Source organism: Oryx dammah, unplaced genomic scaffold, assembly GCF_014754425.2.
Source record: "Oryx dammah isolate SB20612 unplaced genomic scaffold, SCBI_Odam_1.1 HiC_scaffold_17, whole genome shotgun sequence".
In the NCBI taxonomy this organism is placed as follows: domain Eukaryota; kingdom Metazoa; phylum Chordata; class Mammalia; order Artiodactyla; family Bovidae; genus Oryx; species Oryx dammah.
Window position 1 is genome coordinate 78,968,097 of NW_024070201.1, and position 71,758 is coordinate 79,039,854.

General features: G+C 43.5%; 2 protein-coding genes across 2 annotated transcripts; both read right to left on the bottom strand.

Annotated features, from left to right (window-relative positions):
• Nucleotides 1-9,223: 9,223 nt before the first annotated feature.
• Nucleotides 9,224-23,564, bottom strand: LOC120877112 (glycine N-phenylacetyltransferase). Its single transcript, XM_040259439.1, has 5 exons — nt 23,390-23,564; nt 19,181-19,276; nt 12,836-12,943; nt 11,133-11,259; nt 9,224-9,602 (listed from the first exon to the last, which is right to left on the bottom strand). Exons 2-5 carry the CDS (start codon nt 19,256-19,258, stop codon nt 9,427-9,429), a joined length of 489 nt encoding a protein of 162 aa, XP_040115373.1. The 5' UTR covers nt 19,259-19,276; nt 23,390-23,564; the 3' UTR covers nt 9,224-9,426.
• Nucleotides 23,565-37,710: 14,146 nt separating this feature from the next.
• GLYATL2 (glycine-N-acyltransferase like 2) lies at nt 37,711-49,405 on the bottom strand. Its single transcript, XM_040259440.1, has 6 exons — nt 49,184-49,405; nt 46,136-46,252; nt 42,869-42,976; nt 41,605-41,731; nt 41,333-41,510; nt 37,711-38,480 (listed from the first exon to the last, which is right to left on the bottom strand). Exons 2-6 carry the CDS (start codon nt 46,211-46,213, stop codon nt 38,075-38,077), a joined length of 897 nt encoding a protein of 298 aa, XP_040115374.1. The 5' UTR covers nt 46,214-46,252; nt 49,184-49,405; the 3' UTR covers nt 37,711-38,074.
• Nucleotides 49,406-71,758: the final 22,353 nt, after the last annotated feature.

Sequence of the window (71,758 nt, forward strand, 5' to 3'; positions counted from 1 at the left end):
GAGAATAGCAAGGAGAGATAAGAAAGCCTTCCTCAGCGATCCTTCCAAAGAAATAGAGGAAAACAACAGAATGGGAAAGACTAGAGATCTCTTCAAGAAAATTAGAGATGCCAAGGGAACACTTCATGCAAAGATGGGCTCGATAAAGGACAGAAATGGTCTGGACCTAACAGAAGCAGAAGATATTAAGAAGAGGTGGCAAGAATACACAGAAGAACTGTACAAAAAAGAGCTTCATGACCCAGATAATCACGATGGTGTGATCACTCACCTAGAGCCAGACATCCTGGAATGTGAAGTCAAGGGGGCCTTAGAAAGCATCACTACAAACAAAGCTAGTGGAGGTGATGGAATTCCAGTGGAGCTGTTTCAAATCCTGAAAGATGATGCTGTGAAAGTGCTGCACTCAATATGCCAGCAAATTTGGAAAACTCAGCAGTGGCCACAGGACTGGAAAAGGTCAGTTTTCATTGCAATCCCAAAGAAAGGCAATGCCAAAGAATGCTCAAACTACCACACAATTGCACTCATCTCACATGCTAGTAAAGTAAAGCTCAAAATTCTCAAAGTCAGACTTTAGCAATACGTGAACCGTGAACTTCCTGATGTTCAAGCTGGTTTTAGAAAAGGCAGAGGAACCAGAGATCAAATTGCCAACATCCGCTGGATCATGGAAAAAGCAAGAGAGTCCCAGAAAAACATCTATTTCTGCTTTATTGACTATGCCAAAGCCTTTGACTGTGTGGACCACAATCAACTGTGGAAAATTCTGAGAGACATGGGAATATCAGACCACCTGACCTGCCTCTTGAGAAACCTATATGCAGGTCAGGAAGCAGCAGTTAGAACTGGACATGGAACAATAGACTGGTTCCGAATAGGAAAAAGAGTACGTCAGGGCTGTATATTGTCACCCTGCTTATTTAATGTATACACAGAGTACATCATGAGAAACGCTGGGCTGGAAGAAGCACAAGCTGGAATCAAGATTGCCGGGAGAAATATCAATAACCTCAGATATGCAGATGACACCAACCTTATGGCAGAAAGTGAAGAGGAACTCAAAAGCCTCTTGATGAAAGTGAAAGAGGAGAGTGAAAAAGTTGGCCTAAAGCTCAACATTCAGAAAACGAAGATCATGGCATCTGGTCCCATCACTTCATGGGAAATAAATGGGGAAACAGTGGAAACAGTGTCAGACTTTATTTTGGGGGCTCCAAAATTCCTGCAGATGGTGATTGCAGCCATGAATTAAAAGACGCTTACTCCTTGGAAGGAAAGTTATGACCAACCTAGACAGTATATTGAAAAACAGAGACATTACTTTGCCAGCAAAGTCCATCTAGTCAAGGCTATGGTTTTTCCAGTGGGCATGTACGGATGTGAGAGTTGGACTGTGAAGATAGCTTAGCACTGAAGAATTGATGCTTTTGCACTGTGGTGTTGGAGAAGACTCTTGAGAGTCCCTTGGACTGCAAGGAGATCCAACCAGTCCATTCTGAAGGAGATCAGCCCTGGGTGTTCTTTGGAAGAAATGATGCTAAAGCTGAAACTCCAGTACACTGGCCACCTCATGCGAAGAGTTGACTCATTGGAAAAGACTTTGATGCTGGGAGGGATTGGGGGCAGGAGGAGAAGGGGATGACAGAGGATGAGATGGCTGGATGGCATCACTGACTCGATGGACATGAGTTTGAGTGAACTCTGGGAGTTGGTGATGGACGGGGAGGCCTGGTGTGCTGTGATTCATGGGGTCACAAAGAATCGGACATGACTGAGCGACTGAACTGGACTGAACTGACTGTGGGTAGGCACAAGTCCTGGGTCCTTATGGTGTAATTGCTCTTATATAAGTTTTTGGGAAGGTACGATTGATAGATTCACTTTATAAAGGAAGGAGACAGTATGTTGCCTGTTTGAAATCACACAGCTTTCGAATCACGAATCTGGGCAGCCTCTTTGCAGAATCTGTACCTTTCCCTGTGCTCTCAAATGCATCATCTGACGACCATTTAGGGGCAAACGATATGTGTGATACTTCACAGTATGTGTGACTGATGAGTTTTGTGTTTTGTTTTTTCCTTCTCAATAGTAACGAGGAGATGTTTAAGCTCTCATCCATGGATCCTACCCAAGCTGCTTTGGTGAATAAATTCTGGCATTTTGGTGGCAATGAGAGGAGCCAGAGGTTCATTGAGCGCTGTATCCGGACCTTCCCCACCTTCTGCCTGCTGGGGCCTGAGGGGACCCCTGCCTCCTGGTCCCTGATGGACCAGACGGGAGAGATCCGGATGGGGGCCACGCTGCCCAAGTACCGTGGCCGCGGGCTTGTCTCCCACATGCTGGCTGTCCACACCCGGGCTCTGGACCAGCTTGGCATCCCCGCGTATAACCACACAGACAAAGCCAACGAGATCATTCAGAGAATCAGCCACAAGCTGCATCACATCGCCATCCCCTGTGGGTGGAACCAGTGGAACTGTGAGCCCCTGTGAAGCGGGCCTCCCCCCGAGACAGTGCTGGGTGGGCTGGACACGTGGCCAGAGAGGCAGAGGGCCGGGCAGGAAGGAAGAATGAAGCGTCATCAGTGAGGAAGCAGCGTGGGCTGTTTGGGGTGGGAGAGTGGTGAACAGTCAACAGGACCCCAGAGTCCCTGCTCACTGCTCACCCACGGACTTCCCTTTGGGTCCTGCGCACCTTCCTGCTTCCTCCACATTCCAACCCTGGCACCCACCACACTATTCTGTGCTTGTATGAGTTCAACGTTTTTCCTTTTTAAGACCCCCATGTGTAAAGAGGGAGGTGATATGTGTATAATTATGGCTGATTTGTGCTATTGTATGGCAGAAACCAATACAACGTTGTAAGGCAATTTTCCTCCAATTAAGAAATAAATTTAAAAAATATAGTTAATGCTTTGAAGAAACATTAAAAAAAATGTCTAAGTGATACCATCTGGCAGTATTCCTGTTTCTGTCTGGTTTATTTCACAGGTTCGTAAGTTTCTCGTAACATATAGGGCTAGTGAGGAAAGTACCCACAATCAGTAAAGGGCGAGTCAGCTCCCTGTTCCAGTGATGCACTACTGTCCCCAGCACTGTCCTATTAATCTCTATTTAGAGGGTATACGGGGCTTCCCCGCTGGCTCAGTGGTGAAGAACCCGCCTGCCAATCCCTGGGCCGGGAAGATCCCCTGGAGGGAAAATGGCAACTCACTCCAGTATTCTTGCCTGGAGAATGCCATGGACAGAGGAGCCTGGCTGGCTACTGTCCATAGGGTCGCAAAGACTCAGACACAACTGAGCAACTAAGCACAGCAAAGCATAAACCTTCAAACGACAAAATGCTCTAATGAATTAGTGTAACACAGGTATGATTATCGGAGAAGAAAGATACTGCAGATGTATCAGTGGTAGAAAACAAAATTCTCCAAGCCGATACATTGAGGAAGAAGCACTTCCACATTTCAGGAAGATGAACTGAAAGTGCTGATCTAAGACAGGATTTCTATTTCACGTCTGTGGTCATCATCACATCACTGGGATTTCCTGAGTACTGAGAACATAAACAGCACAGATTCTAGCCATAAGTTACATTAACTGCTCGCTTTGAAGGACATTTTCACGGAATGCAGAATTTTTCCAGTGTTTTTCCCGGAGGCTTGTTCATGTTCTCCATGCAGAGCTCTGTCAACTTTGTAGTGAGAAGAAGCCAACGGCAATTCTTGCTGTTCCCTCAATCAAATATGTCTTTTGTGTATCTGACTGCTTTGTCCCCTTACTTTTAAATTGTATGTATTTGTTTTACTGTAGTTGAAAAATAGTATGAGATCTTAACAAATATTTCAGTGTATGGGACAGCGTTGTTCTCTGTGAACACAGTATCGCATAGCGGGTCTCTAGAACTTTTTCATCCTACACAGTGGATACTTTATACTCAATGACAAGCAGCTCCTCTTGTGTCCCTCTCCTCCTAACTACCACTCTCCTTTTTGTTTCCATAAGATACCTCATGTAAGTGAAGTCATGTCCTTCTGGGACTAGCTTGTTTCACTCAGCATAAAGTCCTCAAGTTTCATCCACCTTGTCATAGATTGCTGCGTTTCCTCCTTTTTCAAGGCTGAGTACTGTTCCACTGTAGGTATGTACAACTTCTTTATCTGACATTTTGGTTGCTTCCCTATCTTGGCTATTGTCAATAATGTTGTAACATAAATGGGAGTGAGGACAGCTATCCCAGCTCTTGGGCTCAGCTCTTTTGCTGTATACTCAGAAGCAGAATTGCCGGATCGTGTGACAGCTCTAGTTTTATGTTTTTGAGAGACTGCTGTATTGCTTTCCATAGTGTCTGTGCCATTTTGTATTCCTACCAACAGCACACAAGTGGCTGGATTTCTCTCCATCCTTGGGAACACTTCTTAGTTTTTGCTTTTGGGAAAAGCTGGAATTCGAGGGTTTTGGTATGCCTGTTTGGTGTTATGCTGTGGGGTGGTGTGGCAGGGACAGCTCAAACCATGGGTGGGGGGTGTGCACTAGCTCAGACCAGCGCCTTGTTCTCAGTGTTTCCAAACACGGGGCTCTTTCCTTTTGATACTCAGACTCAGGCAAGCTGGAAAGTCGGACCCCTGGCTCTGTGGTCCAGTTCTCTTCTCTCCCCAGGGACAAGCTGGGAGCTGGGGTCTTCCTCCCAGCCTGAAGTGCTATGCTGCCCAGTTGGGAGGTGATGGCATGAAGGTGCCATGTTGCCGGGGGGCAGAGTGAGGAACTCCCCCCATGGCAAAGGTCATGAGGAAGGAGGCTTGGCATACGCAAAGGCGTGATCAAGCCTCAGGAAACCCCCTTTTCCCGAGCATCTACCCCAAAACCAGAGTCTGTTTTATGCTCTCACCTACACGTCTGACTTTACGGGGGGCTCTCCCCCATCACCGTTTCTCTCGGAGAAGGACTAAATGTGCAGCTCCAAGGCAATAAAACTTCCTGGGCGTGACAAGAGTGTTTCAGCTTACGGACTCCTCTGAAGGTTATCTAGCCCACCTGTATAGGTTCGTCCGGCCACATGTGATTGTTTACAGCCTCCCAATCTGAGAGGCACGAGACGTTTTAGACTTCAGTTCAGTTCAGTTCAGTCGCTCAGTCGTGTATGACTCTGCAACCCCATGAATCGCAGCACGCCAGGCCTCCCTGTCCATCACCAACTCCTGGAGTTCACTCAGACTCACGTGCATCGAGTCCGTGATGCCATCCAGCCATCTCATCCTCTGTCGTCCCCTTCTCCTCCTGCCCCCAATCCCTCCCAGCATCAGAGTCTTTTCCAGTGAGTCAACTCTTCGCATGAAGTGGCCAAAGTACTGGAGTTTCAGCTTCAGCATCATTCCTTCCAAAGTACACCCAGGGCTGATCTCCTTCAGAATGGACTGGTTGGATCTCCTTGCAGTCTAAGACACTCTCAAGAGTCTTCTCCAACACCACAGTTCAAAAGCATCAATTCTTCGGTGCTCAGCCTTCTTCACAGTCCAACTCTCACATCCATACATGACCACTGGAAAAACCATAACCTTGACTAGACTGACCTTAGTCAGCAAAGTAATGTCCCTGTTTTTGAATATGCTATCTAGATTGGTCATAACTTTCCTTCCAAGGAGTAAGCGTCTTTTAATTTCATGGCTGCAGTCATCATCTGCAGTGATTTTGGAACCCCAAAAATAAAGTCTGACACTGTTTCCACTGTTTCCCCGTCTATTTCCCATGAAGTGATGGGACCAGATGCCATGATCTTCCTTTTGTGAATGCTGAGCTTTAAGCCAACTTTTTCACTCTCCTCTTTCACTTTCATCAAGAGGCTCTTTAGCTCCTCTTCACTTTCTGCCATAAGGGTGGTGTCATCTGCATATCTGAGTTTATTGATATTTCTCCCGGAAATCTTGATTCCAGCTTGTGTTTCTTCCAGTCCAGCATTTCTCATGATGTACTCTGCATATAAGTTAAATAAGCAGGGTGACAATATACAGCCTTGATGTACTCCTTTTCCTATTTGGAACCAGTCTGTTGTTCCATGTCCAGTTCTAATTGTTGCTTCCTGACCTGCATACAGATTTCTCAAGAGGCAGGTTAGGTGGTCTGGTATTCCCATCTCTTTCAGAATTTTCCACAGTTTATTGTGATCCACACAGTCAAAGGCTTTGGCATAGTCAATAAAGCAGAAATAGATGTTTTTCTGGGACTCTCTTGCTTTTTCCATGATCCAGCAGATGTTGGCAATTTGATCTCTGGTTCCTCTGCCTTTTCTAAAACCAGCTTGAACATCAGGAAGTTCACGGTTCACGTATTGCTAAAGTCTGACTAGGGAATTTTGAGCTTTACTTTACTAGCGTGTGAGATGAGTGCAATTGTATGGTAGTTTGAGCATTCTTTGGCATTGCCTTTCTTTGGGATTGCAATGAAAACTGACCTTTTCCAGTCCTGTGGCCACTGCTGAGTTTTCCAAATTTGCTGGCATATTGAGTGCAGCACTTTCACAGCATCATCTTTCAGGATTTGAAACAGCTCCACTGGAATTCCATCACCTCCACTAGCTTTGTTTGTAGTGATGCTTTCTAAGGCCCCCTTGACTTCACATTCCAGGATGTCTGGCTCTAGGTGAGTGATCACACCATCGTGATTATCTGGGTCATGAAGCTCTTTTTTGTACAGTTCTTCTGTGTATTCTTGCCACCTCTTCTTAATATCTTCTGCTTCTGTTAGGTCCATATCATTTCTGTCCTTTATCGAGCCCATCTTTGCATGAAATGTTCCCTTGGTATCTCTAATTTTCTTGAAGAGATCTCTAGTCTTTCCCATTCTGTTGTTTTCCTCGATTTCTTTGCAAGGATCACTGAGGAAGGCTTTCTTATCTCTCCTTGCTATTCTTTAGAACTCTGCATTCAGATGCTTATATCTTTCCTTTTCTCCTTTGCCTTTCGTTTCTCTTCTTTTCACAGCTATTTGTAAGGCCTCCCCAGACAGCCATTTTGCTTTTTTGCATTTCTTTTCCATGGGGATGGTCTTGATCCCTGTCTCCTGTACAATGCCAGGAACCTCCGTCCATAGTTCATCAGGCACTCTATCAGATCTAGTCCCTTAAATCTATTTCTCACTTCCACTGTATAATCATAAGGGATTTGATTTAGGTCATACCTGAATGGTCTAGCGGTTTTCCCCACTTTCTTCAATTTAAGTCTGAGTTTGGCAATAAGGAGTTCATGATCTGAACCACAGTCAGCTCCCAGTCTTGTTTTTGCTGACTGTATAGAGCTTGTACATCTTTGGCTGCAGAGAATATAATCAATCTGATTTCGGTGTTGACCATCTGGTGATGTCCATGTGTACAGTCTTCTCTTGTGTTGTTGGAAGAGAGTGTTTGTTATGACCAGTGTGTTCTCTTGGCAAAACTCTATTAGCCTTTTCCCTGCTTCATTCCGTACTCCAAGGGCAAATTTGCCTGTTACTCCAGTAAGAAGTATCTAAAAGCTAAGTATGGTTGCTGTCAGCAAAGCAGTGAGTCAGTATTTAATGAGGGAATTGATAAGACACCATTTTACTGATAATAAAACTAGGTAGACAGAAAAAAGATGAGTGTTCCAAAGCACATGCTAGCAACTGTGTGTAAAAGCAGAGCTTAGGGATCACGAAATCGGAGAATGTTGCTGCCAGAGGGTCCTTGGCCACTATGGGAACTGAAGTGCAGAGCAAGGGAGTGATGTGGAGTGCAGACAGCCCCTGAGGCACAGAAGACTCAGCTTGAAGTTGTCTTCAGGCTGTAAAGGGGCTTTGGAAAGGGTCTCGAGATGGGGACTAGGGCATCTGTACTCAAGCCCATCACACCCGTAACTATCCATGTGACCCGAGCAAGCTATTTCATCATCCAGGCTTGTTTCTGTCAGGAAAATAGGGGTAATATCTCCTATCTTGTCTACCTCCAGGGTGGACGACAGAATCCAGTGAGACTGTAGATGTGGAGGCGTTTTCAGGTGTGCCATGGGGCTGTTGCTCAGCTGCCAAGCCATGTCCAGTGCCTTACTGCTTCCGTGGACTGTAGCATGCCAGGCTCCTCTGTCCTCCACCGTCTCCTGGAGTTTGGTCAGATTCAAGCCCATTAAGTCAACGATGCTGTCTAACCATCTCATCCTCTGCCGCCCCTACACCCCTTCATGAATCACAGCCTTGTCATGGCGAAGGGGCTTATGTAACTCAATGAACCTATGAACCATGCTGTGCAGAACCAGCCAAAACAGATGGGCCATAGCAAAGAGTTCCGATATAATATGATCCACTAGAGAAGGAAATGGCAACCCACTCCAGTCTTCTTGCCTGGAGAACTCCATGGGCAGTGATGTGTGATACTGTGAGTAAAGCTTTTCCAGTCATTTTAACACACAGAGGACCATAGGACTGGGCATCTCTGAAGAAATGGCATCTGAGAGCATGAATGGCGATAAAGAGGCAAGTATATGAAGATCAGAGGGAGGACAAGGTGCAATGCAATGGCCCAAAGCCAGGTGTGGGTGTGTGAGATCAAGCTGCACAAAGCGGGTCAGAGCTGCTGCTGGGAGTAAGCAAGAGCGACAGGGTAAAGTCTAAGAGGTGATGAGTTCCAGGTCTCATAAGACCTTGGAAGTTCATAAAGGAGTTTGACTTTGATTTTATTTTCATGGGCTCCAAAATCACTACAAATGGTAACTGCAGCCACAAAAAAAAAAAAAAAAATCTTTCTCATTGGAGGAAAAGCTATGACAAACCTAGAGAGCATATTAAAAAACAGAAATACCACTTTCCTCACAAAAGTCCATCTAGTCAAGGATATAGTTTTTCCAGTAGTCGTATATGGATGTGAGAGTTGGACTGTAAAGAAAGCTGAGTGCCAAAGAATTAATGCTTTTGAACTGTGGGGTTGGAGAACACTCTTGAGAGCCCCTTGGATTGCAAGGAGATCCCAACCAGTCCATCCTAAAGGAAATCACTCCTGAATATTCATTGGAAGGACTGATGCTGAAACTCCAATACTTTGACCACTTAATGTGAGGAGCTGACTCATTGGAAAAGACTCTGATGATGGGAAAGATTGAGGGCAGGGGGAGAAGGGGTCGACAGAGGATGAAATGGTTAGATAGCATCAATGGACATGAGTTTGAGCAAACTCTTGGAGATGGTGAAGGACAGGGAAGCCTGGCTTGCTGTAGTCTGTGGAGTTGCAAAAAGTCAGACACAATTTAGCAACTGAACAGCAACAGCAAGCTGAGAAACCTCAACGGCTTTTCGACAGGTGAATAGATGTGATCCACGTTCCACTGTAAAAGCATTGCTCTGGAAACGCATTGCGGGGAGCCAAGGGTGACTGCAGGGAGAGAAGTCGGCAGGCTGCTGCAACAGTGAAGAGCGTCTTTTCTCCAACTCACATGGCTTTGGGTGGGCCGTATCCGACAGGTAAGTCCTTTGTCTCCGGCAGGGAAGGCAGAAGTTTCCTCGCTGTCTCAGGCATTACGTAGAGGATGCACTGTGTGTGCTCGACCTGAACAGATTTAGTGGCTGCAAGACTCTGTATCACCTCGTTCAGACTGGACTGTGAACCTAGAGAGCAGTTAGGGGGGAAGTAAGTGCCCTTGTGGATGCTTCTGGAAGCTTCCCAACAGACACGTCCAGGATTGAAAGTCAGCAACTTTGATTCTGGTGTTGCAAGCGACCGTGTGACCTTGGCCACATCACTGCCTCAACCTGTTTGCTCTTACCCAATACAGAGATAACACTAGAAGTACTGTGGGATCAAGGACATGTGGCATTTCCAAAATCATAGCCAAACTTGGGCTTCCTTGGTAGTCCAGTGGTTAAGACTGTGCCTACCAATGCAGAGGTCATGGGTTCAGTCCCTGATCCGGGCAGATGCCTCGGAGGGACTAAGCCTGTGTGCTGCGGCTTCTGAAGCCCACTCTCTTAGAACCTGTGGTCCACAGCAAGAGGAGCCATGGCAACGAAGCCCACACACCGCCACGAAGAGCAGCCCCTACTTGCTGCAACTAAAGAAAGCCTGCGGGCAGCAACAAAGACCCAGCACAGCCAAAATAAATTTAAAAAAACCAACAGCATTTAAGCTTGCATGTATACGGATGGCACGCCCTGGCACTGGTCTAATAGCACATTTAATCCTCACATTAACCTTATGTACGTCACACATGCTCAGTCATGTGCAAATCTTTGCAACCACATGGACCACAGCCCGCCAGGCTCCTCTGTTCATGGGATTCTCCAGGCAAGAATACCGGAGTGGGTTGCCTCCTCCAGGGGGATCTTCCCAGCCCAGGGATCGAACCCCCGTCTCCTGCATCGGCAGGTGGATTCTTTAGCACCGTGCCCCCTGGGAAGCCCAGCCACGCGTTCCAGGTACTTCTATCATCTTCATTGTTTATACGTGAGGGGACTGAATAAGGAATACATTACACTACTTGCTCAAGATCACGAAGCAAATAGTAGGCAGAACAGGGATGTCACCCAAGGGAGTCTGATTCCAACAGTGGCAGGTTCTCCTGTGACTGGGGACATGCTCTATGGCACAAGGACTTGTCATTCCAATTGCGGCTCAGTGGCAAAGAATCCGCCTGCCAGTGCAGGAGACACAAGAGCCGCAGGTTCGATTCCTGGGTCAGGAGGATCCCCTGGAGAAGGAAATGCCACCCGCTCCAGTATTCTTGCCTGGAAAATCTCATGGACAGAGGAGCCTGGCGGGCTGCAGGCCCTGAGATTGCAGAGTTGGACACGGTTTAGGAACCAAACAACAAACAACAAGAAGGCCAGAGGGGGAGCTCTGCTCTCATACCCAATTACCCTAAGGGATCTTCAATATGTCTGCAAAATATATCAGGAATCCTCATCTGACAAGAACTTATCTTACTCACATTTTCTTAAAAGAACCCTATAGTTTGCAATGTTTGAATTCAACTCCACTGAAGAGATGGTGTTAGCTGACACAGGGAGGGACCGTCAGGCTGAGTGTCTGGGGTCTAGTAGGAAATACTGATTGTAGGGGATGCAGTCAGGATAGAGAGACGCTCCAGGTATAGGTACGAGCAGTGCCCTCAGTGGGTAGATCCCAGATCCCTTACGTACTTTGGATCTGCAAATGTTGTTTCCAGTTGATGACATCTGATGTGGTAAGGGATTCTTGACAGTTGTTGAGATCCTTAGAATAGATTTGGTAGGTATTGGTGTAATGATCCAAGTCATCTGCCATCTCCTGTGTGGTTGGGTAATATAAATAAATCAAACTGATGATACCCAGTGATTGGAATACTTGTTTGGTATTTCATGATACAGTGCTATTTTACAAACTATACATCGCTATTCTTCTTGGTGTGCTATCATCATTTCTGAATCATTTTCACCATACGACTAAGTCAGGGATTTAATGAATAATTCCACTTACAAGTAAGAAAAACTTGATGAAGGTATTTTTCTGTTGCATAACAATTTCAAATCAACCAAACACTTACCAGTTTAGAATGTATTCTTCAGTGATTCTACAATCCTCAGGAGAAAGACTGAAATTTAGTTAAAGACAATCTTCCATTGCAAGAGTAAATGTTACTCTGTTTCAAAGAGTCTCAGAACAAATGGATTATGAGGACAATATTGAAATGGACACAGGTGACGTTGCATTAAAATTCTCACATGTGATAAAGCTGTGCAGAATGAAGACCCAGGATGCCTTAAAAATGTAAACTGCAACGCACTGTTTAAAAAATAATTCATATTTCCAAAAAAGCTAAAACACAAAATTTGCTCAAAAAGATTGTCTCAAAATTAATGAATAAAAGATGATGAGATTATTTTGAAGCTGAAGGAAGAAATCAAAGAACAACTACCCAACAAGGGCAGAATAGCTGGAAATTGTTGCCCAGAAATGCCCTTCCCATTAATACCACCAACAATCTGTTTTTTAAAGATTGCATTAAAAAGTGAGTATTATTCCCTTTTTAGATTTTAATAATTAAAATATCTTTACTTTTGTATTCTGTTTAATGTGGTACTTAAAAAAAATCACTATACATTTAAATTTTACTTTCAAATAATTCATCAAATGATACTATACGTTTACTTATTTTTGCATGTGGGAATTTTTATACTTTATTTTCAATATGCTTATAACATATTTATATTTGAGACAGATTAACAACTTAGTTTGAGTGATTTTTAAAAGTCCAGTACTGAAAATACATTCCCAAATACAAGCATCATAATTTATTATTTTTATTTCCCTAACGTTATCATCAGAGAAAGAAATGGCAACCCACTCCAGTGCTCTTGCCTGGAGAATCCCATGGACAGAGGAGCCTGGTGGGCTGCCATCCAAGGGGTTGCAGAGAGTCGGACACGACCGAAGCAGCTTCGCACACAACGTTATCATATTTACCTTCACACATGTTGGGGTGTTCCTTTCTCTGCTTAGAACGCAACCTCTGTTCTTGTCAACCTGTCAAAAACCTACCATTCTTCAAAATTCCCTTTTGGCAAAACGTCTTCCGTGGACGCTCTCTGGCCCTTGCCCCGCGTCCTGACATCGACCGTCTAACCGTCTCTTGGCCAGCGCTACTGCTGAATCTCGGGTATTTACTGAACCTTGTCACACCTCGCCGTCCTTGCTTTGCTTGTCTGTCTCCCTCCAGACTCTGAGGTCCTTAAGCACAGGGGCCTATTCACTGCCACTGCATTTCGTTTCTGTATCCACAGGGTCTACCACACAGCCAGGCATGCAGTGGGCGCAGAGCCAACACAAACACAGGTGCACGTTCATTCTGCCCCTGGCCCCTTACCTGCTCCTGAGGGCGGATAACCACGGTCTTAAAATCAGGCCACTTGTCCACCAGGGCCTTTAGATTGAATGGGTTTCCCTGGTTCATGTGGAAGACGGTCCCGTAAACCTGCCGTATCCCGAGAAAGTGAGAGGGTCAGCTTATCAGGAAGGGGTGGTGAAGCACCGTATTTGATTAGGACAAGGCTTATTTCTATGAAACCAGGTTAAGTACCTAATAGGGCCTTTATTTCGGTCTCCAGGTTCTACTTTATGGCTCCAAATGGAAATAGACTTTGGGGTCAAACAATGAGAACATTATATTGAGTGTGTCAGTCGCTCAGTTGTGTCCAACTGTTTGTGACCCCATGGACTGTAGCCCGCCAGGCTCCTCTGTCCACAGGATTCTCCAGGCAAGAATAGTGGAGTGGGTTGCCATTTCCTTCCCCAGGGGATCTTCCCAACCCAGGAATCGAACCCAGATCTCCTGCCTTGAAGGCAGATTCTTTACTCTCTGAGCCACCAGGGAAGATAAAAAATATTAGTATATTTTAAAATCCAGATAAATAAAATGAATAAATTAAAATCATCTACTAACACACTGTAGAATTTAGTGTTATATCTTTCCATTTTATTCCATTTATTTACACACACACATAGATTTCAGGGTTCCCTGATAGCTCAGTCAGGGAAACTAAAGAAACTGCCTGCAATGCAAGAGACCCGGGTTCAATCCCTGGGCTGGGAAAATCCCCTGGAGAAGAGAATGGCAACCCACTCCAGTATTCTTGCCCGGAAAATTCCATGGACAGAGAAGCCTGGTGGGCTACAGTCCACGAGGTCACAAAGAGTCAGACACAACTGAGTGGCTAACACACACGCACACAGTTCTTAAACATGAAATTAATTACCGAATACATATTAATTTAACATATGTTCCCCACACACACATACTATACTATGAGCATATCTCCACATCAATAAACACAAATCTATATAATCATTTTTAATGGGGGCATAATATCCATTATATGGAAGGACTACTTCAATTTTACTGTTTTATTGCTGGCCATTTCAGCGTTTTCTAATTTTTAACAGTTTATTTTTCAGTGAACATTGCTTTTGCATAAATCTTTGCAAATATGTATGATATTACAAATTCTAGAAGGGGAATTTCTGGGTCAAACATCAACTGTTGTTTAAATATTTTATTTTTCTTGCACACATCTCCAAATCACCTTCCATAAAGGTTAAATGAATCCCATCTATGTAAAAAGTAGAGACAGCATAGTGTTAACAACACAAGCTTTGGTAGCCAACATCCAAGGGCAACTTATTACGCAATTTTTTAAATCTTTGCAACCACCTGTTCAAACATTGGTGCTTTCAAAACACTGAAGAGGCTGAGAAAGAGATTGTCCAAACTGGAATGACCCACGTGGTTGTGGGGGGAGGAAAAACAGCAATCCACACCAGGTGCACCTTAGGACCTAGATGCATTGAAACAAGATGCCTTAGCAGAAGGCGAGGAAGAATGCCAAAGACCACGGCCAGAGGACGGAATGGTGACTGTTTCAATGACAAAGGACCACCTCTCACCCTGTGCTTCAGGAGGAGGCAAACTTTGACTTTGTTTTTCAAACTGACTTTACTGAGTTTTTATTTAGTTCAATATGGAAATTAAGTGCAGTTTTAAGGAAAATAAAATACATGTTTTTCCACGTGATGTTTGGAACCAGTGGCATTTATATACACATTTCTGTGCCCATGATAGTGTCATTTAACTGGAACATAGTGACTCCGGCAGCCACTACAAATGGAAGGGACTGAAGCTCACAGGTGAGATTGAACCCACTTAGTTTCCTCTGCTTGGGAGAGAGGTGGGCAGTCTTTCAGGCTGCGATACCCAGATTTTTCTCTCACCTGAGACTTATTAGCAACTAGTCAATGAGTTTTAGGTCATACATTTGTAACAAGAATAAACTTTACAAATATCCTAGATTTCTGCTTATGGGGGAAAAGCTATGTCATCAAAGAATCAGGTGAGTAGAGAGGAAAAGAACCTCATTAAAACTGAGGATCTCATGTTGAGAGTTACTTTCCCTTATAGTAGAGTTGGGCTAAGACTAGTCATGCCGAGGATTTTCTCCAAAAAGTTGGGATTCACTTAACACAAAAAGTAAATAACAATTCAAACCCCAGACATAGAGCATAAAAGAAAACAATTTAACTTGGAAAAATTGTCAAAGTAGACACCTAAGAAAAATAACTCAGGCACCTAACTGATTTAGTTCCTCCTCCTCCTGAAAAAATACTTTTGAGGTTATGTTGAATACGTGGTGTAGTTCCTGATATTTGGTAAGTGTTTAAGAAGTATTGGCTATTAATTTTATCATATCTTATTTAATCCTCCAAACATCTCTGCAAGGTAACGATAACCCTGCTTAGGGCTTTCCTGATGTTTCAGATGGTGAAACATCTGCCTGCAAAGTGGGAGACCTGGGTTTCATCCCTGGGTCGGGAAGATTCCTTGGAGAAGGAAATGGCAACCCACTCCAGTATTCTTGCCTGCAAAATCCCATGGCCAGGCTACAGTCCATGGTCTCAGAGTCAGACACGACTGAGTGACTCACACACACACAACCCTGTTCAAGGTTGAGGAGTGTCTGCCAAGAGTATTTACTTTCTGGTTTTACTCATTTTAAGTGCAAGAGCACTGAGATTTTTGCAGCGTTACCCAGAAAACAATGAATTTGTGGGATCAAAGTCGTCTGACTCCTGACCTTGTTCCTCTCAAGAGCTCCCTACCCTACCCCTCAGTGTAGCGTGCCTCTGGGCTACACTAAGCGCCTGTGGCCCAGCCTACACGTGACCCCTAAACAAGGTGTCAGGGCACCAAGTAGAAGTTGTGTTCGGCGCTTTGCCACCCCATGGACTATAGAGTCCATGGGATTCTCCAGGCCAGAACACTGGTGTGGGGAGCCGTTGCCTTCTCCAGGGTATCTTCCCAATCCAGGGATGGAACCCAGGTCTCCCGCATTGCAGGCGGATTCTTTACCAGCTGAGCCACAAGGGAAGCTCCCCCCAACCCCACAGCCAAAAAAAGATATAACATGATGGATTATTATAATATAATATAATAAAGGATATAATATGATGCTATTCCTTTCAGGTTTCCCATCAGCATGATCAGTATCAGTTCAGTTCAGTCACTCAGTCGTGTCCGACTCTTTGCCACCCCATGAATCACAGCACGCCAGGCCTCCATGTCCATCACGAACTCCCAGAGTTCACTCAGACTCACGCCCATTGAGTCCGTGATGCCATCTAGCCATCTCATGCTCAGTCGTCCCCTTCTCCTCCTGCCCCCAACCCCTCCCAGCATCAGAGTCTTTTCCAATGAGTCAACTCTTCGCATGAGGTGGCCAAAGTACTGGAGTTTCAGCTTTAGTATCATTCCTTCCAAAGAAATCCCAGGGCTGATCTCCTTCAGAATGGACTGGTTGGATCTCCTTGCAGTCCAAGGGACTCTCAAGAGTCTTCTCCAACACCACAGTTCAAAAGCATCAATTCTTCGGTGCTCAGCCTTCTTCACAGTCCAACTGTCACAGCCATACATGACCACTGGAAAGACCATAGCCTTGACTAGATGGACCTTAGTCGGCAAAGTAATGTCTCTGCTTTTGAATATGCTATCTAGGTTGGTCATAACTTTTCTTCCAAGGAGTAAGCGTCTTTTAATTTCATGGCTGCAGTCACCATCTGCAGTGATTTTGGAGCCCCCCAAAATAAAATCTGACACTGTTTCCACTGTTTCCCCATTTATTTCCCATGAAGTGATGGGACCAGATGCCATGATCTTCGTTTTCTGAATGTTGTGCTTTAAGCCAACTTTTTCACTCTCCTCTTTCACTTTCATCAAGAGGCTTTTTAGTTCCTCTTCACTTTCTGCCATAAGGTTGGTGTCATCTGCATATCTGAGGTTATTGATATTTCTCCTGTCAATCTTGATTCCAGCTTGTGTTTATTCCAGTCCAACGTTTCTCATGATGTACTCTGCATAGAAATTAAATAAGCAGGGTGACAATATACAGCCTTGACGTACTCCTTTTCCTATTTGGAACCAGTCTGTTGTTCCATGTCCAGTTTTAACTGCTGCTTTCTGACCTGCATACAGATTTCTAAAGAGGCAGGTCAGGTGGTCTGGTATTCCCATCTCTCTCAGAATTTTCCACAGTTTATTGTGATCCAGGTACAGATTTTTCCAGTACAGGAAAAACAACCTTTTTTTTTTTTTTTTTATCAGGTTGAAGAAATTCCCTCCTGTTTCTAGTTTGCTGAGAGTTTTGTTTTTATCAGAAATATTACATTCTGTCAAACATTTTTCTGCATCTATTGAGAGAAGATCTATGCTTTTCTCCAGCCTGTTGATAACAGTGAATTGAACTGACTGATTTTTGAATGTTGAATCTGCCTTGCCTTTCCAAGATGAACTTCCCTTGGTCATGATGTATTATCCTTCTGATATGTTGATGGATTTGACTTGATATTTTTTGTTAATGGATATCTCTGTTCACAAAGAATATTGTTCTATAGTTTTCTTTTTGGTATCAGGGTAATTCTGGACTCATAAAATGATTTGGGAAGTGTTTTCTCCTCTGCTCTATTCTACAAGAGTTTTTGTGGAAGTGATATTTTTTCCTTATGTGTGTGGTAGAAATTGCCACTGACAATATGTGAGCGTGGAATTTTCTTTGTTGGAAGGTTTTAAGCTACAAAATCAATTTCTCCAATAGATACAGGGCAATTCAGGTTGCATATTTCTTCTTCAGCGACCTTTGGTAATTCATGCTTTTCACAGAATATACAAAGTGAAATTTATGGACTTAGTATTGAAAATTATTTTCACTGGAAGTGCCAAGTCTTAACTACTGGACTGCCAGAGAAGTCCCTCAACTGTTATTCTTTTTTAGTATAAGCACTTAATGCTATCTGTTTCTCAGTTATCAACTGCTTTAGTTGCATCCCAAAGCTTTTCATACGTTGTATTTTTATTTTCATTCAACTAAAATGTTTCCTAATTTTCCTTGTAACTTTAAACATGACTTATTTAGAACTGTGTCGTATACTTTTAGAAATTCAGGTATTTTCCAGATATCTTTCAGGGTTTTTTTGTTTGTTTGTTTGTTTTTTGAGTTTAATTCTATATTGCTCAAGACCATACTTGCTATATTTCAATTCTTCTAAAATTTTTAGAAATATGGTCTATTTTGCTAAACATTCCATGTACACTTGAAAATAGCATGTGCCCTGCCATGGTTGTGGGAGTAAAGTGAAGTGAAGTCGCTCAGTTGTGTCCAACTCTGTGACCCCATGGACTGTAGCCTACCAGGCTCCTCTGTCCATGGGATTTTCCAGGCAATAGTACTGGAGTGGATTGCCATTTCCTTCTCCAGGGGATCTTCCCAACCCAGGGATCGAACCCAGGTCTCCTGCATGGTTATGGGAAGTATTCTATAAATGTCAATTTATTCAAGTTGGTTCATAGTATGTCATATACAATAAGTTCCTATATGTATTTATAGGTTTTCTGCCTATTCTACAAATTACTGAGAGAGAAGTGTTGAACTCTCTATACCTGTGTGTTTCCCTGTTTCTTCTTTCAGTTTTATCAGTTTTTGTCTCATGAACTTAGAGCCTCGGTCACTAGGTGTATACATTTCAGGTTTTCTTATATCTTCTTGGTGAATTGATTCCTTTATCATAATGCAGTGGCAGTCTTTATCTCTAGTAATAGCCTACTCCCTTTGTAATATATATTATTGCAAGAAAAACACTTCCACTTCTCTATGGCACAAGATAATTCCTTAAACATAATTTCTGTCTCATTCGAAGTTAAACATAATCCTTGGGGTTTGACAAAAAACAGAATTTGACAGATTATTAATTACAAAGAAGAAACATAATGGATAGCTTTTCATCGGGCACTTGATTGTTTGCTAAGAATAAACATTGACTTTGGCAATTCTGGAAGAAAAAAAAAACCTCCAGAGTTACATAACATGAGTTGGAAGGGCACGAGGGAAAGCTTTGGCATCATCACACAACAAAGATCATGATGGGTTCAAACCTCAGCACTGCCACTCACTACTGGCACGATCTTGGTCAGGTCATATGACCGAGCCTCCCTTTCCTCTTTGGTTCTACAGACATGATATAGCTGCCTTGCAGACAGGTGACGTAAACCAAACAAGCAGCCAGGTGGGTGAGCCTGGCACAGAGTCGGTGCTCAGGGAGTCTTGTTCTCTGTCCCCCTTCCCTCAAGCTGGCCCTAGCCCCTTTCCCCTTAAGAACGTTCCACTCTCACCTTTAAGGACTCAGGGAGACTCTTCCTCAAGGATTTCTCTAACATCTGCAGCAGTTGTGGGCCTTGTAAGTGGAACATCTTGGCAGGTCCCTTAATCTATGAAAGGATCGACAGACAAGGAATGAGAAGTGCTGGAAGACACACAAAGATGCCTGTTTCCTGAGAAACAGCAACGGTTAAAAACAAAACAGAACAAAAAGCCCGCCACTCCCTTCGTGTTTCTGAGTGTCTTCCTGCAAGGAACTGCCCTTCTCCTGTTGGGCTTAAGACTCACCATGACCCTCACGTTATCTGTGACAAGGCCAGGTACTAATCCTTCAAACTGCCCATCTTCAACAGCTCATACAAGTCAACGTAAAAAAAACTTCAAACAAAAAGCCAAACAACTCCATTAAAAGGGCATAAGAACTGGATTCTTTTTAACTCTGCTCTCCCTTCCTACATGGTTAGGTGGATGGTTTATCCCTGCTGAACAATGGCAACAAAGTGTTCTAATGGCTTAACAAAGGTTATTGGCTTCACAAATCATTAATTCGCCTTCTCTCCTGTACACAGTCCTCTGCACCATGATCCACCCTTAGCCCAAGCCAACACTGGCATTCAGAATGATCTTCCATGAAATTTTGCTGACTCTTTTCCATGAAATAACCCTATTCTGCCTGACCTTTCAGATGTTTGTAGATCTTACCGTCTGAGAGTTCTTCTGTCGAAATAATACCCTATTTCAGCACTCCTTTTCTCTCTTGAAATAATCCTTTCAAATAAAATCTCTCCTTACCAAAGTCTGGCTTTGATTTTTTAGTTAATGGTATTTTGGTATCGTTTCATTATAATTTAAATAGACTTTTGTGACTAGCCTGGAAACCTAAGTATTGATTTATTCATCTATGCAGTCATTCACTTATTCAATCACCCAATCAGTGTTGATGTTTATTGAGCACTTAATGTATTCAACAGATGAGGTCACCTCAGTGAACTACATTTCCTAGAATTCTCTTCCCTTTATGTTTCCAGTTAGGGTGGACCACAGAGATTCTCTGGTAGCTCAGCTGATAAAGAATCCGCCTGCAATGCAGGAGACCACAGTTTGATTCCTGGGTTGGGAAGATCCCCTGGAGAAGGGATAGGCTACCCACTCTAGTATTCTTGCCTGGAGAATCCCCATAGACAGAGATGCCTGGCAGGCTACAGTCCATGGGGTCACAAAGATCTGGACACGACTGAGCGACTAAGCACAGCACCTTGGAGAGACTCCTATGGAAAGCCTGGTTGTTGCTGTTCAGTTGCTCAGTCGTGTCTGACTCTTTGTGACCCAATGGACTGCAGTACACCAGGTTTCCCTGTTCATCACCATCTCCCGGAGTTTGCTCACTCATGTCCATTGAGTCGGTGATGCCATCCAACCATCTCATCTTCTGCCGCCTCCTTCTCCTCCTGCCCTCAATATTTCCCAGTGGAAAACCCAGAGAGCAGAATTAAAGCAGTGGGCATTTTGCAGCTAACCTCAGGGATTCCCAGGTGGCTCAGTGATAAAGAATCCACCTGCTAATGCAGGAGACTCAGGAGATGTTGGTTCGATCCCTGGGTCAGGAAGATCCCTTGGAGGAGGAAATAGCAACCCACTCCAGTATTTCTGCAGGAAAATCCCACAGACAGAGGAGGCTGGCAGGTTGCACAAAGTTGGACGTGGCACAGTAACTCAAGATACAAGGTAGTAGCTGGGCTGGAAGAGCGTCTCCATACCCTGGGTCTACCTTCAGCCTGTCTGTCCCCTGGGACAGGGGAATGTTAACCCCTTAATGGTTTGCAAATACTTTCTCCTCTCATAGATTGTTCATTTTGTTGATTCTTTTGCTGTGGAGAAACTTTTTAGTTTGATATAGCCCCACGTGTTTATTTTCTGCTTTCAATACTTGAGCTTTTGTTGTCATATCCAAAAAAAATCATTGCCAAGACCACGGTCAAAGTTTCCCCCTCATGTTTTCTTCTAGGAATTTTATGATTTCATGATACATTTAAGCCTTTAATCCATTCTAGGATAATTTTCTGAAGTGGCCTTTGTATCTTGCTGTAGCTGCTGTGGGCAGTCACTGAGGCTGGTAGGAATCACTTAAGTCCTGTAAATATATGTTTTCTTTACTATAAGGTGAAGTGTGCTAGTCTCCTCTGTTGTCCTTCTTTTCCACACAGGACCACAGAATATTTCTTTAATTCAGTATCTGATATAACAACTCTGGACTGTCTTCATTTTATTGAGGCCCTAATTCCAGAAGACCTTCAAAACCCAGCTTTTGTTCCCATTTCAAAGTCTTACTCAAATTTCCCTTTTCTCTCTATTGACTCCCGTTAGTTCCTCAATCCAAACAGAACAGATCACTCTCTTTTCTGTACCCCCCCAAGATTACGTACACATTTCAATCAAAACTTGTTACAGCACATCACAGTTTGCCCTCTGGATTATCAGCCCTCTAGGCAGGGCCTTATGTCATTTATTCTATTATTCTCAATGTTTATTACACCATTGGGTACACAGTAAGGACTCAGTGTTTGTTGATTTAATATATGACACACTTACATAAGCACAATCATCCCTTTAGTCATTCTGCTCACTAAGGGAAGAGACTCGTTCTTTCACTCCACAGGTGTCAGCAGAAGAACCAACTACATTCTGGGCTTGGGCATTCCTACCATATGTTTCTTGGAAAAAAAGGCTCAGACCAGAATAGAAGTGCCCGTGCCATGCTTTGGAGAATATCAAGAGAGTAGAAGTGCATCATTCCTAAACATTAATCAGACATCGTGTGTGTGCGAAGCTGCTTCAGCCTGTCCGACTCTTGCAACCCTTATGGACTCCTCTGTCCATGCGATTCTCTAAGCAAGAATACTGGAGTGGGCTGCCATGCCCTCCTCCAGGGGGTCTGACCCACGGACTGAACGCCTGTCTCTTGTGTCTCCTGCATTAGCAAGCGGGCTCTTTACCATGAGAGCCACCTGGGAAGCCCATTCAGACATTAGCTAGGAGCATTTCACAGAAAGATTGCATGAGGATAAGAAAAGTTGAATTGGATACCAGATTACTGGGGATAGAATATTAAAGTCCTGACAAGTACATTTGGGACAACTTTTTGCACTTGCATATATGCACACACGCACACACAAAATGAACACAAATGTAATGTTCAATAAATGCTGTTGACTAAAACTGAGGACATTCATTTTAGGGGGTTGCCAGTCTTGACAACAGCCCAAGTCCTGTGAAGCACTGTTTGAAACCTTTGACAAATCCACTCCAGTCCTGGGAATTTATCCAAAGAAAACAGCTCAAATGAAGAAAAATACTCTGAAAAAGCGTGAAAGCAATACAATATTAACTCACAGGGATGTACAGGACACAATCTCAGTGTCTCGCTATAAATATAATTCATGTTAATATAATCTATCATTATATTACTACTCTAAAATCCATTTTAACCTGAAGGTTATATGTTGCCATATGACAGAGTCTTCAAGATGAGCATGGAAAGGATGGACATGACCCTGGAAAAATCACTAGAGGCCTTTGTGTGCATATTTACATGAATCACAGACAATAAAAATTTAGAAGGAAACACCAAATTATATAGGAGCATTGTAACTGAGATTTTAAAAATTACATTTATTTTTTATGGTTTTAAATTAATATTAATCTCATCTGGATTGAAGTCTATTGACTACAGTCTACCTCATCTTTTGGAAACTTTAAGAAAGGCACTTAATTTCCCTGGCCATCGTTTACCCAAAGGGGGGGAAAAATCTGACTACCATATAACGTTACTAGGGAATTGAATAAGATCATGTTTGCATAGTATGTCTACAAACTGTTCCATAAATATCACCCAAACCCACACACTTCTTCCCAGAAGCTGTTACCTTTTCTGGCATGCCAGCTATTAACAGGAAGCTCCCAAATCATGCCACATTTATGTATCAATTCAGAACAAAAGCCCGTCCTTATCCGGGGAAAAGTTCTTACAGAATCAGGACACTACCCCGTACATAGTACATGCCTGATACAGATTTCTCAAAGGGAACCACTTCCTTTTCGCCTGGCATAACTCTCAGCACTCGGAAATTCTTATCCACTCCCAGCAGCAGCGTTTTGGTTCATCTGCTTCAGTGAGGAGACAGGGGCTGAGGCCTCCCAGAGCAGTGGTCCTCCTTGGCTCTCACCTGTGACACCGTCTTCCCCCTCAGTCTCTGCGGAGATCCCCCCAGAAACAAGAGGCAGAACACCACTCCAGAGATGACACTTTTCTTCTGGCTACTGTGGTCTTGCGAAGTGTGCCTATTGGTCTGATCCCCAGCCTGCTGAGCCAAGACGCTTAACTGAACCCACGCACAAGCTGCACTTTGGCGGCTACGTGTGGGGAGTCCCTCCTCCCAGGCCCGGTGTTTGGCAGAGTGCCCCGCTGAGGCTCATTTTTTTCCAGAGATCTGAGCTGCTTTCTGATCCCAGCGGTCCTCCAGTCCTCCCAGTCCTCAGCAACTCTGAACTGTGAGATCCTGGAGGCAGGGTCTCTACAGGCAACGCCTGCTGCACTCCCTCCATTTTCATGAATACCTGCCGCAAAAGCAAGAGATGGCGACTGTTTGAACTTGATGTAGAGAATCAGAGCTCTTTTTTTAACCCTAAGAAATTACTTACTTGGAAAGACTAAAGGGCCTAGAAAGTACCCCCCACAGACTGTGGCTCAGATCATGAACTCCTTATTACCAAATTCAGACTCAAATTGAAGAAAGTAGGGAAAACCGCTAGACGGTTCAGGTATGACCTAAATCAAATCCCTTTTGATTATACAGTGGAAGTGAGAAATAGATTTAAGGGCCTAGATCTGATAGATAGAGTGCCTGATGAACTATGGAATGAGGTTTGTGACATTGTACAGGAGACAGGGATCAAGACCATCCCCATGGAAAAGAAATGCAAAAAAGCAAAATGGCTGTCTGGGGAGGCCTTACAAATAGCTGTGAAAAGAAGAGAAGTGAAAAGCAAAGGAGAAAAGGAAAGATATAAGCATCTGAATGCAGAGTTGCCAAGAATAACAAGAAGAGATAAGAAAGCCTTCCTCAGCAATCAGTGCAAAGAAATAGAGGAAATAAACAGAACGGGAAAGACTAGAGATCTCTTCAAGAAAATTAGAGATACCAAGGGAACATTTCATGCAGAGATGGGCTCAATATGGTATGGACAGAAATGGTATGGACCTAACAGAAGCAGAAGATATTAAGAAGAGGTGGCAAGAATACACAGAAGAACTGTACAAAAAAGAGCTTCACGACCCGGATAATCATGACGGTGTGATCACTCATCTAGAGCCAGACATCTTGGAATGTGAAGTCAAGTGGGTCTTAGAAAGCATCACTATGAACAAAGCTAGTGGAGGTGATGGCATTCCAGTTGAGCTATTTCAAATCCTGAAAGATGATGCTGTGAAAGTGCTGCACTCAATATGCCAGCAAATCTGGAAAACTCAGCAGTGGCCACAGGACTGGAAAAGGTCAGTTTTCATTGCAATCCCAAAGAAAGGCAATGCCAAAGAATGCTCAAACTACCACACAATTGCACTCATCTCACATGCTAATAAAGTAAAGCTCAAAATTCTCGAAGTCAGACTTCAGCAATACATGAACCGTGAACTTCCTGATGTTCAAGCTGGTTTTAGAAAAGACAGAGGAACCAGAGATCAAATTGCCGACATCCGCTGGATCGTGGAAAAAGCAAGAGAGTTCCAGAAAAACATCTATTTCTGCTTTATTGACTATGCCAAAGCCTTTGACTGTGTGGACCACAATCAACTGTGGAAAATTGTGAGAGAGATGGGAATACCAGACCACCTGACCTGCTTCTTGAGAAATCTGTATGCAGGTCAGGAAGCAACAATTAGAACTGGACATGGAACAACAGACTGGTTCCAAATAGGAAAAGGAATATGACAAGGCTGTATATTGTCACCTGCTTATTTAACTTCTATGCAGAGTACATCATGAGAAAAGCTGGGCTGGAAGAAACACAAGCTGGAATCAAGATTGCTGGGAGAAATATCAATAACCTCAGATATGCAGATGACACCACCCTTATGACAGAAAGTGAAGAGGAACTAAAAAGCCTCTTGATGAAATTGAAAGTGGAGAGTGAAAAAGTTGGCCTAAAGCTCAACATTCAGAAAACGAAGATCATGGCATCTGGTCCCATCACTTCATGGGAAATAGATGGGGAAAGAGTGGAAACAGTGTCAGACTTTACTTTTGGGGGCTCCAAAATCCCTGCAGATGGTGACTGCAGCCATGAAATTAAAAGACGTTTACTCCTTGGAAGAAAAGTTATACCAACCTAGGTAGTATATTCAAAAGCAGAGACATTACTTTGCCGACTAAGGTCCATCTAGTCAAGGCTATGGTTTTTCCAGTGGTCATGTATGGATGTGAGAGTTGGACTGTGAAGAAGGCTGAGCACCGAAGAATTGATGCTTTTGAACTGTGGTGTTGGAGAAGACTCTTGAGAGTCCCTTGGACTGAAAGGAGATCCAAGCAGTCCATTCTGAAAGAGATCAGCCCTGGGATTTCTTTGGAAGGAATGATGCTAAAGCTGAAACTCCAGTACTTTGGCCACTTCATGCGAAGAGTTGACTCGTTGGAAGACTTTGATGCTGGGAGGTATTGGGGGCAGGAGGAGAAGGGGACGACCGAGGATGAGATGGCTGGATGGCATCACTGACTCGATGGGCATGAGTCTGAGTGAACTCCGGGAGTTGGTGATTGACAGGGAGGCCTGGCGTGCTGCGATTCATGGGATCGCAAAGAGTCGGATATGACTGAGTGACTGAACTGAACTGACAGTCATTCACAGGTGGGTCTGGTCACGATGCTTCCTGTGAGCTTAACAAATGTATTTTAGCTTTTAGCTCATTATCTGGGAGGCAGAGATAATAGGGAATTATGCAAATTATATGTAATGCCCCATCTCTCATTTGCAGAGATACAATTTAAGCTTAAATGTAGTACCTACCGCTTTAGTGATTAACTTGTAATAGAATACAAAGGTTCTTCTCTGTTAGGTTTCCCCACTGTCAATGTCCATTCCACAAACTTGTGGGGAAAAGGATTAAGACCACTCTGGCTATTCCCTGCCAAATGGAGAGATGAATATTTCTTAGAATCTTCAGTCAGCAGTAAAAATCCTCTTTCTTCTTTTATCTACAGCTGTTTGAATCTGATAAAACCCTTTAGCACTTTGTCCCACAGTGTTACCATCTCTAGGGATGACTTTCCAACTCTTGAAACAAGGCATGTTAGCACTTGGTTCCATCATGTTGTCACTGTTCCAGCCAGAAATTGCACGGATGCTACTGTGTCAGGGTTGGAGTCAATCTTCTTCATGCAGGTGCTGAACATCTTAACGAAGTCCTCATCTCTCCTGGCTGTAAAGTGGTTCAGTGGGATCTGTCATTATGTCCAGCAACTGGACGTATCACACTGAGAGTGGAAGCCAGAAGGGCATGCCCAAGGGTCTACCCATCCTTGGAGATACCTCCTGCAAATTCACCGGTAGCGACAGCAATCGGGTCAGCAGCATCAGTCTCGGATGGCCCATGATCACATTTTTGATAAGGTCTCTGTGTCCTGGGCCATCAGTGATGGTACTTGCTGGTCTCAAGCGTCCGCAGGGAGATATCAGTGGCGATACTATACTTGCATTCAGCTTTCGGTTTGTTCAGGACCCAGGCATCCACTTCAGAGACTTTCTGTCCAAGTGGGATATGCTTTCACCCACACTGAAAAAAATGTCCACAAATATTAGTGGCTATCTTTTCACAGACTCAGGAGGGAGTGTGGTTGGTGAAGCAGGGAAGACCTCTGTCTCCTTTTCTGGGGTTCTCCTGAGCACCATCTTTATAGGCTTAAAGTGCAGTCTGGTGTGACTCTGACACCAAGCTGTCTTAGTGAAAAACTTCAGGACGAGCTCTATCACCAGAAAGTTCATCAGCTCATCCCACACCATTTTATCCTGGGCTCCTATGGGGAATTAGGCACCTCAAGTCCAAGGGAGCCCCGGGCCTTGTCCTTCATCACCATGATCGTCTCTACCGTATGAGAGGCTCTCATCTTTTCTCATTTTTCTTCTTATGTCTTGGCCTGGGGCAGTCATTTATTCGTGTTGTCTTTCTTGCAGTAAGGGCATTATTCCTTCCTCAGTAGTGTCTTGCCTGTCTCCAGGTTACTTGCCTTTCAGATGTTCAATGCTGCCTCCAGGAGAGCGGCATTTTGCCTTGCATCTTTCTTCTGCTGTGTTCCCTGTTGAACACTTTATAAGCAACACCAACCAACTGAGAAGTGTTCATTCTAAATGTAACACCTAATCTTTGCAACTTTCTCCTCATCGAGGTATTTTGCTCAAAAAAAGATCAGATTTCCGTTCTAATATTTTCAGGGGCTTCTGGGTCTGCATTAAGATGGCATCTGTGTGTCTCAGTCACTCAGTCATGTCTGACTTTCTACGACCCGTGGACTGTAGCCCACCAGGATCCTCTGTCCACGGGCGTCTCCAGGTAAGAATACTGGAGTGGGTTGCCACTTCTTTCTCCAGGGGATCTTCCTGATCCAGGGATCAAACCTGTGTTTCCTGCATTGGCAGGCAGATTCTTTACTGTCTGAGCCACGAGGGAAGCCCTGTAGTCTTGATAAATCCTTTCTAAAATTTCAGAGAGGTCTTCACTGTTTTGCTGAATTTCTTCAATATTGTTCAAACTCTTTCGCTTTGGTTTCCCTTTTCAACAGCCGTCGTTACTGCCAAGCATTAACTGCCAAGGTGTCGAGGATCCTCCCTATAAGGATGGCTGTGATCTCACCCCTTACAGCTGCCTGAGAAACCCAGCAGGCCGGCCATTTGCATTTAGCCTCCCGTATAACATTCACGGGTTTCTCAAGAATACTGAAGCGGTTTGCCATTGCCTTCTCCAGTGGACCACGTTTTGCAGAGCTCTCCACCACGTTGAAAGTGAAACAGGAGAGTGAAAAATTTGGCTCCAAAATCACTGCAGATGGTGAGTGCAGCCATGAAATTGAAAGACGCTTACTCCTTGGAAGGAAAGTTATGACCAACCTAGATAGCATATTGAAAAGCAGAGACATTACTTTGCCAACAAAGGTCTCTCTAATCAAGGCTAAGGTTTTTCCAGTAGTCATGTATGGATGTGAGAGTTGGACTGTGAAGAAAGCTGAGCACTGAAGAATTGATGCTTTTGAAGTGTGGTGTTGGAGAAGACTCTTGAGAGTCCCTTGGACTGCAAGGAGATCCAACCAGTCCATCCTAAAGGAGATCACTCTGAGGTGTTCATTGGAAGGACTGATGCTAAAGCTGAAACTCCAATACTTTGGCCACCTCATGCGAAGTGTTGACTCATTGGAAAAGACCCTGATGTCGGGAGGGATTGGGGTCAGGAGGAGAAGGGGACGACCGAGGATGAGATGGCTGGATGGCATCACCGACTCGATGGACATGAGTCTGAGTGAACTCCGAGACTTGGTGATGGACAGGGAGGCCTGGCGTGCTGCGATCCATGGGGTCACAGAGAGTCGGACACGACTGAGTGACTGAACTGAACTAAACTGAACTAGGTTGGTCATAGCTTTTCTTCCAAGAAGCAAGCGTCTTTTAATTTCATGGCCACAGTCACCATCTGCAGTGATTTTGGAGCACAAGAAAATAAAGTCTGTCACTGTTTCCACTGTTCCCCTGTCTATTTCCCATGAAGTGATGGGACTGGATGCCATGATTAATTTTCTGACTATTGAGCTTAAGCCAACTTTTTCACTCTCCTCTTTCACTTTCATCAAGAGGCTTTTTAGTTCCTCTTTACTTTCTGCCATAAGGGTGATGTCATCTGCATATCTGAGGTTATTGATATTTCTCCCAGCAATCTTGATTCCAGCTTGTGCTTCTTCCAGCCCAGCATTTCTCATGATGTACTCTGCATATAAGTTGAATAAGCAGTCTGACAATATACAGCCTTGATGTACTCCTTTTCCTATTTGGAACCAGTCTATTGTTCCATGTCTAGTTCTAACTGTTGCTTCCTGACCTGCATGCAGGTTTCTCAAGAGGCAGCTCAGGTGGTCTGATATTCCCATATCTTTCAAAAATTTCCACAAGAAATACCTGGAGTAACAGGCAAATTTGTCCTTGGAGTACGGAATGAAGCAGGGAAAAGGCTAATAGAGTTTTGTGAAAAGAATGCACTGGTCATAGCAAACACCCTCTTCCAAGAACACAAGAGAAGACATCACCAGAGGGTCAACACCGAAATCAGATTGATTATATTCTTTGCTGCCAAAGATGGAGAAGCTCTATACAGTCAGCAAAAACAAGACTGGGAGCTGACTGTGGCTCAGATCATGAACTCCTTATTACCAAATTCAGACTTAAATTGAAGAAGTGGGGAAAACCATGAGACCATTCAGGTATGACCTAAATCAAATCCCTTATGATTATACAGTGGAAGTGAGAAATAGATTTAAGGGACTAGATCTGATAGACAGAGTGCCTGATGAACTATGGACAGAGGTTTGTGACATTGTACAGGAGACAGGGATCAAGACCATCCCCATGGAAAAGAAATGCAAAAAAGAAAAATGGCCGTCTGGGGAGGCCTTACAGATAGCTGTGAAAAGAAGAGAAGTGAAAAAGGCAAAGGAGAAAAGGAAAGATATAAGCATGTGAATGCAGAGTTCCAGAGAATAGCAAGGAGAGATACGAAAGCCTTCCTCAGCGATCAGTGCAAAGAAATAGAGGAAAAGAACAGAATGGGAAAGACTACAGATCTCTTCAAGAAAATTAGAGATACCAAGGGAACATTTCATACAAAGATGGGCTCGATAAAGGACAGAAATGGTATGGACCTAACAGAAGCAGAAGATATTAAGAAGAGGTGGCAAGAATACACAGAAGAACTGTACAAAAAAGAGCTTCATGACCCAGATAATCACGATGGTGTGATCACTCACCTAGAGCCAGACATCCTGGAATGTGAAGTCAAGGGGGCCTTAGAAAGCATCACTACGAACAAAGCTAGTGGAGGTGATGGCATTCCAGTTGAACTATTTCAAATCCTGAAAGATGATGCTGTGAAAATGCTGCACTCAATATGCCAGCAAATTTGGAAAACTCAGCAGTGGCCACAGGACTGGAAAAGGTCAGTTTTCATTCCAATCCCAAAGAAAGGCAATGCCAAAGAATGCTCAAACTACCACACAATTGCACTCATCTCACATGCTAGTAAAGTAAAGCTCAAAATTCTCGAAGTCAGACTTCAGCAATACGTGAACCGTGAACTTCCTGATGTTCAAGCTGATTTTAGAAAAGGCAGAGGAACCAGAGATCAAATTGCCAACATCTGCTGGATCATGGAAAAAGCAAGAGAGTTCCACAAAAACATCTATTTCTGCTTTATTGACTATGCCAAAGCCTTTGACTGTGTGGACCAACCTAGACAGCATATTAAAAAGCAGAGACATTACTTTTTACTGACAAAGGTCTGTCTAGTCAAAGCTATGGTTTTTCCAGTGGTCATGTATGGATGTCAGAGTTGGACTATAAAGAAAGCTGAGTACCGAAGAATTGATGCTTTTGAACTGTGGTGTTGGAGAAGACTCTCAAGAGTCCCCTGGGCTGCAAGGAGTTCCAACCAGTCCATCCTAAAGGAAATCAGTCCTGAGTGTTCATTGGAAGGACTGATGCTGAAGCTGAAATTCCAGTACTTTGGCCACCTGATGCGAAGAGCTGACTCATTGGAAAAGACCCTGATGCTGGGAGAGATTGAAGGCAGGAGAAGGTGACGACAGAGGGTGATATGGTTGGACGGCATCACCGACTCAATGGACATGAGTTTGAGTAAGCTCTGGGGGTTGGTGATGGACAGGGAAGCCCCGCGTGCTGCAGTCCTCGGTGTCGCAAAGAGGTGGACACGACTGAACGACTGAACTGATAAAGATAACAACCCTTAGAGAAGGAAATGGCACCCCACTCCAGTATTCTTGCCTGGAGAATCCTGTGGTCAGAGGAGCTTGGTAGGCTATAGTCCATGGGGTTGCAAAGAGTCAGACTCGACTGAAGTGACGTAGCACGCACGTGAGATAGCCATGGAGACAGTCCTGCCCTAGGAGTGGCTCTTGGCCCAAACTGGCTGCCCTGTTGGGTCTTAGATGGTAATACCAGACCAAGTCCCTGTGTCCCAGAAACTAACACAGGATTTTCTAAACGATCCGTAGAAGGAGGGGAAGTCCTGAGCCCTGGTGTCAGGAACTGGGGCAGGGTAGGAAGGGAAGGTGGTGGAAGGGGTGGGTGTATTAGTGGAGCAGCAGCAGTGGCTGAGACATCTAGTTCAGCTCCAGGAGTTAAGGTTTGAAGCACCGTGTCCTCAGTCTCATTTCCTTCGTTTTCTTTCTTTCCCTGATGTAACAGCCCGCATGCTTGCACATAAAGGATCTCATCATTCTTCCTTGCTTCACAAAAGAGCCACAGGGGGAAAGCTCTGTAAGGCTGTAAATAGCCATTGGTCTTTTCTAACCATTAAGAGGATACACTTTTGCTTTGGCACCAAGCAACCGGGCGGAATTCTAGGATGGGGGCTTTTGGTGATTTTAAGAACCAAATGGAACCTTTCTCTTTTCCCTGGGAGTATCCCACTCTTGGACAGGAGGAGCTTTTTTCCCCCCTGTTCCTTTCCTCCATTTGACATCAGTAAAAGTTTTGAATATCACAAAACTGATTTGGCTGTAAATGGAGAAAAAATTGCTGTTGCTTAGTCATTAAGTTGCGTCTGAGTCTCTTGCAGCCCCATGAACTGTAGCTGGCCATGCTGCTCTGTCCACGGGACTCTCCAGGGGCAAGAACACTGGAGTGGGTTGCCATGCCTCCTCCAGGGCATCTTCCCAAACCAAGGACTGAACCCGCACCTCCTGCACTGGCAGCCGGATTCCTCACCACTGGGCCACCCAGGAAGCCCTGGAGCAACAGCAGCAAACAAAAGAGAAGAAAACCCTTAGAGGACAGACAGAAAGTCCTGATAAATCTTTGAGTCTGGTCTTGCGGTTTCACATATACCAACAACACGGGAGAGCACAAACTATGTAGTTAACACGGCCAGGTGGACAGTACGTGGTATCAGGGTCCCGTGCTGACCCCACCTGAAACCCCTCTCGGAGACCCTAACACATACTGCGGCCATGCCTTGTTACAATAAAATATCCCCCTTTCAGGCAGGGGGCCATGGCCCTCATTAGATCGCTTACCCAAAGTGTGCCCTGGGGAATCTTCTTCAGGGGTAGTGAAACATTCCCCTCTTTTAAAGCCAAATTCAAGACCACAAAACACAAATGCCACACAAATGCTAGCCTCAGAGAAGAAAAACGAAAACAGAGACTGGTTCACAAACGCGGTAAAGTTCAGCAACTGTTTCCTCTTCCCCACAGGGCACCCCTCCTCGAATACAAAAAAAACTGACTCATTCTGGAGAAAAAGCCCCTACAGAGAGGAAATAAAGCTTCAGGGGGCACACACCGGGGCGGCCTACCTCACTGCAGGCAGTTTGTCCTCTCCCCTATGTTGATTCCTTCCTCCAGCTGCCAAGCGCTGGGTCAGCCAGTGCCACCTTGGGGAATTGCGAAGCAACAACTGGCATCCGCAGCTGCTTAGAGTCTCACCCAGAAAGCTCCCAGCGTGGCGAGCGGGCCGGGGCATCTGGCCACAGGCAGCAAGGCCCCCGGTTGGCTCCCCAGGATTTGTTACCTAATCCAAGCTCACAGTGCTTTCTGTGTTGTCGCCGTGAGCTCCGGGAAACGCTCGCTCAGGACAATGCAGAGAGCGGAGTGCGGTCTATTACAGCGGCGGGCCCAAGGCGGAGTCTCCTCTTAGCCAAGGACCCCAACTGGTTTCTGTGAAAACCTTATACACCCTAAGTGTACGTGCCCAAACCCAATCCCCAAACTCCCTGAAACTAGTCTGAACAAAGGAAAAGAAAGATACAGTTAACCGGTATACCTTTAGCCTAGGGAGTTAACACTGGACAATTACCAATAGAGCTGTGGTCATACCCCAATAAGCATAATAGAAAGTATGATTCTATTTGGTCACACAGATCATTAGGGTATTCTTTTAGGCGATGGACAGTCTAGGTACGAGCCCTGGGGCTCTTCCTTCCTGGCGCCTGGTTTTCCAGTTGGTATGTTGTTTCCATAGATCCTGGGCGCATAACTCACAGTCCACAGTCCGGCCCAGGATGAAGTCCTGCTTTCAGGATGGAGCCCTGTTCTGTTTCCTCCTTCGTTAGCACTGTATGCCAACAAATCGAGAAACAAGTTGTTGGGACAAGGAAGAGTGACTTTATTCAGAAAGCCAGCAGACCAGAAAGATGATGGACTCAGGCCCCGAAGAATCCTCTTTCCTGAGTTAGGATTCAGGCTGTTTTCATACTAAAAGGGAAGGGAGTCAAGTCAACCATTTCCTGGTTCCAATCAGACTCAGAAGGGATGTGTTCCTTTCTTCCTTCCTGTAGCCACTCACAGATGGGCCTAGTCGGGGATGTTTCCTGTGAGCTAAACAAAGGTATTTTAGTTTAACACTCCTTATCTTGGAGGCAGGGTTCCCAGAGATGGGCCATTATGTATAATTCAAGCTTACATGCAACATCCCTTTAGTGGTTAACTTGCAGAATACAAACGTTCTTCCCTAGTACAATAGAATGACATTTTAAAAATGCTGAAAGCCTGAAATTTCGTATCAAACAAAATATCCTTGCAAAACACAAGCAAAATAAAAAAAATTTCAGATAAACAAGGCATATCTGCCCTACAAGAAAAAAAATAGTCTGTAAACCAAAAGGAAATTAAATTCAATGATATTTTGGAACTGCAGTTAGAGAGACTATTGACACTATAAGTGGTTTAAAGCTATGTTTCTTTCTTTTCTTAAATTCTTTACAAACAATTGACTATTTTAAATTCAAATATAGTAACTGTTCGGGGCTTCCTTCGTGACTCAGAGGTAAAAGAATCCACCTGCCAAAGCAGAGGACACAGGTTTGATTCCTGAGTCAGGCAGAGCCCTTGGAGTAGGAATGGCACCCACTCCAGTGCTCTTGCCTGGAGAGTCACGTGAACAAAGAAGCCAGCAGGTTACAATCCACGGGGTCACCAAAGGGTCGGACCTGACTCAGAGACTAAACAGTAAGAACATAATAACTGTGCAGCAGTTACAGTAAACGCAGGAGATGATGCTTTAACAATAGCACAAAAGGGGGCAAATGGAATTGTTTTACCTTCGATATGAAATGGGATAACATTAATTAAAGACAGAATGTCATGGAGAAGTGAAGTGCCAGCACAGTCAGTCAGGCCCTCCTGGCCCGCTGTCTCACGGCCTCACGCTGCATGTCTATGCTCTGGGAACAGCGATTCTGCTCACCCTGGGGGCACCGGGCCACAGGCCACTCTTGTCTGCCTTAGTGTATCAGTAGTCTTTGAAGCAGAGAAGGCGATGGCACCCACTCCAGTGCTCTTGCCTGGAAAGTCCCATGGACGGAGGAGCCTGGTAGGCTGCGATCCATGGGGTCGCTAAGTCGGACTCGACTGAGCGACTTCACTTTCACTTTTCGCTTTTCACTTTCATGCATTGGAGAAGAAGTGGCAACCCACTCCATTGTTCTTGCCTGGAGAATCCCAGGGACAGGGGAGCTTGATGGGCTGCCCTCTATGGGGTCGCACAGAGTCGGACACGACTGAAGTGACTTAGCAGCAGCAGTAGCAGTCTTTGAAGACTCGCTGCCGCCGCTGCTGCTGCTGCTTCCTGGGGAGAATAAATGTGTCTGCAGTCCCCACAGCTCCTTGAGTCTTCTTCCAGCTTCCCTGATCTGCAGTTCCGTTCAGCTACTCAGCCGACACTTTGCAACCCCATGGACTACAGCATTCCAGGCTTCCCTGTTCATCACCAACTCCCAGAATTTACTCAAACTCATATCCATTGAGTCACTAATGCCATCCAACCATCTCATCCTCCGTCATCCCCTTCTCCTCCCACCTTCAATTTTTCCCAGCATCAGGGTCTTTTCCAATGAGTCAGCTCTTCGTATCAGGTGGCCAAAGTATTGGAGTTTCAGCTTCACCATCAGTCCTTCCAGGGGACACCCAGGACTGATCTCCTTTACGATGGACTGGTTGGATCTCCTTTCAGTCCAAGGGGTTCTCAAGAGTCTTCTCCAACACCACAGTTCAAAAGCATCAATTCTTCCATGCTCAGCTTTCTTTATAGTCCAACTCTCACATCCACACACGACTACTGGAAAATCTATAACCTTGACGAGACGGCCCTTTGTTGACAAAGTAATGACTCTGCTTTTTAATATGCTGTCTAGGTTGGTCTTTTCTTCCAAGGAGTAAGTGTCTTTTAATCTCACGGCTGCAGTCATCATCTGCAGTGATTTTGGAGCCTCAAAAAATAAAGTCAGCCACTGTTTGCACTGTTTGCCCATCTATTTGCCATGAAGTGATGGGACCAGATGCCATGATCTTCGTTTTCTGAATGTTGAGCTTTAAGCCAACTTTTTCACTCTCCTCTTTCACTTTCATCAAGAGGCTCTTTAGTTCTTCACTTTCTGCCATAAGGGTGGTGTCATCCGCATATTTGAAGTTATTGATATTTCTCCCAGCATTTGGCATGGACGAAATGTCTTATGGACTTCTTGGATAGGACCAAATACCCTGCAAGGGCAATGATAAGTGTCTTTGTAAGAGGGACACCGAAGGAGATTAGAATACATAAGAGAAGACTATGTAAAGATGATGGAAGTAGGGAGAAAAAGTAGTGATACAGGATCACAAGCCTAGGGGTGCGGAAAACTTCTTCAGGCTCAAAAGGCAAGGACATAGATTCTCCCCTAAAGATTCCAGAAGCTGGCTTTGGCAACACTTTTATTTTTATCCCATAAGACCCATTTAGGGCTTCCAGTACTCTTGCCTGGAAAATCCCATGGACAGAGGAGCCTGGTAGGCTGCAGTCCATGAGGTCGCTGAGGGTCGGACACGACTGAGCGACTTCACTTTCACTTTTCACTTTCATGCATTGGAGAAGGAAATGGCACCCCACTCCAGTGTTCTTGCCTGGAGAATCCCAGGGACGGGGGAGCCTGGTGGGCTGCCGTCTATGGGGTCACACGGAGTCGGACACGACTGAAGGGACTTAGCAGCAGCAGCAGGGCTTCCCTGGTAGCTCAGAAAACAAAGAATCCTCCTGCAATGAAAGAGACTTGGGTTGGATCCCTGGGTCAGGAAGATCCCCTGGAGAAGGAAATGGCACCCCACTCCAGTATTCCGGCCTGGAGGATTCTATGGACAGAGGAGCCTGGAGAGCTACAGTCCGTGGGGTCACAAAGAGTTGGACACGACTGAGCAATTAATGTTTTCACACTTTCACTTTCAAGACCCATTTTAAGTTTCTGACTACCAGAAACATAAGGTAATAATTGTTGCTTTAAGTCACTAAGTTTTAAAAATAGTTTTTATTGCAGTATAGTTGATTTACATGGTTTACAATTTCGGGTTAGTTTCAGGTGTACAGCAAGGTGACTCTGTTAAATGTTCACATATGTCCACTCTCCTTGGCTTCTTTTCCCATGTAGGCCATCACAAAGTGTCACGTGAGTTCCCTGTGCTCTACAGTAGATCCTCATTAGCTTATACTGGTTTGTCTAGTTTATATATAGTAGTGTGTGTATGTCAGTCCCAGTCTCCTCCCTTATCCCCTGGTGACTATAAGTTTGCTTTCTGTATCTGTGACTCTATTTGTTTGCTAGATAAGTTCATTTGTATCCCTTCTTAAGATCTCACATATACACATGCCAGGTGAAAGTTGTTTTTCTGTGTCTGACTTACTTCAGTCAGTGTGACAACCTTCAGATACATCCAGTTTGTTGCAAATGGCATTATTTTCCTTTTTATGGCTGAGCAATACGCTGCTGCACATTTTTACCACATCTTCTTTGTCCATTCCTCTGCTGACGGACTTTTAGGTTGCTCCCATGCCTTGGCTATTGTAAATAGTGCTGTAATGAACATTGGGGTGCATGTATATCTTTTAAACGATTGTTTTTTTGGGATATACGTCCAGGAGTGGGACTGATGGATCATATGGTAAATCATGTCACTGGATCATCAGCCACTAAATTTGTGGTGATTTGTTACAACAACAATAGGAAACTAATACAGCATAGATCTAAAATCTTATTGAAAATATGAAGTTAGGCTATACAACTCAACTTAACCAAGTTTCTGTGATAAAAAGCTCATCAGAAAACCAAGCTTTCACTGATGGCCACATAATTTAATTCAGTATAGTACCTCAAAGCACTTTTGAGGGCACCCAAGACCAACAGCAGTGATGCTGAAGTGTTTTGAAAGATCCTTTGGGAACCTTTGTAGGAAGAAGAGAAGAACACCAGAGAAGAGACTTTCAAAGGAGACATTTTATTCTCAAATTAGAAGCATGAAAAAGCAAAATTCTTCCCTGAAAGAAGCCTTCTTCAAAGAAGAAAATGGGATATGTTAGCACTAATGATTGACACTGGGTAATTTCAACTCTGAGACATTTCTCACCGTAAAGGAAAAGCATGACAGCAAGGAGCCAAGCTTCTAATGTTTTGGAATATACAAGAGAAAGAAGATAAAACTATTACAGAAGTGTGGCCTGAGACGTGCCTGAGCCCCAGATAAGTGGATGGTTTTTGTTGCTCATGTAGACTACATTTGTTTGCACTGATGTTTTTTCTTTTTCCCCCTGATAAGAAACACTTGAAATGGACAATAGCACCATCAATATTTCTTCGGGGTGCATTTCCACTGGTGCCAGCCACAAAGAGCATTCCTGAACCCAAAACTGACCAATGCCTGTTGAGTTTTTTCTTTATCTTCTGCCACATGGATATAAAATGGCATTTTTTTGGAAAAAAAATATGCTATACTGTGGCAACCCATTTGCCACATATGGCCTTGGCCTCGGTATTTGGGGAAAGTGTAACCCATTCTTATCTCACAGGACTGTTCTGTCAGAAACCAAGAGATGGGGTTCCCTTCTGCACTCAGAATACCAAATCCTGCAAAATTCTGGAGACAGCGTTCAATATATTTCAAGCTCTTCTCATTTTTTCCCAACTCCCAGTGCTCATTCACAAGCCTTGCATGTGAGACATCCAAGAAGATGCTCTGAAAGGTTTCTTTCCTGTCAAGAAAAAATACATTTATTCAGCCAACATTTAGAAAACATCAGGATGGCAGAAAATATGACACCTCCCTTTCCTTAAGGATCCACAGCCCAGAGGAAGAAATAGATGTACCCTTCACATACACACACTCACACACACACACACACACACAACTATTTATATGCCTGCTTGAAAATGTTCCCAAATAATTGAAAGTAAGAAAATCCTCAGTCATTTATGATACATTTAATAGCAGAGAGTTGGCTAGATACAGTATAGCATATCTCAAAAAGCCCAACCAAACACCCCAACAAAGGAGAATAACAGTATATGTTCTTAAAAGAACAAGGACTATAAGCCTTGCAACCTTCCATGTGGCTGATTTTCTTTAAAGTTTCTTGTATGAAAAATGCGGGATTGAGAGGTACAAGCTACGATGTATAAAAGGGATAGCTTACGAGGACATACAGTGCAAGGAAACATACTCATTATGTTGAGATGACTTTTAAATGAAATATAGCCTAAAAAATATGGAACCTCTATACTGTACACCTGAAACTAATATGATGTAAATCAACTAAACTTCCATTTAAAAATTTAGATTTCAAATTATACTTCACAAAATATCTAAATACACAAGATAATGTTTCTTCCAACAGATAGTTCAACAAAATGTACATCACAGGGAGACGAGAGCCATGTTGATCTTATGGCTTCATGTGTCCCAAAACCCATCACCACATACCACTAGAGAAGTACAAAAATGTAGTTTCAGGAGCAGAAACATAGGAAAAAAGGATATTGGCTTTGTGTGTGTGTGTGTGTTAATAATCAGGATTTTAGCCCTGATTCTATTATTGGACAAGTTACCTGAGACTGCGTTTTCTCATCTGCAAAATCAGAATAACATCTTCTGTGGGAAGGAGTGGTTGGTGCAAAAGGAAGATCTCAAAGAAGTTCTACCCCTTCTCAAGGAGGAAGAGTTTCCAGGAACTTATCAAAGTCACTTCACATTTGCCATTGGGTGGGGTCACAAGAGCTCTCAACTGTCTACACATAGGTGAGGCTTTCTCTCTGTCATCCTCAAACTGATTCTGGTCCTACTTCCTCAAAGGTCTCCAGCATCCTCACATGCCTTCCTCCTGTGCTACAGTTAAACCTAGAGGGGCAAGACATCCAAATATATATTTGGGTTTAGAGGAAATAAAGAACCACCTTAGGACAGGCACTTCATTCCAGATTTCCAGTTATAATGTCAAGTATTATTTAATCCCTATCTACCATTTTTCTGCATGCAAACATTTCTTTTGTGATTCTCATGGGAACACAGTTGAGCCAGGGCAGGGTTCAAATATTATTGACTCTCCTGGCTAAATCAATTCTACGTGTTTAGTGTATATTTAGATTTTATTTATTTTTTGATGTAGCGATACAATTATTAAGCATAAATGGATGTCAGTGGAAAATAATTGTTTCCTTTTTCTCTGATTCCTTATCACACAGTTACCTTCTCCAGAGGCAATTAGTGATGTGATAAATTTGTGTAACTTTCCAGAGGCATTGTTTGGAATTTTAGATGTGCTCTGCTGTGATGACACACTGTCTGCAAGATTCTGCCCATCTTAGCTGTTGCAGATGTTGTTGCTTCACTAAGAATATATTTTTGTTGTTGCTGTTGCTTCAGAATATATTTTTGGAATTGTTTCCTTATTAGTTCACAGAGGGCTGCTTCATTCTTGTTAACGGCTGTGTATTATTCCAGCGTTTGGACTGTACCATAGTAAATCTATCCATGTCCCTACTGAAGGATGGGTTTTTTAAAATATGCTATGCTATCATATGTTCATACGTCATGCACACCAACCAATTTGGTAAAATCTTCCATTTAATGCACGTATTATTTTACCCAGGCATTTCAATTCTAGGAGCTCAGTTTTCAGTAATACTTATACAACTTGTACGATGATCTATTTGTGAAGACATTTATTGCAGAATTTTTGTTATTAGGAAGAACTGGAGCGAAATCAAGTGTGTGAATACGGCCACACAGGATTGCACATCTCCCTCTTGTGGAAATCTATGCAGCTGTCAAAATAAACGAAGGCTGCCTGTACGAGCTTATGTGAAAGGTGTATATAACACACTGCTGAGTGAAAAGAGTAAATTGCAGTATAGTCATGCATATGTTGTAGAGAAAAAACCTAACAAAACAACTCATACATACAGAGTTTTAAAGCAATGCTAAGAGTATCTACACATGGACAGAAAGATTTTTGGAAATCCAAGTGGGCAAGCCTTCACTCTTTACTTTGTATATTTGTATCATTTGCATAGGGCTTCCCTGGTGGATCAGTGGTAAATAATTTTGCAATGCAGGAGATGCAGGTTTGATCCCTGGGTTGGGAAGATCCTTTGGAGTAGGAAATGGCAACCCACTCCAGTTTTCTTTCCATGGACAGAGGAGCCTGGTGGGCTACAGTCCATTGGGGTTGCAAAAGAGTCAAGTACAACTTGGCGACTACACACACACACACACACACACACACACACGGACTTTGCATAGTATGAAGTATTTATATTTTTTGGTCAAAAAATGAATAGTTTCAGTAAAAGTTTTTCAATTCCACCATGATGTCCAATGTTCTTCTGGGAGCACTCTTGTGAGATCTAAGGAAGTTGAAAAGAACCTACTCTAACGAAGTTCCTGCCCAAGCTCAGGAAACATTACCTAACACAGTTCCCTCTCTTACCTGTGCAGCTCTGAACACCATTCTTATTTGGTCTCAGATCCTACATTTACAAGTCTGGCCCATGGTGCAACTGAACTATTCTATCAGAAATTTCAGAAGTAAAAGGTAAAAAATCTCACCTTTTATCTTCAAGCACTTTAGGAGTTTTTAATAACTTCATCAAATCCATCTTGCCACCACTCGATGCCTCGAGTGTTGGTTTTTGAAACACAAAAAGCATGGTTCTCAGATAATCCACCTGCACTGATTTTGAAGTTGCAACTTTTTGTAATGCCTCACCCAAGCTCTCTTGACAACCTGTGGAGAGGAGAAAAGCAAGCATCATTTCACCCCCTTTCATATCTACTATAAATTAAATGAGACATCTTTGGCTTTAATTTGGACCACTCACCTTGGATCTGGAAGGCTTGTTCCCAGTTGATGACCTGTGGGCACGCTAGGACTTCCTCCAACTTGTCGGGAGCTTTGGTGAAGATGTGGTAAGTGTTGGTGTAATAATCCAGGTCATCCTTCATTTCCTGACGTAACAAATACCAGTCACATTTACACAGTGATATTGTTCACAAAATGCTCTGCCTGTGTCCCGAGTGCTAGAGACTAATTTGCTGGATAGGCTTTGTTGCTGTTGTGTGAGAGAGGTGCAGACATTGCCGTGGACTCCCCTGTAGAAGAAGCCACTGGAAGGGGTTCCTGCCTGGTGGTGCCCTGGAGTCAGCTGCCCTTGGGGCGACGGGCAAGCAGTCCCAGTGTCTGAGATGGAAACTGCAGCAGAAAGAGTGCTTGTTAAAGGCCCAAAAGTGTGGGGGCTTGCGGGGTGGAGGGAAGCACACAGAACAGGGCTGGGGTCCAGGCTCCTGGTCTGTGAAAGGTGACGCCTCGGCTAATTCTGAAAGTGAATTCCCAGGCGGCGCTAGTGGCAAAGAACCCGCCTGCCGGTGCAGGAGACGTAAGAGATGCGGGTTCAGTCCCTGGGTTGGGAAGATCCCCCGGAGGAGGGCACTGCACCCCACTCCAGTATTCTGGTCTGGAGAATCCCATGGACAGGGAGCCTGGCTGGCCCCCGGGGGCCGCTGCAGGCGGCGCTGCGTTCTACCGCTCCTGTATGGATAAGGGGGCGGGGGCTGTGAAGGTACCGCTCCTCTGGGAAGGATGGAATTCGCGACTCACACTCCCCTGAAAGATGAAGACGCTCTTATGAAGCAGACATGGCATCTGCTGCTTCACAGCCCTCTGACATCGTCATTTTTGTCAACTTCTTCTGTGTTAGGAATGCAGCGGTCTTAGACCTCACACTCAGCACTGCTCAAAGTACTGTCGGGTTGCGGTTATCAAGTCACAGGGAAAGCAAAACACTTCCTGACCGTTTGCAACCGCAGGCATCTCGGATGAGGAGGATGCCTCTCATCGGAGTCTTGAAAGGAGAGAGCTGACCGAATGGGATTCTAGAGCAACTTCCAGGTCCCGGACTATTGGCTCTGAGGTCCACTCCCGCACTTCACCTCACCATCCTGCCCTCTCCTCCAAGCAACCCTTCCCAAATCTGCATGAATCAGGTGTGTCAAGATCCCTGCCCCACCCCTGCCGGCCCCTGGCTGCAGCCCCTCGTCCCCATCCTGAGGGTGAGCGGCCTGACCCTCAGGAGCCAGGGGCCTCACCTCCTTCTGAGGCCGTATGACGACTGTCTGATACTCTGGCCAGGCGTCCACCAGCACCTCCAGGTTGAACGGATTTTTATTTCTAATGTGGAAAAGGGTGCCGTACACCTACAAGAGCAGAAACAAAGCAGGAGAGGATGAAGTTTCTCTTTGAGGCAGGGTCTTGCTGGTGGCACGGGAAGCAAGAGCAGGAGCTGGAAGGACCGGATGGGGGACTTCCCTCATAGTCCAGGGGCGGTGACTCCCGGCCTCCAGTGCAGGGGGCCCAGGTTCTATGAACCGGATCCCACATGGTGCAGCTAAGGGCTCACGTGCTGTGGCGAGAGATCCCGCGTGCTGCCACTGAGGCCCGGTGCAGCCACAGAAGCAAATAAACATTTTTCTAAAAGAAGGACTTGAAACGGCAGGACTAACGTTTCCAGGATGGCACATTGGACTATTCGTCAAAACTCATACCACAAAACGGGGCAGGAGGGAGCCCCCCGAATCCAAGTTAACAACAAATGAACTGGCTTCTCTAACATGTATTCATTCATTTTTTGAAAAATCCATACTATTGATATTTTTCCTATTTTAAACATGAATACCACACCATTTACTCAGCATCTGTCTATTATATATTAAATTTGTGTCAAATATGGAGAATTCAAAGGTGGATATGAGGTAGCCGCTGCCTTCAAGTTAAGTCTACAAGGGCAAAGAGATACACAGTCTAATCTTAAAACAGCACGTATTCTGATAGGTCTGTGCACATGGTCAGGTGGGGTCGCACAAAGGCAAAGTCACTACCCGGCTGGAAGTGGTGGGAGACTTACAGAAAAACTAGCATTTAAATTGGACCATGAAACTTCTGCAAAGTGCACTTTTAGAAGAGGCACTTTTGCATATGAAAAGAAACCAGTGAGTCCTCTAAGAATAATAAAAGGGAGTATTCACTCCTTTTCCAATCAGTTTGAGTTAGGAGCGTTTACCTTGTAGTAGAGCAGTATTAACATCTAGTTGGTTCACCCAGGGAACAAAGAGGCTGACCATGGGGCTCACTTTGTGGATGCTGGTAGCACAGATAGCTGGAGAAGGTGGAGACCTCAGTAGAGAAATGTAAAGACTGATTTGAATTTTAAGTTAATGTGAAAACTTGGCAGAGAACGTTTTAATAAATAAATGCCTTAAGAGTATTTAAAAGATGCTTCCATATTTCAAAATATAAGATGTGTGTTTGACGTTGTGTCTGGGAAGGAAGGGCTGGAACCTGGAGCCTTTGGGACCTGCTGTTCCCAGCCTTCGCAGGACTACTTGATCCTCGTAAGCCCAGATGTTGGCCCAAAAGCAAAGTTTGAAAGTTACTTTGTAAGCCATTTTGATGTCCTTGACCAATAGCATGCCTGCTAAGAAGCAAGAGGCATTGTTGCCTGGATGAATAGAGGGTGTGTTTCAGGCCTGAGACGTCTGAGCCAAAGAGCTTGATTTTCATGGAGCATTTCTCGTGATTTTTCCAGTTATCCCTGATAATTCTGTGTACTGTGCATGTTTTTTTTTTTTTTTTGAAATGAGGTGTGTCCAGTTTTTAAACCTAACAACTACTTTTGGGGACTTGCCCATGTCTCTGGGATTTGAATGGGGGCTGTCCTGTTTTACTGTCTTTTAGGTTTACATTTAACATGTTCCTCTTCTCAGCTCCCCTTGCCCACTGGGGACTCCTCTTTGGCTCCTTAAAATTTGCTGCTTAGAGTGGAAGTTCAGCAGGCAGGTGATCATACTGCACGTTCTTTCTGGACCTCTGGCAAAGGGAGTGGTCAGTGAAGGCCAGCACTCCCTTGGGATCTGCAGGGCTGGGTGTTTTCGGTGCCTGCTGTCCACAGCCCTCCACTGTTATCGGAATACTTTGCCAGTGCACTAATCTCTTTGGAGATAAAAATGTTAGCGTGTTACTAAATGTTAATTTTCTTTTGCAGAAAATAGAGTACCATGTCTGAATTAATTATTAGTATTTAAAATATTTCATTCCTTAATCCCCTCATTTGCTTTGCTCACAGCCGATTCAGTTCCTTTGTTTGGCAGAATTCTGCGATGTGTGTGTCACCCACTGTTGAGACGGTTCAGCCCCTGATATATGTGTATTAATTTGTTTCTGGTGGTAGCTTGTCCTGAAATGTGTGTAGCAAGCAGGTATTTCATGATAAAATTGTTGTGTAGTGCATGCTCTGTGTGGAATTCAGAGGAAAACCCAGATTCAGCGATTAACAATGCCAAAAAATGCAAGTAACTAGCCATTGTTCAAATAACAGTGGTGCTATTTCTCTTTTGTGGCCTTTTAGACTTTTGTTGCCCTAAAATTCCATTTTGTTGGGAACCCATTTTCTACCTGGTCTTTCTTGACAGGGTTTTATTTTTTTTCTATTTTTAAACAGTTTCTAAATAAAATTCTGTATTTAAAATAAATAAATAAATAAATTGGACCATGAAAAATAAATGAACCTGGAGAATAAAGAGAAGAAAGAGGAAGACAAGCAATTTCCGTTAGGAGAAGGAGCGTGATTGGAGGCTTGAAGGTGCTGAGATTTGATCCCACCTGCTGAACTGTGAGGGGTCAGTGATCGTAACGCATAGTACATCTTCCATGTTGGGAAATGAAGAGACATTTTTGATAAACGTTTGTATATCCGGTTAAGGAGTATGGGCTTTAATGCTTTGGATATGAACCGCCACTGGCGTTTTAAAGCAAGGGAGTGATATGATCGTACGTGTGTCAGATAGATGCTCTGGTTACCAAGTTACAGGTGACCAATAGCTTGGGGCAGTTAAGGAAGTCCACTACACACAGCAGCAGAATTGGTTCAAAAGATACTGTAGTGTCTTTCCTGGTATCTAGTGGCTCAGACCCTGAGCTCCCAGAGCAGCGGGGAGCAGGCTTGACCCCTGGTCAGGGAGCTAGACCCTGCATGCCGCAGCTAAGACCCAGCGCAGATAAATGAGCAAAAATCAATTTTAAAATGATACTGTGCATGTATGTCTGAGTCCCTGTGCTGTTCTCCTGAAACTGCCACGACATCGCTAACCAGCTACACCCCAATACAAAATAAAAAGTTTTTTTTTAAAGATACTGAAGAATCCCCAGGGAAGTAAAGGAGGTGATTGGACGTGGATGTTAAGATAGTCCCAGGCAGGGGAGTCTTGGACTTGCACCTCCGTCTGCCCTGGAAAGTCCTGACCCCGAGTCTATCTTCACACCTTAGTCCTCTCTTCCCCCATCTCCCCCTACTCCCTTACCTTCAAGGACTCAGGGATGCTCTCTTCCAAGGACTCATACAAAATCTGAAGTTGCTGGGGTTCACGAAGCACAAACATCTTATGTAGCACCCAAGCCCCTTCCCCGAGGAAGATACCCTGAGGAAAGAAACACACCAACAAAAACACCTGGAGATCTGAGATAGGTATCCTGGAAGAGCAAGAAGAAGTCCCCGAGGACTGCCACGCATTGCTCGAGGTACAGTATCGTACCCAAGGTGGTGCCCAAGTACCAACTGGCAAAATCCAGAAACTGGAACTGTATGTTAGCAACCTTGAAAACAGAGAAAACCTTGTATTCAGTAATTCCACTTCTAGGAACTCATACCAAGGAGATAATACCAGACACCTATAAGAATGTAAACATAAGAAAATTTACTGAAACAATGTAGGATATAAGTAAGATACACTTATGAACATTCTTCAGTCTCATACAAATATCTGACTGCATATATAATTATATTATATATATGTATATTACATGTACTCAATCAAGGAATATAGAATACTTAAAGACATCATACAAGCATAACCATGTTTTCTAAAAATTAACAAATACAAGAAATTCCAAGCAGTTTTGATGGCTTATAGGAGAGGCAGCAAATTTTTTTAAATCTTGACAATCCTGAAAAATCCTGAAAAATCCAACATCCTATGTATGTGTGTATGTGTGTTCAGTCATGTCCAACTCTTTGTGACCCCATGGACTGCAGCCTGCCGGGCTCCTCTGTCCTTGGAGTTTTCCAGGCAAGGGTACTGGAGCAGGTTGCTATTTCCTTCTCCAGGAGCTCTTCCCAACCCCAGGATTGAGCCCAGATCTCTGGTGTCTCCTGCAGGGGCAGGCAGACTCTTTACCACTAGTGCCCCCTCAGAAGCCTTGCATGTGTGTGGGGAAAAAAGTGAAACTGTTAGTTGCTAAGTTGTGTCTGACTCTTTGTGACCCCATGGACGGGAGCTCCTCTGTCCATGGAATTCTCCAGGCAAGAAATACTGGAGTGAGTAGTCATTCCCTTCTCCAGGGGATCTTCCCGACCCAGGGATCAAACCCAGGCCTCCTGTACTGCAAGCGGACTCCACTGTTGGGCCACCACGGAAGCCCATGCATGCGTACAGCCGAAACAAGACAAATGGAAATGGAATGGCCAAGAACACGATCACTGGAGTAGGCAGTCACATTACTTGAATGTCTCTGAGCTTCACTTTCTTTGTCTATAAAATAGGCATAATAATAACTCCTTTGTAGGCTGTTTTGAGGATTATGTCATTGCAAAATGTATGTGATGTGTTTTGTGAAGTGATAGATGGTATGTGTGTGTGTGTGTAAGTATGCGTAAGTGTGTGTGTGTAAATATATATATATATACACATATATATATATATATACTTGAGGGAAAATGAGAAGATCTTCAAATTCAAGCAAGGGAAAATAGATTTGAATGGCTTCTGATGTTCGTTAGTGAAAGTACAGACTGGGAATACACAGGGATTCCCCAGCATTGCTTAAGACCAGGTTCAGATGAAAACCCTCACTGGAAGGGGTAATTATCCACACAGGTGAGCTCAGCACCCAGACACTAGAGGCAGAAGAGACAGATTGAAACAAACCAGGGTTAGATTTTCCAGGCTTAGACCAGCAAAAAAGATAAGTGGCAAAGTAAATATTTGAGAATGAGATGACACTCGAAACTGAATTTGTGGGATCTAGGTGAGAGAAGGGGTTTCCCTGATGCCTCAGATGGTAAAGAACCAACCTGCAATGCAGGAGATCTGGGTTTGATCCCTGGGCTGGGATGGTTTCCTGGAGAAGAGAAGGGAAAGGCAACCCACGGCAGCATGCTTGCCCGGAGAATCTACATGGACAGAGGAGCTTGGCCGGCTACCGTCCACGGGGTCGCAAAGAGTTGGACACAGCTGAGCAAAAGTAACACTTTTACTTTCAGGAGAGAGAGAGAAAGAAGTAAAGTAGGAGACAGGCCCAACCAAGTGGGAAAAGATGTACAGTGTACGGTGAACTTTCTTTATGAGGCTAAGAGAACAGCAGTGGCGATGGCAGGGGAATGTATTCATAGAATAGGGGGTTGGTGTGAGGAATTAGGCTGTTAGAGGTGAGGCTGTCAGAGGTAGATCAGTTCTGGATAGATGGCTGTAGGCTTCAAGACGACAGAGGAGGAGTCGGGAAGGGACTGGGAGCTGCAGGTGCCAGACCCATCACCAGAATGTGGCTGGCGTTTGAGGGTCAAGTGCCGAATATATCAATAAACAGAGCGAGGTCTGGCAGAACAGCCTGAAAGAGTAAAGCTTCATCTTAGCCATGTGGCCTGGCACTCAAAGGAAGATGTTTGCTATGCAAGTAACACTTTCAAAGCATGGATTGAAGACCAGGGGCATGCAGACTCTCATCTTTACTCAGGATTCCTATGGGTGCCTGAAGGGTGGCAGGGAAAGGCATGGGTTGATCAGCAGTCTATAATTCAGGGGAAGGATCTGAGAAGCCTGACAGTTCAAACCACTGGCTTTGTACTCAAAATACTTTATTTTCAAAGGACTTTCTAGCTCCAGGAAACTACAATTTCCTTGAGAAACTCGTTCTCAGCCCTGGGACACTGGTGAGTGCTCTTCCAAGGTTTGCAGGGGGGAAATGAATGAACAAATACACGTTCTCTAGAATCGGGCTTCCCTGGTGCCTCAGCTGGTAAAGAATCTGCTTGCAAGGCAGGAGACCCTGGTTTGATTCCTGGGATGGGAAGATCCACTGGAGAAGGGATAGGCTACACACTCCAGTATTCTTGGGCTTCCCTGGTGGCTCAGCTGGTAAAGAATCCGCCTGCAATGCGGCAGACCCAGGTTCAATCCCTGGGTTGGGAAGATCCCCAGAAGAAGGGAAAGGCAACCCGCTCCAGTATTCTGGCCTGGAGAATTCCACAGACTGTAAAATGAATGAACAAATACACATTCTTTAGAATAGGACCCTAATTAATTGAAAGGTTGAGAAGAGACAAGAGTTTGGCTGTCTAAAACAATTCTGCTTACCTGCAGTTTCTTTGTAGACTTGTGTGCAGAGCACCTTCTGCAGTTGCTCAGTGTGACAATGGAGAAATTTCTCTAAAGGCCACAAATAGTCTCACCCACAGTAAATCCCAACTGATTCAGACTGTCCCTGTTTAGCATGAAGCTCCAAGCTGCGGATTCTTATTGAGCAAACTGGAGATCCTCTTCATTTACAAGAATGAAGTCAGTGACTTTGTGCGCCAGAGGAAGACTGGGAACATGTTCCATACTGAGCAGATTCTACATTTATAAGTTTCCCACCACAGCTCCCACACTAGCACTTGTAGCCAATTGGCTAATCCAAAGCAGTAATAATAAGGTAATTTGCAAAAATGACCTAGCTGCAGCAATATTCAAATACATCATTTGGGCAAACAAAAGATGGAAATTTTGGCTTCTTTGTGAAATACTCAGCCTTGGAACTTTAAGCTCTTGTGACCTCAGCACCTCCAGAGGTTGAGATTCCTTGCTTCCAATGCAGGTGGCACAGGTTTGATCCTTGGTCGGGGAACTAGAATCCCACAAGCCACTTGGCATGGCCAAAGATAAATAAATAAATAAATAAATAAATATATATATATATATATATAATTAATTTTAAAAGTTAAAATTTAAAAATTCCTAAAAGAGTATGATCTACTTTAACATTTTGGAGACCCTGAAATAGAGGAAAGGGATACTAAGTAGTCAAAATCTTACCCATTTTCTGGAATGTTGTGAACCAACTTGAGAAGTTTTAATCATTCAGGAAATGAGAAAGGTAAATGTTATTGTCACACAAACAAGGAAGATGATGTTGAAAGGCAACATCGTCCCTGAGGTCACAAAGCTAGCCAGCATTAACGCCTTGAGCTGAAGCCAATGGCCAGGATCTGTTATGAAACTATGATGCTTCAGTAAGCGATCCCTCACCCCTGGCTAGGTCATGTCTCCTTACAAACCTACCTCATTCACCTCAGGTGACATATTAAAAACCACTAATGAGGATTTAGAACTCACGATTAATGCAAAGAAATAGAGGAAAACAACAGAATGGGAAAGACTAGAGATCTCTTCAAGAAAATTAGAGATACCAAGGAACATTTCATGCAAAGATGGGCTCGATAAAGGACAGAAATGGTATGGACCTAACAGAAGCAGAAGATATTAAGAAGAGGTGGCAAGAATACACAGAAGAACTGTACAAAAAAGATCTTCACGACCCAGATAATCATGATGGTGTGATCACTCATCTAGAGCCAGACATCCTGGAATGTGAAGTCAAGGGGGCCTTAGAAAGCATCACTATGAACAAAGCTAGTGGAGGTGATGGAATTCCAGTTGAACTATTTCAAATCCTGAAAGATGATGCTGTGAAAGTGCTGCACTCAATATGCCAGCAAATCTGGAAAACTCAGCAGTGGCCACAGGACTGGAAAAGGTCAGTTTTCATTGCAATCTCAAAGAAAGGCAATGCCAAAGAATGCTCAAACTATCACACAGTTGCACTCATCTCACATGCTAGTAAAGTAATGCTCAAAATTCTCCAAGCCAGGCTTCAGCAATACGTGAACTGTGAACTTGCAGATGTTCAAGTTGGTTTTAGAAAAGGCAGAGGAACCAGAGATCAAATTGCCAACATCCGCTGGATCATGGAAAAGCAAGAGAGTCCCAGAAAAACATCTATTTCTGCCTTATTGACTATGCCAAAGCCTTTGACTGTGTGGATCACAAGAAACTGTGGAAAATTCTGAGAGACATGGGAATACCAGACCACCTGACCTGCCTCTTGAGAAACCTATATGCAGGTCAGGAACCAGCAGTTAGAACTGGACATGGAACAGAAGACTGATTCCAAATAGGAAAAGGAGTACGTCAAGGCTGTATATTGTCACCCTGCTTATTTAACTTCTATGCAGAGTACATCATGAGAAACGTTGGACTGGAAGAAACACAAGCTGGAATCAAGATTGCTGGGAGAAATATCAATAACCTCAGATATGTAGATGACACCACCCTTATGGCAGAAAGTGAAGAGGAGCTAAAAAGCCTCTTGATGAAATTGAAAGCGGAGAGTGAAAAAGTTGGCTTCAAGCTCAACATTCAGAAAACGAAGGTCATGGCATCTGGTCCCATCACTTCATGGGAAAGAGATGGGGAAACAGTGGAAACAGTGTCAGACTTTAGTTTTTTGGGCTCCAAAATCACTGCAGATGGTGACTGCAGCCATAAAATTAAAAGACGCTTACTTCTTGGAAGAAAAGTTATGACCAACCTAGATAGTATATTCAAAAGCAGAGACATTACTTTGCTGACTAAGGTCCATCTAGTCAAGGCTATGGTTTTTCCTGTGGTCATGTATGGATGTGAGAGTTGGACTGGGAAGAAGGCTGAGCGCTGAAGAATTGATGCTTTTGAACTGTGGTGTTGGAGAAGACTCTTGAGAGTCCCTTGGACTGCAAGGAGATCCAACCAGTCCATTCTGAAGGAGATCAGCCCTGGGATTTCTTTGGAAGGAATGATGCTGAAGCTGAAACTCCAGTACTTTGGCCACCTCATGTGAAGAGTTGACTCGTTGGAAAAGACTTTGATGCTGAGAAGGATTGAGGGCAGGGGGAGAAGGGGACGACAGAGGATGAGATGGCTGGATGGCATCACTGACTCAATGGATGTGAATCTGAGTGAACTCTGGGAGCTGGTGATGGACAGGGAGGCCTGGTGTGCTGCGATTCATGGGGTTGCAAAGAGTCGGACATGACTGAACGACTGAACTGAACTGAACTGAACTGATCTATGTGATTGCTAAGGAAGGCACCATTTATTCTCTTTTTCCTCTTGCCTATTTCAGTAATTCCATTTTTTAATCAAAAATTGTTCACATAACCTATGAAAGAATTTTTACATATTTGCAATTTTGTGTGATTAACTTGTTAACAAAGTTGCTCATAGTTACGCAATTTATTAATTCATCCTCTTTTAAAAATTGTCTACTTCATGACAGGAAATGGGTAATTTTTGATGTGGTTAAGATCACACTGTGGAGAGCTGAGGCTTGCTCTGTTTTGCATATCACACTAAGTATTTTCAAAGAGGTACAACCACATTTAAAGTCACCAGCAGTTCAAGCTCCTCCAGTTGAACAACTTTTGCTGAGAGTTCAGAGGTACAGAGTCTGCTGCCTGACCCGAACTTATGAATTGAGAATCTGACTCTTCTCTTGAATCAGCAAGAGGAACTTCTTTAGAAATTCTGATAGAGAACAGATTTATCAAGAGGTCTCCCAGCCCAAGTGTCCTACTGTCTTTTTAGAAGCTGGCAGAGAAGACTCTGGAGAAGGAAATGGCAACCCATTCCAGTGTTCTCGCCTGGAAAATCCCATGGACAGAGGAGCCTGGCAGGCTACAGTCCACGGGGTCACAAAGAGTCTGACACAACTTAGGGACGAAACCATCACTATCAGAGAAGACCCTGGTCCTTGAAAGACCGTAAAAAAACTGCCCTAAGGTTTGAAAGCAAGAGGAGCTCCAGGTGAATTCTCTAAGAAACCAGGAATTTACTGCCAGCCCAAAGCAGTGTGCAAACATGCCATCATCATCTCAAGGTGACCCTGAAGGAGTCCACTTTAAGATATGTCTGGGTTGAGTGGCTCTTTGACCTTGGAAAAGTTAAAAGAAAGTGAAAGTGAAGCCACTGTGTCATGTCCAAGTCTTTGCCACCCGGTGGACTGCAGCCCACCAGGCTCCTCCGTCCATGGGACTCTCCAGGCAAGAGCACTGGAGTGGGGTGCCAGTGCCTTCTCCAGGAGATCTTCCAAACCCCGGGATTGAACCTGGGTCCCCCGCAGTGCAGGCAGACACTTTACCGTCTGAGCCACCAGGGAAGTCCACCTTTGACCTTAAGTCCCTCCAAAGTACTCTAGGAGATCTTGCAAAGTCAAGTCTCCTCCGGATCTTAGGGGTTTTTATAGACGAGTGCTGACTGCCGCTCAGGTGTGCACTCCTTCTTAAGGCAGCTGCTTCATCTCAGTGTCACATTGCCAAGGGTTAAGGCCAGGACATCAGTGTGAAAGCAGAGTCCCAGAGACCCCTGAGACACTATGAGAGAATACCGGGGGTGAGTCTGCACCAGCCTTCCACAGCCACCCTGCCTTGCAGTCCCCAAGCTCCAAGAGAGTCGGAGCCCCCCAGAGGTTCAGAGAAGCCCAGTTCACTGCCTTTCATCATGGTATTAGGCATACTAAAGATGTGATATTAGGCATATTAAAAGTAAGACAGATACAAACAATTTTTAAATTATAGCAGCTTTATTACATAGCTTTAAATGTGTTGTTTTGTTGTTCAGGCGCTCAGTCGTGTCTGACTCTTTGCAACCCCATGGACTGCAGCACGCCAGGCCTCCCTGTCCATCACCATCTCCCAGAGATTGCTCAGACTCATGTCCATTGAGTCAGTGATGCCATCCAACCATCTCATCCTCTGTCATCCCCTTCTCCTCCTGCCTTCAATCTTTCTCAGCGTCAGAGTCTTTTCCAATGAGTTGCCTCTTTGCATCAGGTGGCCAAAAGTATTGGAGCTTTGGCATCAGTCCTTCCCATGAATATTCAGGGATAATTTCCTCTAGGATTTACTGGTTTGATCTCCTTGCTGTCCACTGGTACATTCCATATATTTATGTCTTTGGCAACAAAAAAAAGCAAGGGTTACTACCATGGAACGCTTGTGAGTGTTTTGGCTCACAAGACCAGCACAGGACTTGTGGAATGTTAATTCAGAGTGGACTCTTGACAGGGCATACGTGATAGTGAATATTTTGTTTCAGTTCTGTCAGCGTCCCTGTGTATCACCTCATTGGGAAGTCACACCTGAAGACTGAGTTTGGGACTTTTTGTGAAAGTGGGACCAATCCCATGAGCCCCCCCCCCATCCCACTATCCATTCATGATGGACCTGCAGAGCCCCCGAGGGGGGAAGTTCAGTCTAGACAGCTGGGAGGGGCCACAGATTGGAAGGGAGAGAGGTCACTGGAAACGCAGCCTGAAGTTGTCGAAGCTGAGTAGTGTGGACGTGGTGCCTGTGAAAGCACAGCTCACTGCCACCCTCCAGATAGCCCACCTTTCCTCTAGAGGTCAGGCTACCATAATCATTTCAAGAAGTTATCCTGTGACTAAGAGCAAAGAATTAATATAATGTGATGAGTGGGTTTCCCTGGTGGCTCAGTCAGTAAAGAACCTGCCCGCAACGCAGGAGACCTAAATTCAACCTCTGTTGGGAAGATCCCCTGGAGAAGGGAATAGCAATCCACTCCCAGTATCCTTGCCTGGAGAATCCCATGGATAGAGGAGCCTGGTGGGCTACAGTCCATGGGGTCACGAAGAGTCACACACCACTGAGCAACTAACACACATGGATATCAGAACCACACTGGTCCCAGAAAGCCCTGAGGCAGTGATACATAAACCCTTTTGTTCCCATCCCCAGGCTAGATGCATCAGAAAAGGTGACTTGAACTGTCTTCAGAATGACCACTCTTAGATGACAGGTTGTCCTTTAAGACACCCTCCCGGCTGTCTAGGGTAGACCCTAGCCCTCTGCACCCTGTAAGCCTGGGCTGAGCTCCAGAGAGACTCCAGAGCTGATGGTGAAGGCTGCTACAAGGAAGACTACTCTGGCCAGAGGATCAGAGAACCTGGCAAGCTCAACAGCCTTGCAAATAGAAGGCAAGTCCAGCAGGAAGCTGCACTCCCAGGCAAGACCCCGAGACAGCGTGTGGAAGAAGTTCAGGTGGCCTGGAGGCAGATTAGAAGTGGTACTGGCACTGGAGGTAGACAAGGAAGGACAGACCATGTGTTAGCCACGGCCTCACCTACAGTGAGTCATCTGTAGAGCCTTAGCTTCCCCATCTATAAAATAAGGGTGACTTGGGCTCTTGGGAGTACTGAATAAGATGTTGTATATGAAGGTAGCTAACAAATAAGAGTGGCTTGATAAAAGCTGATTCTTACATGTTTCTAGAAGAAACTTTTAGCCATTTGTGATTCTCAGTTTTAAATATTGAGATGAAATCTCCAGGTGGTTCAGTGGTTTTAAAAATCCCCCTGCAGTGCTGGAGACGTAGGAGATGTACTTTTGATCCCTGGGTTGGGAAGATCCCCTGGAGGAAGGCATGGCAACCCACTCATTCTAGCCTGGAGAATCCTATGGACAGAGGAGCCTGGCGGGTTACAGTCCATGGGGTCACAAAGAATCAGACACAACTGAGGTAACTGAGCACGCACACAAGCATGCAATCTAAGGAAATAACTGGCTGTTACAAAGATGTGAAAGCAGGAGAGCTTCTTCACAGAAAGATTAGGAAAAATGAAAAGTCAGAAAACCATTTAAATGTCCAACTATTGGAAAGTGGTTACATAAGTTATGTTGTACCCAGTCAGTAGTGTTAGCAAACCTGTCCCATGTCAAGAGAATATGTTCACAAATATGTGAAATGAAGGAAGCAGGTTGCAAAATAATATGGAGAGTGTATCAGTCTTGTAAAAATGTTGCCTATATGATTTTTACTTCTCATCAAGGACTCCCCTCTGGATCTTGTTCCATGATCAACACATTGCCCCTCCCCCAAGATTAGGCAGCTGCCTACACATGACTGGACCCCACATATACACACAGGTCCTGAGCACACCTCAGCTCTATAAGAAGAAATCTGAGGGCAAACGTCTCCCTTCCGCTGAAGGACAGGACCACCTCAACATGTGCGGAGCTCAGGAGAAAAATATGAGTCCACATAGCAGACACTAAATAGTCTGGCTACAAAGAGCCTGTGGCGTCGGGGGTTTTGTTCTTGTTGTTGCTGTTGCTACATCATGTCCAACTCTTTTGCAACCCCACGGACTGTAGCCCACCAGGCTTCTCTGTCCATGGGATTCTCCAGGCAAGAATACCAGAGTGGGTTGCCAGGGGATATTCCTGACCCAAGGATCGAACCTGGGTCTCCTGCATTGGCAGGCAGATTCTTTACCGCTGAGCCACCTGCAAAGCCATATGGTCAATTAATCTATGACAAAAGAGGCAAGAATATACAAAAGGGAAATACACCTCTTTGATAAGTGGCATTGTGGAAACTGGACAGCTACAAGCAAAAGAATCAAAGTGGACTACTTTCTCATCCATATTTAAAAAAACTCAAAATGGATCAAAGACTTAAACATAGGATGTGAAACCATAAATATTCCTAGTAGAAAACATAGGCGGTACACTCTTTGACACTGGTCTCAACAAGCAGGCAAGAAAAACAAAATCAAAAATAAATAAATAGGACTATATCAAACTAAAAAGCTTTTGCACAGTAAAGGAAACTATCAATAAAATGTAAAGGCAGCCGACTGAGTGGGAAAAAGTATTTTCTGATGATATATCTGATAAAGTGTTAACGTCCAGAATATATAAAGAACTCATGCAACTCAACATGAAAAACACAAATGTCAGTATGAATCAGCCATGGATTTCACACTGATGGGCAGTTGGTAGAAACCAACACAATACTGTAAAACAATTATCCTCCAATTAAAAATAAATAAATTTTAAAAACTGAATTTTCTTTACACATATATTATTGAAGTATAGTTGACTTACAATGTTTTGAGTGCTTAGCAAGGTGATTCAGTAATACATACACACATATATTATTTTTCAGATTATTTTCCATTGTAGGTTATCACAAGATATGACTATAGGTCCTGTGCTATACAGTGAACTTTTGTTGCTTGACAAACAATCTGATTTTAAAATGGGCAGAAGAAATAGATGTTTTTCCAAAGAAAAAATACAGAGGGCTAGCAGATAAAATGCTCAAAATCACAAATCATTAAGGAAATGCAAATCAAAACCACAATGAGATATCATCCTATACCTGTCAGAATGGCTGTCATCTAAGAGACAACAAATAAGAAGAGTTGGCAAGCATGTGGGGAAAAGTGAATCCTCAAACATTGTTAGTAGAAATGTAAATTGGTATAGCCATTTTGGAAAATGGTATGAAGCTCCCTCAAAAATTTTTAAATGGAACTATCATACAATCCAGCAGTGCCACTTATGGGATTTTTCTGAAGAAAATAAAAATAGTAAAGCAAAAACATATATGTACTCCTATGCTCATTGTAGCATTATTTACAATATAGCCAAGATATGGATGAGATGGTTGGATGGCGTCATCGACTCAATGGTCATGAGTTTGAGTAAGCTCTGGGAGATGGTGAATGACAGTGAAACCTGGTGAGCTACAGTCCATGGGGTTGCAAAGAGTTGGACACGACTGAGCGACTGAACAACAATATATGGAAGCAACCTAAGTGTCTATCAATAGATGAATGGATAAAGAAAATGTGGCATATATATATATATATATATATATATATATACATACATATATAAACCAGCCACAAGAAAAGAGTGAATTCTCACCATCTGTGAAAGCATGGATGAACCTACAAGGTATTATGCTAAGTGGAATAAGTCAGAAAGAGAAAGACAAATATTGTATGATTTTACTTATTTGTGAAATCTAAAAAACTAAACGAATGAACAAACATAAAAACACAGAAACAGAGTCATAGATGCAGGGAACTCTGGCGGTTTGCCAGAGTTGGGAGATGGGTGGAGAATGAGTGAAGTAGATGAGGGAGATTAAGAAGTACAAACTGCCAGTTGCAAAAAAAAAAAGTGAGTCCTAGTAATGTGCAGCATGGGGAATATAGTCAAAATGTAATAATTCTGTATGGTGACAGATGGAAACTAGACTTGTTGTGGTGACCATTTTATAACTCAAGAGAAATATCAAATCACTACTTTGTGCATATTGGAAAAGACCCTGATGCTGGGAAAGAGTGAGGGCAGGAGGAGAACAGGATGACGGAGGATGAGATGGCTGGATGGCATCACCGACTCAATGCACATGAGTTTGAGCAAGCTCTGGGAGTTGGTGGTGGACAGGGAGGCCTGGCGTGCTGCAGTTCATGTGGTTGCAAAGAGTTGGACATGACTGGGCGACTGAGTAAAAACAATCTTGTGCACGTAACCAACATAGTATTGTCAATTAATTATACTTCAATTAAAAAGTAATAATAAAATAAAGTGAAACAATAAATAAATAGGAATATCCAGTGAGGTTAGAGGAAAACCAAGATAGTATATTGTCTTGAAAGTCAAATGAAAAAAAGTCATCCCAGGATGTTCATCATGTCAGGAGTTGTTAAGAGATTAAGATGAAATGCACAAATGGATCATTGGATCTAATAACACAGAGATTGCGGATGATCTTGACAAAAGACTCTCAGTGAAACCATAGCAGTAAAACGCAATTAGATAAGTGTTAGGTAAAAGACGACCAGGTACACTAAAAGAAGGTCTAACGGGCTTTAATGGCGAAGCGCTCCGGGGTGGGGTTCCTGGACCGGACAGGATAGGTCGAGGAAATCCGCGCACCCTGCCGTGTTAGAAGTTTCTTTATATATGCATGCTGCGAGGGATGGCTGGGCTGGTGGATGGGGGTTTGGATAGGTTGCTGGTTTGCGGCGTCGCAAGCTGATAGGTTTTTCTATGCAGCTGGGGCCGGGCGGCTTATGCAGCTGAGGCGGGGTGGCTTTAGCTGGCGGAGTGTGCTGTCATTGGTCCCCGGATCCAGGAGGATTCTTCTGTTAGGGACCTTCTCCCCGGCGGGAGGGAGAGGAGGGGCAGCCCATCATGGCCCCCGGGGTCCGACCTTACAATAAGGTTCCGGAGAGGGATTGGGGAGAGTGTGTGTAGACCGTATTTTCAGTGAATTTTTTTTCAAAGGGAACAACAACAACAAAAAAAATTGGGGAAGTAACTGGAAGAAAGAATGGGTACCAAGAGAAGGTTTTATTTTTTACAATCAGAAGAATACATCACGTAACTATGCTGGTAGGAATATCCAGGAGAGGAGAAAAAATGATGCAGAAGAAAGATGTGAAACTTCTTGAAGCAATATGTTTAGGTAGACAAAAGAGAGTAAAATATAACATTCAAGGAGTGGACGGGCTTCAGACAACTGCATGGCTTGCTCATCTAGTGGTATCCAGAGAATGGACATTGCATGAATGAAAAGTAGGGATTTGTGGCAGAAGCAGTCGATGGTAGTTCTCTTCTGAGAGTTTGAATTTTTTTAGTGGGCTCAGAAGTAAGGTCATTTCCCAAGAGGGAATAGGGGGAAGAGGTGTGGGTCTGAGGAGAAAGGAGTAATGAAACAGCTACCTAAACAGGTATTACATGAATGTATGAATGAGTGAATGAATGAAGGGTAATACGATTGCCTGGCAGTCGTAAGAACTCACTTGAAGGTGTGTGGTCATGAATTTGAAATAAGACTATTCAGTGCGAACGTGTGGCTTCCCAGCCACATTCAGCTGTACAAGTCTAGACTCAGGATAGTACGAGAGTGGCCTTCCATCAGGCTTGCCCGTTGAGTGTGAAAATGGTGCGGAGAGGGGTGAGGTGATTGACGGCAGATGGCAGAGAGTGATCATAACTTATGCTTATGAGCAGGAAGCAATGGGATGTGAGAGCGGATGTGAGAGTGAAAAGTGCTCCATCGTGTCCGACTCTTTGCGACCCCATGGACTATAGTCCCTGGAATTCTCCAGGCCAGAATACTGGAGCGGGTAGCCTTTCCCTTCTCCAGGGGATCTTCCCAACCCAGGGATTGAACCCGGGTCTCCTGCAGTGCAGACAGATTCCTTACCAGCTGAGCCACAAGGGAAGCCCAAGAACACTGGGGCAGATAGCAGCATCCCTTCGCCAGGGAATCTTCCCCACCCAGGGATTGAACCGGGGTCTCCTGCAGTGCAGGTGGATTCCTTACCAGCTGAGCCACAAGGGAAGCCCAAAGTGGGTGTTGCTGCTGCTGCTGCTGCTGCTAAGTCGCTTCAGTTGTGTCCGACTTTGTGCGACCCCATAGACGGCAGCCCACCAGGCTCCCCCGTCCCTGGGATTCTCCAGGCAAGAACAGTGGAGTGGGTTGCCATTTCCTTCTCCAATGCATGAAAGTGAAAAGTGAAAGTGAAGTCACTCAGTCGTGTCCAACCCTCAGCGACCCCGTGGACTGCAGCCCACCAGGCTCCTCCATCCATGGGATTTTCCAGGCAAGAGTGCTGGATTGGCGTGCCATTGCCTTCTCCGAAAAGTGGGTGTAGGAAAGGGCAAAGGTGGGGGTCTGGAGGGCCTGGCAGGGCTGCCATGATATTAGAGTCTGGGTTCTTTGAGAAATGAGCTGAAAAGGAAGTAGCTGCTAAAGAATGGAAAATACAAAGTCATCATTGTGGAAGGGTGTCCTTACTGGTAATGACAAAGTTTTGCATGTGACCACAAATAGGTAGCTGAAGGAAGATGGAGAAAAAAGATTTTTGAAAAAAGACAGTTCCAAGGACCTGAGAGGCCAGCTGTTAGATTTACCCTTCACACATTTGTTGGAATCACCAAGAATTAAGACAGTGAATGTCCTAGGGCAGGTGTCCATAAACCAGGACCTAAACTCCCTGAGAAATGAGGGGTAACACACTTGGGATGGGTAGATGAGAGCAACAGAGAGGGTCGTGGCTTATGCAAGCTGGTTCCATGAGATTCAAAACTAGAAAAGTTTAGGGAGTCACTAGAGAGAATGGTGAGAAAGCAACAACGGAGAACAGAAGGACGACTACCCCACCTCCTGACCAATGGTTGGAGGGCCATGGAGGGAAAATCACTTCCCATTTAAAGGCGCTGAAAGGGAAGCAGTGCCCTCAGGGGACAGCTGGGAGTGCAAAGGGGATGCAGGCTGTTCACAGAAGAGGTACGGGTTTCGGAGAAGCTACTGACAGTTGACCATGAATTACAGGGGCCTAGGTGGAAGGTGTTTTGGAGCTGGAGAAAGATGGGAGGGAGAGTGGAGCCTTACAGAGATTAGAATAGAGAGATGGGAAATGTTCTGAGAGTCTGGACTCCTTGAACTGACTAATACGAAACAGTATGAAGGGTTTCATGATATTAGTTTATGTGTATTTAAGGCATATGGGCTTCCCTGGTGGCTCAGACGGTAAAGAATCCACCAGCAGTGGAGACCTGGGTTCAATCCCTGGGTCAGGAAGATCCCCTAGAGAAGGACATGGCAACCCACTCCAGTATTCTTGCCTGGAGACTCCCATGGACAGAGGAGCCTGGAGGGCTCGAGTCCACAGGACCACAAAGAACTGGACATGACTGAGCGACTAACACTGTGAATATGACTATTTTTGTTTGTTTGTTTGTTGTCTTCTTTGGCACTTTTGTCTAAAATGTCTTTGAAACAACGTCAAGTTTAGATGTAAGCTGAAGAGCTCTTTAGAGTATATTCTTTTTTCAATTTTACCTTATTTTACTTTACAATACTGTATTGGTTTTGCTATACATCAACATGAATCCACCACAGGTGTACACGTGTTCCCCATCCTGAACCCCGCTCCCACCTCCCTCCCCATACCATCTCTCTGGGTCAACTCAGTTCACCAGCCCCAAGCATCCTGTATCCTACATTGAACCTAGACTGGTGCTTCATTTCTTACATGACATCACATACGTTTCAATGCCATTCTCCCAAATCATCCCGCCCTTTCCCTCTCCCACAGAGTCCAAAATCTGTTCTTTACATTTGTGTCTCTTTTGCTGTCTCACATATAGGGTTATCGTTACCATCTTTCTAAATTCCATATATATGTGTTAGTATACTGTATTGGTGTTTTTCTTTCTGGCTTACTTCACTCTGTATAATCGGCTCCAGTTTCATCCACCTCATTAGAACGGATTCAAATGTATTCTTTTTAATGGCTGAGTAATACTCCATTGTGTATACGTACCACTGCTTTCTTATCCATTCATCTGCTGATGGACATCTAGGTTGCTTCCATGTCCTGGCTATTATAAACAGTGCTGCAATGAACATTGGGGTACACGTGTCTCTTTCAATTCTGGTTTTCTCAGTGTGTATGCCCAGCAGTGGGATTGCTGGGTCATAAGGCAGTTCTATTTCCAGTTTTTTAAGGAATCTCCACACTGTTCTCCATAGTGGCTGTACTAGTTTGCATTCCCACCAACAGTGTAGGAGGGTTCCCTTCTCTCCACACCCTCTCCAGCATTTATTGCTTGTAGACTTTTGGATAGCAGCCCTTCTGACTGGTATGAAATGGTACCTCATTGTGGTCTTGATTTGCATTTCTCTGATAATGAGTGATATTGAGCATCTTTTCATGTGTTTGTTAGCCATCTGTATGTCTTCTTTGGAGAAATGTCTATTTAGTTCTTTGGCCCATCTTTTGATTGGGTCGTTTATTTTACTGGAATTGAGCTGCATGAGTTGCTTGTATATTTTTGAGATTAGTTGTTTGTCAGTTGCTTCATTTGCTATTATTTTCTCCTATTCTGAAGGCTGTCTTTTCACCTTGCATATAGTTTCCTTTGTTGTACAGAAGCTTTTGATTTTAATTAGATCCCACTTGTTTATTTTTGCTTTTATTTCCAGTATTCTGGGAGGTGGATCATAGAGGACACTGCTGTGATTTATGTCAGAGAGTGTTTTGCCTATGTTCTCCTCTAGGAGTTTTATAGTGTCTGGTCTTACATTTAGATCTTTAATCCATTTTGAGTTTATCTTTGTGTGCGGTGTTAGAAAGTGATCTAATTTCATTCTTTTACAAGTGGTTGACCAGTTTTCCCAGCACCACTTGTTAAAGAGATTGTCTTTACTCCATTGTATATCCTTGCCTCCTTTGTCGAAGATAAGGTGTCCATAAGTGTGTGGATTTATCTCTGGGCTTTCTATTTTGTTCCATTGATCTATATTTCTGTCTTTCTGCCAGTACCATACTGTCTTGATGACTGTGGCTTTGTAGTAGAGCCTGAAGTCAGGCAGATTGATTCCTCCAGTTCCATTCTTCTTTCTCAAGATTGCTTTGGCTACTCGAGGTTTTTTGTATTTCCATACAAATTGTGAAATTATTTGTCCTAGCTCTGTGAAAAATACCTCTGGTAGCTTGATAGGGATTGCATTGAATCTGTAGATTGCTTTGGGTAGTAAACTCATTTTCACTACATTGATTCTTCTGATCCATGAACATGGTATATTTCTCCATCTATTAGTGTCCTCTTTGATTTCTTTCATCAGTGTTTCATAGTTTTCTATATATAGGTCTTTAGTTTCTTTAGGTAGATATATTCCTAAGTATTTTATTCTTTTAGTTGCAATGGTGAATGGAATTGTTTCCTTAATTTCTTTTTCTACTTTCTCATTATTAGTATATAGGAATGCAAAGGATTTCTGTGTGTTGATTTTATATCCTGCAACTTTACTATATTCATTGATTAGCTCTAGGAATTTTGTGGTGGAGTCTTTAGGGTTTTCTATGTAGAGGATCATGTCATCTGCAAACAGTGAGAATTATACTTCTTCTTTTCCAATTTGGATTCCTTTTATTTCTTTTTCTGCTCTGATTGCTGTGGCCAGGACTTTCAGAACTATGTTGGATAGTAGCGGTTGCTGGGAGCCAGCATGAGGAATTCCACCCGTGACAAGGTCATGCGGCAAGAGCTCAGATGGCAAGGCTAATCAGACCTCAGGATTTCCCCCTGGAATTTCCTGAGCATCCACCCCCCCAAAAAGTAAGAATCTGTCGGCCTTTGTACTCTGCTTTTCCACTCTTCTGATATTCTCTGGAAAAAAGTCAACTCAGGGCTTTAGTCTTCTGCATTTGAAAGGGATGTTTCAGTTAAACCCCCTCTGCTCTCTAGCTTGCCTAACAGGTTCCCCGGACCTCTTACAGCTTGTGAATTGCTTACAGCCTCCCAACTGTGATAGGCACAAAGCTTAAAAGCATCTTAAAGATACAGAGCCTTTTCTAAAGAGTTAAAAATTATATTTGTAGAGGGTTTTCACTGTTGACTCAATGACTGCTGCCAGGCCTCCATATTCTTTATCTTTTAGGCACCTGGGAGGATGTTGATCAATGTAAATGGGATATGGAAAAAGATATATAGTAGTTTTGATGTTAGCAACACTAGACTTTTGAGTTAATTACTTTTCTCTTTGTTATATATCACTGCACTCCTCTTGTGTCCTTGCTATGTAGGAATGTGACTTTATTTAGTGCTTTCTGAGAATGGCACCAGACTTTGGGAAGATCAACACAAATAAGTCTTCTGGTTGACAAACCCTTATCAGAAAAAGGCTGTAAAATGTTAATTGGCCCTTTTGGCTGGAAGATAATGTAAATTACCTAAGACTTGTGTATACAACTAGGTATGCAGAGAGAAAAGCCTGGTTTTGATAAGAGTCTGGACTGCTAACACTGCATAACTTTGTGTTACCCGTTGATCTCCATGTTTTATCAGAGTATAAAAGGCCCTCTGAACAATAGAGGATGGAGCCAGTCGCTGGACTGGTTTCCCCCGTGTCTCTCTCTCTCTCTCCTTTTCTCCCTTTCCCTCCCTCTCCTCTTTACTTTAATTTCAGGCTGAATTCCCATCTGGGGCGCGGAGGCTCACCAAGTCTACTTACTTGCCCTGGCTGTTGAGACCCACGCAAAAGGGAGCCTAAGGTGAGGCACCCTTAGATATTCAAGCGAGCGCTGGTGGCCCAACGTAGATGGTGCAAATTCCTTGTCTGGAATTTTATTGGTCTTCCGCGTAATCCAAGTTAGTCAGCCCTCTTTCTCCACTTAATTTTCCTACTACACTATTTCTTCCTAATCTAATCTTATATTAATAAATAAATAAGTTTTTTCCTCGCTGACTCCGTCCACCCTTCGAATTCCCTGGATCCACTGGGGCTGGACCCCAGCAAGCGGTGAAAGTGGGCACCCTTGTCTTGTTCCTGACTTTAGGGGAAATGCTTTCAATTTTTCACCATTGAGGATAATGTTTGGTGTGGGTTTATCATATATAGCTTTTATTATGTTGAGGTATGTTCCTTCTATTCCTTCTTTCTGGAGAGTTTTTATCATAAATGGATGTTGAATTTTCTCAAAGGCTTTTTCTGTGTCTATTGAGATAATCATAAGGCTTTTATTTTTCAATTTGGTAATGTGGTGAATTACATTGATTGATTTGTGGATATTGAAGAATCTTTGCATCCCTGGGATAAAGCCCACTTGGTCATGGGGCATAATCTTATTAATGTGTTGTTGGATTCTGATTGCTAGAATTTTGTTGAGGATTTTTGCATCTATGTTCATCAGTGATATTAGCCTGTAGTTTTCTTTTTTTGTCGCATCTTTGTCAGGTTTTGGTATTAGGGTGATGGTGGCCTCATAGAATGAGTTTGGAAGTTTACCTTCCTCTGCAAGTTTCTGGAAGAGTTTGAGTAAGATAGGTGTTAGCTCTTCTCTAAATTTTTGGTAGAATTCAGCTGTGAAGCCGTCTGGACCTGGGCTTTTGTTTGCTGGAAGATTTCTGATTACAGTTTCAATTTATGTGCTTGTGATGGGTCTGTTAAGATTTTCTATTTCTTCCTGGTTCAGTTTTGGAAAGTTGTACTTTTCTAAAATTTGTCCATTTCTTCCACGTTGTCCATTTTATTGGCATATAATTGCTGATAGTAGTCTCTTATGATCCTTTGTATTTCTGTGTTGTCTGTTGTGATCTCTCCATTTTCATTTCTAATTTTATTGATTTGATTTTTCTCCCTTTGTTTCTTGATGAGTCTGGCTAATGGTTTGTCAACTTTATTTATCTTCTCAAAGAACCAGCTTTTGGCTTTGTGGATTTTTGCTATGGCCTCTTTTGTTTCTTTTGCATTTATTTCTGCCCTAATTTTTAAGATTTCTTTCCTTCTACTAACCCTGGGGTTCTCCATTTCTTCCTTTTCTAGTTGCTTTAGGTGTAGAGTTAGGTTATTTATTTGACTTTTTTCTTGTTTCTTGAGGTATGCCTGTATTGCTATGAACTTTCCTCTTAGCACTGCTTTTATAGTGTCCCACAGGTTTTGGGTTGTTGTGTTTTCATTTTCATTCATTTCTATGCATATTTTGATTTCTTTTTTGATTTCTTCTGTGATTTGTTGGTTATTCAGAAGCGTGTTGTTCAGCCTTCATATGTTGGATTTTTTAATAGTTTTTCTCCTGTAATTGAGATCTAATCTTAATGCATTATGGTTAGAAAAGATGCTTGGAATGATTTCTTTTTTTTTAATTTTTTGAATTTATCAAGGCTAGATTTATGGCCCAAGATGTGATCTATCCTGGAGAAGGTTCCGTGAGCACTTGAGAAAAAGGTGAAATTCATTGTTTGTGGTGAAATGTCCTATAGATATCAATTAGGTCTAACTGGTCTATTGTATCATTTAAAGTTTGCGTTTCTTTGTTAATTTTCTGTTTAGTTGATCTGTCCATAGTTGTGAGTGGGGTATTAAAGTCTCCCATTATTATTGTGTTATTGTTAATTTCCCCTTTCATACTTGTTAGCATTTGTCTTACATATTGGAGTGCACCTATGTTGGGTGCATATATATTTATAATTGTTATATCTTCTTCTTGGATTGATCCTTTGATCATTATGTAGTGTCCTTCTCTGTCTCTTTTTACAGCCTTTGTTTTAAAGTCTATTTTATCTGATATGAGTATTTTTACCCCTGCTTTCTTTTGGTCTCTATTTGTGTGGAATATCTTTTTCCAGCCCTTCACATTCAGTCTGTATGTGTCCCTTGTTTTGAGGTGGGTCTCTTGTAGACAACATATATAAGGGTCTTGTTTTTTATCCATTCAGCCAGTCTTTGTCGTTTGGTTGGGGAATTCAACCCATTTACGTTTAAGGTAATTATTGATAAGTACGATCCCGTTGCCATTTACTTTATTGCTTTGGGTTTGGGTTTTTATGCCTTTTTTGTGTTTCCTGTCTAGAGAATATCTTTTAGCATTTGTTGGAGAGCTGGTTTGGTGGTGCTGAATTGTCTCAGCTTTTGCTTGTCTGTAAAACTTTTGATTTCTCTTTCATATTTGAATGAGATCCTTGCTGGGTACAGTAATCTGAGGTGTAGGTTATTTTCTTTCATCACTTTAAGTATGTCTTGCCATTCCCTCCTGGCCTTAAGAGTTTCTATTGAAAGATCGGCTGTTATCCTTATGAGAATTTCCTTGTGTGTTATTTGTTGTTTTTCCCTTGCTGCTTTCAATATTTGTTCTTTGTGTTTGATCTTTGTTAATTTGATTAATATGTGTCTTGGGATGTTTCACCTTGGATTTATCTTGTTTGGGACTCTCTGGGTTTCTTGGACTTGGGTGATTATTTCCTTCCCTATTTCAGGGAAGTTTTCAACTATTATCTCCTCAAGTATTTTCTCATGGTCTTTCTTTTTGTCTTCTTCTTCTGCGACTCTTATAATTTGAATGTTGGAGCGTTTCATATTGTCTTGGAGGTCTCTGAGATTGTCCTCATTTCTTTTAATTCATTTTTATTTTTTCCACTCTGATTCATTTATTTCTACCATTCTATCTTCTATTTCACTAATCCTATCTTCTGCCTCTGTTATTCTACTATTTGTTGCCTCCAGAGTGTTTCTGATCTCATTTATTGCATTATTCATTATATATTGACTCTTTTTTATTTCTTCTAGGTCCTTGTTAAACCTTTCTTGCATCTTCTCAATCCTTGTCTCCAGGCTATTTATCTGTTATTCCATTTTGATTTCAAGACTTTGGATCATTTTCACTATCAATATTCGGAATTCTTTATCATGTAGATTCCCTATCTTTTCCTCTTTTGTTTGGTTTGGTGGGCATTTCTCCTGTTCCTTTACCTGCTGGGTATTCCTCTATCTCTTCATCTTGTTTATATTGCTGAGTTTGGGGTGTCCTTTCTGTATTCTGGCAGTTTGTGGAGTTCTCTTTATTGTGGAGTTTCTTCACTGTGGGTGGGGTTGTATCAGTGGCTTGTCAAGGTTTCCTGGTTAGGGAAGCTTGTGTCAGTGTTCTAATGGGTGGAGCTGGATTTCTTCTCTCTGGAGTGCAGTGAAGTGTCCAGTAATGAGTTATGAGATGTCTGTGGTTTTGGAGTAACTTTGAGCTGCCTGTATATTGAACCTCAGGGCTGTGTTCCTGTGTTGCTGGAGAATTTGCGTGGTATGTCTTGCTCTGAAACTTGTTGGCCCTTGGGTGGTGCTTGGTTTCAGTGTAGGTATGAAGGCGTTTGATGAGCTCCTATCAGTTAATGTTCCCTGGAGTCAGGAGTTCTCTGATGTTCTCAGGATTTGGACTTAAGCCTTCTGCTTCTTGTTTTCAGTTTTATTTTTACATTAGTCTCAAGACTTCTCCTTCTATACCACACCATTGAAAAAACATCTAGGTTAAAGATGAAAAGTTTCTCCACATTGAGGGACACCCGGAGAGGTTCACAGAGTTACATGGAGAAGAGAAGAAGGAGGGGTGAGTTAGAGGTGACTCGAATGAGATGAGGTGGAATCAGAAGAGGAGAGAGCAAGCTAGCCGTTAATCACTTCCTTATGTGTGCTCCACTGTCTGGACTGGTCAGAGATGTTCATGGAGTTATACAGAGAAGAGGAGAGGGAAGAAGGAGACATAGGGCTAGGAGGATAAAAGTGGGGAATGAAAAGGAGTGAGACAGATCCAGCCAGTAATCAGTTCCCTAAGTGTTTTCCACTGTCAGGAACACACAAAGATTCACAGAGTTGGGTAGAGAAGAGAAGGGGGAGGGAGGAGACAGAGGGGACCTGGTGGAGAAAAAGGAGAGTCCAAAGGAGGTGAGAGAAGTCAAGCCAGTAATCTCGGTCTCAAGTAAAAATGGGTACTGAAGATTGGGTTTTTGAAGGTACAAAATTGATAACAAATACCAAAAAGCAAAGATAAAAAATCTAGCCTAGAGGTTGGATTTTCAAAAATACAATATTAAAGAAAAGAAGAAGAAGAAAAAAACAAAGTCACAAGAATCATTAAAAAACATATATATATATGAAGTTTGCTTTAAAAATAGGGTCTTTTTTGAAAATTAATAGTAGGTTATAAAAATGAAAATTAAAGGAGTAATAGAGGACTTAAAATTTTTTAAAAAGTTAAAAAAAAGAAGAAAAAGAAAAGAAAAAAAAAGAATGATCGTACAAATAGTAAAGATATATCTAGGACTTTCTCTGGTGTTGTTGTGGGCAGTGTGGGGTCAGTTCATTTTCAGATAGTTCCTTGGTCCAGCTTATATTTCTCAAGATCTATAGGCCCCTTCCTATATAGTTGGTACTAACAATAGGGTTTTAATCTATTGCACCTGTCACTTCCAAGGCAGTTCCCTCTGTTTCAGCTTCTTCTGTTTGCTGGTCTCTTCAGTGTCTGATTTCTGCCCTGACACAAGGGGGGCAGTGGTGGACACTTTTTTTAGGCTCACTTGTTCAGTTGCACTGTGGGGAGGGAGGGATGCTGCAAACAAACAACACTGGTGTGTGCTCGCAGTGTCTCAGCCACACTGGGCCTGCCCCTGCTTGTGGCGCACACAGCTCAGGCTCTAGGTTGCTCCACCGGGAACCATCTGAGGCTGGCCCTGGGCTGCATGCACCTCCCCGGCCTGAGCACCTTAGAGTGCTCAGGCACTCAGGTAGTCCTCAGAGGCACAGACTCAGTTGGGCCTGCGTTTTGTGCCCTTCCCAAGTCCAAGTAGCTCAGGTGTTTGGCGAGCACAGTCGCTGTGACTTATCGCCTCTCCTGTCCCTGCTGCTCAGTTTTCTGGGTGTACAACTGGCGCATGAGTGTATTCTTTTCGATTGTATTTACATGGGGAAGAGGGAAGAAAGGCTGAGAGACTTGGTTTTCTCTAGAGTTGAGACAGTTTCAAGTCCAAAGTGAAGGACAATGGCCCCAAACCCAGTTAACCTTGCCCAGAGCCATGGATTCAGACAGTAATCGTGGAGAGTTTGGGGAAGCTCATTACAAGAAAAAAAACTCCATGACTTATAGATATAAAAAATTGCTTCTTGAAGGATAGGCTGATTTTTTTAAGGAGAAACACTACCATAGAGTATTTTATGAAATATTCTTTTAGTATTTAACCAGTGGCTTGCTCACGGAATACACAGTCAACAAATATTTTTTTTAAACAGGGTGTTTTTTTTCCCCCCAATTGTAAAAGTAATGCAAGATTATTGTCAAAAGTGGAAACTCAAAAAAGTATAAAACTAAAAGTAGCCTTAATCCTACTACCTTCTGAAGTACTATTAGCATCTTTATATCTATACGGATATATAATCATATGCAACTCATCTATATGGAGTCTGTAATTCTATTTACTACCGTCTTCTCTTAACATTGTATCATAGCAAGTTTCATTAACGGCACTCCACTCCAGTACTCTTGCCTGGAAAATCCCAAGGATGGAGGAGCCTGGTGGGCCGCAGTCCATGGGGTCGCTGAGGGTTGGACATGACTGAGCAACTTCACTTTTACTTTTCACTTTCATGCATTGGAGAAGGAAATGGCAACCCACTCCAGTGTTCCTGCCTGGAGAATCCCAGGGATGGGGGAGCCTGGTGGGCTGCCGTCTATGGTGTCGCACAGAGTCGAACACGACTGAAGTGGCTTAGCAGTAGCAAGAAGTATTTTTAGGGCTTCTCAGGTGGTGCTAGTAGTAAATAAAGAACCCACCTGCCAATGCCGAAGACAAAGACACCTGGGTTGGATCCCTGGGTTGGGAAGATCCCCTGGAGAGGGCATGGCAACCCACTCCTGTGTTCTTGCCTGGAGAGTCCCGTGGACAGAGAAGTGTGGTGGGCTCAGTGCACAGGGCTGCAAAGAGTCAGCTATGACTGAAGCAACTTGGCGCATGTGCACACAGGAAGTGTTCTTAAGCCTGACTTTATTTTATTTTATTTTATTTTTGGCTCATAACAACATTTATTTCTCCCAGTTCTGGAATTAAGCCTGACTTTAAAGGCTACATGATGAGCTATCTTATGACGAAAACATGCCATGATTTACTTAACCATTTCTCTACTTTGGAAATGTAGGGTGCTTCCAAAATTTTGCTCTTATTAAACAATAAGTGCTTCAGGACATCTTTGTATCTCATTGTCAGTTTTTGTGGTTATAATTTATTTAGGATGAGTTTCTAGAAGTGAGATTTCTGGGTTAAAAGAGAGGAGTAATGCTGAGATTTTTTGATACGTTCTTTCTAGAAATGATGTAATTATTCATAAAGCTATCAAAAGTCCTTGCTCGGGTATAATAATCATCTTTACTACTAATAATTAATGGTGGTGACATTTGTTGTTCACTTTCATTTACAAATCACTTTTGTGTTAGTTGTTTATGTACATTATATCGTTTAAGGCTCAAAACAACCCTGTAAGGGAGCTTATAGGAAATTTTTTTTTTTGGTTGCCATTGTCAGTTTTTTTTCCACTTTTCTGCTAACTCCTCATTTCCCTTAGCCAGCCATCTCCGTTGCCTATAGTTTTAGTGGGCCTCTCAGCCACATTTCCCTACTCTCCCCTAACCCAATGGGGGTGGGCGTGAGTCCCACACTAGTCTAGACAGATCTTTGGAAGCTGAGTCTTGAGGGCTAAGGCACATGGATG

What these genes read in the sequence shown, in the direction of transcription:
- GLYATL2 (XM_040259440.1), bottom strand. Translation starts at nt 46,213, where the DNA reads ATGTTTGTGCTTCGTGAACCCCAGCAACTTCAGATTTTGTATGAGTCC. An exon ending in TCATACGGCCTCAGAAGGAG is followed by an intron (nt 41,732 to 42,868) that starts GTGAGGCCCCTG and finishes TTGTTACGTCAG; the next exon opens with GAAATGAAGGATGACCTGGA. An exon ending in ACAAGCCTTCCAGATCCAAG is followed by an intron (nt 41,511 to 41,604) that starts GTGAGTGGTCCA and finishes TCCTCTCCACAG; the next exon opens with GTTGTCAAGAGAGCTTGGGT.
- LOC120877112 (XM_040259439.1), bottom strand. Translation starts at nt 19,258, where the DNA reads ATGTTCCACTTACAAGGCCCACAACTGCTGCAGATGTTAGAGAAATCC. An exon ending in GTCTCCCTGAGTCCTTAAAG is followed by an intron (nt 12,944 to 19,180) that starts GTGAGAGTGGAA and finishes GGGATACGGCAG; the next exon opens with GTTTACGGGACCGTCTTCCA. An exon ending in TTATCCGCCCTCAGGAGCAG is followed by an intron (nt 11,260 to 12,835) that starts GTAAGGGGCCAG and finishes CCAACCACACAG; the next exon opens with GAGATGGCAGATGACTTGGA.